Source organism: Triticum aestivum, chromosome 7B, assembly GCF_018294505.1.
Source record: "Triticum aestivum cultivar Chinese Spring chromosome 7B, IWGSC CS RefSeq v2.1, whole genome shotgun sequence".
In the NCBI taxonomy this organism is placed as follows: Eukaryota; Viridiplantae; Streptophyta; class Magnoliopsida; order Poales; family Poaceae; genus Triticum; species Triticum aestivum.
In genome coordinates, this window is record NC_057813.1 from 33,236 (window position 1) to 93,455 (window position 60,220).

The 60,220-nt window shown below is 45.0% G+C and overlaps 3 protein-coding genes across 4 annotated transcripts in view; all 3 read right to left on the reverse strand.

The window, feature by feature from the left end:
* LOC123155701 (rab GTPase-activating protein 22) overlaps positions 1-3,292 on the reverse strand; it is a 3,671-nt gene extending 379 nt beyond the window's left edge. The window contains exons 1-10 of the mRNA XM_044573853.1: positions 2,932-3,292; positions 2,720-2,815; positions 2,484-2,587; positions 2,125-2,369; positions 1,899-2,021; positions 1,679-1,767; positions 1,487-1,592; positions 1,287-1,384; positions 414-677; positions 82-165 (exon numbers count right to left, since the gene is read on the reverse strand). Coding sequence (XP_044429788.1) covers positions 82-165; positions 414-677; positions 1,287-1,384; positions 1,487-1,592; positions 1,679-1,767; positions 1,899-2,021; positions 2,125-2,369; positions 2,484-2,587; positions 2,720-2,815; positions 2,932-3,042 — 1,320 coding nt within the window. The 5' untranslated portion in view covers positions 3,043-3,292. The remainder of the gene's footprint in view (positions 1-81; positions 166-413; positions 678-1,286; positions 1,385-1,486; positions 1,593-1,678; positions 1,768-1,898; positions 2,022-2,124; positions 2,370-2,483; positions 2,588-2,719; positions 2,816-2,931) is intronic.
* A 6,519-nt stretch (positions 3,293-9,811) lies between these two features.
* LOC123155700 (ABC transporter G family member 48) lies at positions 9,812-17,537 on the reverse strand. Of its 2 annotated transcripts, XM_044573852.1 has the most exons (19): positions 16,778-17,536; positions 15,781-15,863; positions 15,592-15,676; positions 15,190-15,480; positions 15,007-15,097; positions 13,994-14,894; positions 13,616-13,776; positions 13,426-13,529; positions 13,166-13,331; positions 13,010-13,078; positions 12,770-12,879; positions 12,311-12,643; positions 11,899-12,189; positions 11,662-11,745; positions 11,438-11,571; positions 11,041-11,268; positions 10,748-10,919; positions 10,405-10,659; positions 9,812-10,322 (listed from the first exon to the last, which is right to left on the reverse strand). In XM_044573852.1, the coding sequence occupies exons 1-19, from the start codon at positions 17,321-17,323 to the stop codon at positions 10,053-10,055; spliced, it is 4,374 nt and encodes a 1,457-aa protein (XP_044429787.1). In that variant the 5' UTR covers positions 17,324-17,536; the 3' UTR covers positions 9,812-10,052. The 2 variants fall into 2 exon arrangements, with proteins under 2 accessions (XP_044429787.1, XP_044429786.1); XM_044573851.1 differs by having other exon boundaries at positions 15,190-15,676; positions 16,778-17,537.
* A 14,564-nt stretch (positions 17,538-32,101) lies between these two features.
* Positions 32,102-33,476, reverse strand: LOC123155885 (uncharacterized). The gene is made up of 3 exons (XM_044574030.1): positions 33,293-33,476; positions 33,009-33,083; positions 32,102-32,934 (listed from the first exon to the last, which is right to left on the reverse strand). Exons 1-3 carry the CDS (start codon positions 33,474-33,476, stop codon positions 32,489-32,491), a joined length of 705 nt encoding a protein of 234 aa, XP_044429965.1. The 3' UTR covers positions 32,102-32,488.
* Positions 33,477-60,220: the final 26,744 nt, after the last annotated feature.

Genomic DNA, 60,220 nt, shown 5'->3' on the forward strand with positions numbered 1-60,220 from the left:
AACAACAACAACAACAACAACAACAACAATTCAATCACCTTTCTAAGGTTTTCTAAGGTTTCTGTGAAAGGAGCTCGTTACCTTTCTAAGGTACTTGGCGTGAAGTTTCAGTGCACCAGCGCAAGCCTTCTTTGCATCCAAGTTCCCATTCACATTGTTCAATATCTAAAACAAAACAACTTTCAGTCTAAAACAAATCTTATTTCAACGTTAATAATCGATTTCCAGTGTTCATGGTGCTTCAATTTTTTCCTTGCTACACACGGAAAATCCTCTTTTTTTCTCATTACTTGACTAGCCATAATTGAGCCAAACGATTTGTTATGTGAAGTTTAGCCTGTTTTCGCTCATATTATCAATTCTGAAATATGTATGTCTTGCATCATAAAACAAGAAACACGGAAAAAGCTTACCCTAATGATGTCATCTAATCCCCGGGCTTCTTGCAACAGCTTCTGACTGTTCTCTTTCAATACACTAGCAACCAGGAAAACAGAAATAGGGACAGGCCCATCAACACCGTTAGTAGCACTCTTCATATTCGCCCTCTCGTACTTGCCAAACTGACGGGTTGATTTTACTCTTGGTTTATATCCTTGAGCACTTCTGTCAGTTGCAGGCCCGCTCTCTTCATATGTGGAGAACATGTCAGGGTCATATTCTAGAGCCCACATCATCTGCAGATCCATTCAACAACCAGGGTCAATCTTTATTTGCAAAGCAGAGTTTAAACTTGAAGAAACATAAAGCATTATTATTCCTTAAGACATGACAACCAGGCTCATAGTTGGGTGGCCTTTAACTGGATAACTCGTGGACACATAACAGTTTGCAACGATGCCAATAAAACTAGCTAGCGCTTAAAAATCCATGGATTCAACCCAACTAAGCTTGAGTGTGTGACCGTTTTTGGTTGGCTGGTACTACCATTCATTTTATTTTCCGGACACAAGAACAACCATGACCACACACAAAAGAAAAACAGTAGGAAACAATGACACATATTCTGTTGGATGACTAAACCTGGTTTTCAACACCTTTGAACATAGACATGGTATCATTAAAGAGAATGGAAGAAAATATCTGAATATGGCATCTAAACAATAGTGAATTCCATTTGAACAAAAAGACGTTCAGCCCAGGATACTTTTGAGGCATTGAGGCCAACTGTACAACACACACACACACTACTGTGCTGAATTTAGTTCATAGATCAAAGCTCACCCGGATGAAATAAATACAACAAATGTTTTAGATTTAGCTCCTCGTCAAAAAGAAGTATTTACCTCCCAAAGGTACAAGGAGTCCCCAAATGACAGTTCACGGCGAAACAATACCATGAACATGCGGAATGCAAAGAGATAGTCGCCTCCGCCAAGTGTTTCTGTGTTCAAGAGTCAACAAGCACCAATTGCAGTGTAAGAACATCAAACGGATATCCAGGTTGATTGATCCCTCCTTGAGTGTTGATTAAATACATACATACCGAGGTGGTCATGTAACTTTGGGTCCAGCACCTGAATGATAGAGGCAAGGTGCTGAAGCTGGTTCTCAACCCCAACGGATTGCTGTGTGCATCTGAAATTCCCGCGCTTTAAAAATCACAGATAGATAACAATAATAAGTGAAACTAGAAGAGACCAAAATCACAGATAGATAGCATGCAGTGTGTACCGACCAGTCTACGCATGAGTCTCTCAAAGCACCAAAACGCGTCTGCTTCATCATTGAGTAGCACTATCATCGGTGAGCATAAATCACTCATTCCTGTTTGAGATGTGAAGATTACGAACGTGCATAAGAAAGCATCGACTTTTCATCAGGCAATAAATAAGCATATTCTGGTGCAAATCAAATCAAATCAAATCAAATAGGAGGTAGGCAGCTAGCATATCCACCTTGGCAATACCCAACTTCTTTGTCGATCCACGCATAGACAGCTAGAATATCCCATAACTTGGAGAGATTTTCTTTCTTCTCGTAGAAGACCATGGAGCGGTCAGTGCGAAGAACATCAAGACCTGCAAGTGATATATATTATCCCCGCGACATGACATAGTCGTGGATAAGACTGGGGTCAGTAGAATAATGCTGGAAGCAATCGATGATTAGGCCCCATCATACCGATTTGGTGCAGCGTAAGCTTCCATTCGATAGTCTGTTTATCCGTGAGGCGGTGGTCGGCCTCATCTCCATTCTTGGTGCTGATCAAACTAGCTTGCTGGTCTGGAGTGGCGGCTTCAAGTAAAACCAAAGGGTCCTTGATAGGCACGCCATCCTCGGTTATGATGGGGGCGGTGATGATTTTGCCGCTGCCGACGTGAGGATCCATGTGTTTGCATTGTTCCTTCCATCTAGCATACTGTATCCTGCATGCATATATTGGTGGTCACACATGGACATTACATTTGAGTTAATGCTAATGGTATCCTCTTGTTGAAGCATTGAGGACAAGTATTGATAGAGATAGTGAGCATACATACCTTCTTGCTTGCCTGATGTGGTCGCGGTCATCGAATGTGCTGTCGGGATCGAAGCAGCCGAGCAGGAACTCCCAGACCTCTCCCCTGATTGCAGGGTGCACACCCTAGTTATTATTAGAAAACAAACAAGAGAGAGTTATGCTTGCTTGTGTTAGACGACGAGGAGGAGGAGGAGGAGGAGGAGATGAGGAAGAAAATTGGTTTGAGTCTTTGAGGAGACAGACAGACAGACATACCCCGCTCTGAATCCGGTTTAGAACAGAGGCGATGTGGAGGGATCCGTGGTGCGTGAAGGCGGCGTGCCATTTGCGTACGCTCAGCGTCTTGCCAATCTGCCATCCATCCATCTTTCTTTCTTGAGTAACTCCTACTACTAGTCGGAGGGACGAATTGCTCCAAAACAAACAGAGCAAGGAAAGAAAGCAAAGAGGAAAAAGAAAGAAGAGACCTTGATCTTGAACTTGGTGTCGGGGACGTTGTGGGCGCAGTCGGGGCGCAGCTGGTAGAAGGTGGAATCCGACGACGACGCCGATTCCCTTCCCTTGTGCCGCCGCAGCATCCTCCCTTCCCTTCCCCTTCCCTTCGCTGGTACAAGGTTCGATCTTGGCCGGCCGGCAGCAGAGCAGAGCAGAGCACTTCTGGATCTTGCTTCTTCTCCTTGATCCAATTCCGATTCCGGTCGAGGGGAAAGGGGGATCTGTCCGCCTGCCCGGTGCCGGTGGAGATGCCGGTGGCGGCTGGTGGAGGGAGATGCGCTGGCTTCCCTTCCCTTGCCTTGCCTTGCCTTTGACTTGTTGACCCTTTCCTTCCTTCCTTCTTCCAATGTTTTTTAATTAATACGTATATAATATTCCTTGTTGGCGGTAAAGCACCACGGACTACCCCTAAGATGCTATGTGACAAACACCAAACACCATGTACCTGCCTGCCTCTCAAAACAATCAAATCATTATTCACAAAAATGAATAAATCTCGTATATATTCCCGTCTTGGAATTAACAGAGACCAATGATAAATCCGCTTCCGGTGACATGAGGGTCACCACTTATTTACTAGACCACAAATGAACCAAACTTACACTTTGACAACAGACGAGACACACAAAAAATGATCTTGCTTCCATATAGTATATACTTATATTTGATATAAAAAATAATAATAATGGTAAAAAGAAGAAACTTGTAACACATGATGCGGCTATATCTTCCACGTGTCGGAGCACGACTTAGAGGCATAACTGCATAGTAGCCATGTCGCAAAAGGGGTAATATTTACACATCTCATTTACTGAATAAGAAAGAGGTACAGAGTTGGCTTACAATCGCCACTTCACATGATACATAAATATAGCATTACATCATCCAGATACAATCAAGGTCCGACTACGGAACCAAAATAAAAGAAGACAACCCCAAATGCTAGATCTCCAATCGCCCCAACTGGGCTCCTCTACTGATCGTCCAGAAAGGAAACATGGTAACGGCCTGAATCCTCGTTGAACTCCCACTTGAGTTCGGTCGCGTCCCCTACACTGGCATCATCAGCACCTGCATCTGTTTGGGAAGTAATATGTGAGTCACGGGGACTCAGCAATCTCACACCCTTGCGATCAAGGCTATTTAAGCTTATGGGTAGAAAAAGGTAGTGAGGTGGAGCTGCAGCAAGCACTAGCATGTATGGTGGCTAACTTACGCAAATGAGAGCGAGAAGAGAAGCAAAGCACGGTCGAGAAGCTATAAAGATCAAGAAGTGATCCTGAAACTACTCACATTCAAGCATAACACGAGATCGTGTTCTCTTCCCAGACTCCGCCGAAAAGAGACCATCACGGCTACACACGCGGTTGATTCATTTTAATTAAGTTAAGTTTCAAGTTTTCTACAACCGAACATTAACAAATTCCCATCTGCCCATAACCGCGGGCACGGCTTTCGAAAGTTCAAAACCCTGCAGGGGTGTCCCAACTTAGCCCATCACAAGCTCTCACGGTCAACGAAGGATATTCCTTCTCCCAGGATGACCCGATCAGACTCGGAATCTCGGTTACAAGACATTTCGACAATGGTAAAATAAGACCAGCAAAGCCACCCGAATGTGCCGACAAATCCCGATAGGAGCTGCACATATCTCGTTCTCAGGGCACACCGGATAAGCAATCCGTACAACTAAAACCAACCCTCAAGTTTCCCCGAGGTGGCGCTGCAAGGGGCTCTAGTTTGGACCAACACTCAGAGGAGCACTGGTCTGGGGGTTTAAAATAAAGACGACCCTTGAGTCCGCGGAACCCAAGGGAAAAAGGCTTAGGTGGCAAATGGTAAAACCAAGGTTGGGCCTTGCTGGAGGAGTTTTATTCAAGACGAACTGTCAAGGTGTTCCCATTATAATCTGACCGCATAAGGAACGCAAAATCAAGGAACATAACACCGGTATGACGGAAACTGGGGCGGCAAGAGTGGAACAAAACACCAGGCATAAGGTCAAGCCTTCCACCCTTTACCAAGTATATAGATGCATTAAAGTAACAAGATATAATAATGATATCCCAATAATATCCATGTTCCAACATGGAACAAACTCCATCTTCACCTGCAACTAGCAACGCTATAAGAGGGGCTGAGCAAGCGGTAACATAGCCAAACAACGGTTTGCTAGGACAGGCAGGTTAGAGGCTTGTCATGGCAATATGAGAGGCATGATATAGCAAGTGGTAGGTATCGCGGCATAGCAATAGAGCGAACAACTAGCAAGCAAAAATAAAAGTGATTTCGAGGGTATGGTCATCTTGCCTGCAAAGTTCTCAGAGTTGATGAAAGCTTGATCCTCGCAAGCGTACTCAACAGATTCCTCGATCACGTACTAGTCTCCCGGCTCTACCCAAAGCAAGAACACAAGCAAAGGACCAACAATCAATCACGGTGCAATGCGCAAGCAACATGATGCAAAACATGGCATGATATGCGAGATGCAATATGCAATGCATATGCGTGCTCCGGAAGGAAAAGATTGATCAAGCATCAACTTGGCAAACCAAGTGTGCCGCTGGAAAGATGAGTTGATTTTCGGTCGAAATCAATATAAAGATCACCGGAATCGGATGCACGGTTTGCAAATGGCAAGCAAAACAAGAATGACACAATTCTGCGATTAACAGTATGATGCCATCTGGAATGCAACAAGAAACTAAGCTACTGCACTTCAACATAGCAAGAAGGCACATCGCAGTGATCTACTCAAGATGCTTGACAAAAGATGAACACTGGGCTACGGCTAAATCACACAAGAGCAAGTTCAAACAAGCATGGCAAAAGTGCAAAAGATAATAGCATCACAGACTTAGTGAAAATAACAACATGCCAGGAATTAACATCAGGAAGCAATGTTTAGAGCAAGCTAGCAACATGCTACATGAACATATCATAGCAAAACAAGGCATGTCGTGAATCTACTCAAAGCATAGAACAAAAGTCCCTTACTGACCATAAGCCAAAAAGGATCAGAAGATATGATGGCGCCCATATAAACATAGCAAGTTTCGTTAACAGATTCAGACTTTGCAAAAAACTGGGCATGGCATAAACAGAATTACGAAGGCATCTTTGCGAGCTCGATTCACTCATCATAAAGCCTTGCATGACAAGATAAGCATAGCAATATCAAGAAGACATGTTCAACAAGCTAACCAAGGCAAGAGCAAGTTTATATCATGCATGGATCAACTACAATAACCATGGCAAAATTGATTAACATGTAAACAATCTGCCAGGAACATTTTATAGCAAAAATAGAGCAAGATCAAGTCATGCTAGGGCACTCCATAATTGCAAACAGGGGCATGGATGGATAGAGCATAACCATATGTCAAAATCATCCTTACTGAACATACTCAAACAAATCATGGATCTCACTGTAGCAACATGAATACATGGCATAAAAAATAACAGTAGAGCAATGACTTAGTGAAATTCTAAGTCTCTGAAATCAGCAATATCACGAGAGCTACTTTGCATGCATGTGCTAGTCACCACAAAGATCACAAAAATACATGGCATACACCCATGTAAAGATGGCATGGCATAGACCAAAACACATGTAGAGCTCATGCCCATAGGCAACACACAACAATTGCTGCAAAAATGGCAAATGCTCATAAACTGATAAGTAACAAGAACTAACATTTTATAGCACTCTTGCATCAACGATTTGGGCATCAAGATGGACTCAAACAAGTATGACACAATGGAATAAAATGAAGAGCACATCATGATGAACATTTCTGTATATCATGCGCATGAAACGGAGCCGCGAGCACAAAGTTACGGCAGGTCAAAGGTAGCACCAGAATATAAGACTTTAGGGACTTAGCAGAATTCTCACCACGGGGTAAATGGACAGAGAGGTTCAGTGGGATGGCGCGGTTCGGGACGGCGTTTGGTTGCCGGACTTGGTGGATCTTGTCCCGATCCGGGGGCGGCGGATCCGGCGACGCTCCGGCGACGGGCGAGGCGGCGGCGCCGGCGGGGTGCGCAGGAGGCGGCGGAGCAGTGCGACGCGGGCGGCGGGAGGCAAGGTGGCGCGCCAGTGGGACCGAGCCGGCGCGGGCGGCAGGGCGAAGGCGGCGGCGCGGCGAGGCGAACGGCGACAAGGTGGAGCTCGCTAGCGGGGAGCGGGGTGGCGACGCAGGCGCGAGGCGGCGGCCCGGTCGGCGGAGCGGGAGGGCCGGCCTCGGGCCAGGCGGGCCGGCGGCGGTGGAAGGTCCGGGGCGCCACGTGGCGGCCTGTGAGTGGAGGGGAGCGGCGGCGCGGACGTGTCTGGCGCGGTCCGGACGCGTCTGGCGGCGAGGGGGAGCGGGGCTAGGGTTTGGACCCGAAAATTGGAGAGGGGATCACATATTTATACATAGAAGAAGGTGGGAGTGTTCAAATGAGGTGTAGTTTTCGACCACGCGATCGTGATCCTACGGCGGAGGACATGGAAGGGGTTTGGAATGGTTATTGGGCCGTTTTGGAGGGGTGTTGGGCTGCAATACACAAGAGGCCTTTACGGTTCTCTAGTTAACCGTTGGAGTATCAAACGGACTCCAAATGGCACGACACTTGACAGGCGGTCTACCGGTGGTGTACCAAGGCCGCTTGGCAAATCTCGGTCCATTCCGAGAAAGTTTAACACCCGCTCACGAAAAGAGACAAAAGGAGGCACCGGGTGCAAGTAGGAGTGTCGTATTGCAAAACAGACAACGGAGAAATGCTCGGATGCATGAGACGAACACGTATGCAAATGCGATGCACATGATGACATGATATGAAAAGCATGACAAAAACAAAATGCAAAACAAAGACAAGAACCCAACCACGGATCTCATAACTTAAAGCCGGAAATGACAAGAGTCGGAGTACAAATATGGTAAGTTACATCCGGGGTGTTACAACACTCCACCACTATGAAAGGATCTCGTCCCAAGATTTAGGATGGCACCGGAGGGAAAAGGAAGAGGAAGATAAGAGGTAAAACTAAGTTGCTTCTTTGACAAACGAGTGAAACCAAAGAACCTTAAAAGATTAAACCGTTTCAAGAAAAAACTACAATGAAGATAAACGAAGTTGACAATCTCCGTCAGAAAAGGGGGAAAAGGAAGAACAAATTCGGACAGCACTCCGGTTGAAAAGAGATGCAAGACTTGGTAAGGCGAAAAGAACTTGAGCAGAGGATACAACACTGGTTAAACAAGATAGGAGCGGTGATGTTGAGTTCAGGTAACTCTTATGTGTGACACCCAATACGTGAGTTGTTCATTTTTCACGCAGGTCAGTGATCAGTGTGTGATTGCGTTGGACGGATACTCTGGAAGTTGGGAGCACAAACTAGAGTAACAAGGAACTTAATTTTGCTCGAGTGTTGACTGTGGTCAAGAAAAGAAGGGACTACAAGTTGCAGGTGGAGTCATATGGAGTCTTTGGAGTAGCAGCGATTCTCATGGGATAAGCTCAAGTCCAATGTACATGGAAGTTTGACGCATGGACAAATCCAGGGTGGTGGAGTATATTCGCCAAGGTGGAGTTTATTAGAGTTGTGTCGAATATAGTGTACAAGGTAGGTTACAGTTGTAGTTGTAGTTGTATTGTGTTTAGATAGGATATGGAGTCGTGTCCTAGTAGGACACTTGTATCCTAGGCCTCTCATATATAGTGGGGCTAGACACACGATATAACCTATGCCAACATAATAGCACCGGAACGCAGGGGAAGTCGGCGGTTTGTGCTAGTGTCCAGGGCGACCGGGTGCGGTATTGTAGCGGTGTCATGGGAAGGAGCGCCCATAGTCAAGCCCCGGGGATGTAGCCATATCGGTGAACCTCGTTAACAAATCTCGGTGTCGTGCTCGTGTGATTGCTTGGTTCTCGGATAATCAATGGTATGCCTTGGATTTATTCTAACAAGAACCACTCTTCCTGCTTGTTGGATGCCATCGAAAGGGTGGACAAAATGGTGGAAGGAGGAGATGGGAAGCGACAGAGTCGTGCGATTCTTGCTCGGCGTTTGGCCTCGTTTAAATATAGGGCGGGAGGGAGGAGCTTGCCCAACGTTGCGTTTAATGATGGCCCGCTCCTGCATGGATGTGTGGCCGGAGTAGGTTTCCCAGCTTTCACTTGTATTCAATGGAGGCATTTGAATGCGGCGAGGAGGCGTGTTCAGCCGGGCGTGCAGTGGACGGCGCCCTGGGCCGGTGTGCCGCTTCAATGGCAGAGGCAGTGAGAGATCACTCCGTCCTGAGCCGCCTTCAATATGGAGCGGCGCGCTCTACAGGGGCATGAATGCGGGCAGCTGGCGATGGGCGGGAAGTGCGCGCAGGAGGTAGGAGGGGTTTTGGTGAGTCAGAACGGTCAGAAGCGGGCATGGGGGTGGTCACGCAAAGCCCCACACGTTTGTCTTCGGTTTGAGGGAGAAAGTACGCCCGGACCACACCGCGGAGCGATACGGGCCCGCGTTGGAGGCTTCTGCTGTTCGGATAGGACGGTCCGAACGGATACGGGAGATTTGAGAGTCGGCGTTGGAGATGCCTTGAGAACAGAAACAGAGGAAAGCATGGAAATTGAGGCAGAGGACTTTCATCTTCAATTATTCGGGGTGACTTGCTGGATTCTCCACCCGGGCCCGACAGCATGATATTGATAGAATAACATAACATGGGGGAGGCAAGTGATAAATCCACCTCTAGACTCTAGTCTAGTTCCAATGACCAAATCACAAAATCATCTTAACATTTTTGTTTAGGGTCTGCTCTGCTCCTTGCAGTAGTAGAATTGAGGACCAAACTGCTTACACTACACTACATTGCACCAAAAATGAACTTTTCGTATTTAATATATCAATGTCAATGGTAAAACAAAACAAAAAATAGGCATCATGTCACCACCACCTCTCGTCTCATTCCTCTAATTTATACGTACCAGGTCTGGCCTATCTATGCAACAATTTCCCTTGTCAACTCTACTCTTTCTACTATACATTACATTGCATTCATTCATATACACACAAACACTATATTATATATAAATTAAATAAAGAAGAAGGCCTAACGTTTCTGGAAGTTCAACACCTTGATGGAGTAGCCAAACACAAAGAAGAAGGCGATGATGAACGCAAAGTGCGCCAGCACCACATACCCAAGGAAATCGTGCTTGATGCCCAGGTTGTCCTCCAAGAACTGCTTCACAAACGTGTCGCTCCCGCCGGGGACCTTGAGAGGACTCTTGTTGTCGCCAAACTGCGACGCCACCACGCCGTAGATGGTCCATGACACAGGGTTGGCCCAGTAGTACCACCTCCACCAGATGGGTATCAACTGCAACAACCAAACAATCATCAGTCTTGACCCAACCAACGAATAACGCCAAAATGCGTTGCTTAATTTTGCTTTTGCTTACCGGTCTGACGACGAGGAACCCAGCAAACAGGTTCCAAAGAGGGAGTACAAAGGATATCAGTATGTTTGCGAGCATGGAAGAGGGAGTCAGTGACACCAGCATCATGCCAAACAATGTGAAGTAGTTGAAGCTTGAAACTATGAAGAAGAGGAAATAGAAGAACTTTGCCGCTTTCCACTCATATCCAATCATCGCATAGATGATCGCCGTGTATTCAATCCCCTGCACGATGTTGTACATCACCTCCACGCATGTCTGCACCAATGCACAATCCTCAGACTTTGCTCCTTATATTATGAATGAATGAATGGATTCTCAATCAAACTAAACAACAAAATATTACCTGAGCGAATGCATAGGATAACGGAGAGTACATCCCTGCCGCCTTTTCACGGTAGAAAACTGTTCGCTCGATTGACACAACAGGCTGAACCGTGATGCAGTTGGCGGCTCCAAGGAAGAAGACAGCAGCATAAGTGGCTCCAAGTAGATTGAAGAGATCTTGTTGCGAGCCTCTGCAAACGAATCGAACATAAGAAAAGAAAAAAAAAGGGGGTCCATACAAGCTACTCCTATATAGTTAATCATTCAAAACTACGTACGTAGCAAACAATATATAGCAAAACAGGATCATACATTTTCGTCCCTTTCTGCCAAAACACCGTGCCAAATACAAGGCCATTAATCATGGTCATGAGAAAGCGCATGGCGTTGTGGGGCGGATTCTTCCAATATGATTTGTATTGCTTCCAGAAGTTTGCAATGCATTGGTTGTAGAAATTCTGAGAATACTTGGTAGGGAATGAGAGATCCTCGTAGCCTGGCGGAGGAACGCTTAATTCCTTAATAAGTTGTTGGTTTTCCCTGCTCATATTTAAGAAATAGGAACTCAGTGTGCATATATAGAAAACAACTGCACTCTGTTTCAACAGAATATGTCCTAGTTGTTTTAAAGTTTCAAGAGAATATGTCCTAGTTGTTTTAACGGGAGCAACAATCAGCAGATAAGAATACTGAAAGGTTGGCTACTTACCTATAAAGTTCAGAATTAGCATAAATTTCAGCAAAGTTTACGTTCAGGCGAGCCTCGGCTAAAGGGGAGCTAACTTCCAGCATCCATGTTGCGGGATTATATCCTTGTGTGATCTTTTCAACACCTGGAATTGCCTGCAATATAATGCAATGAAAATCTCATGGGTTAGTAAGCAAGTTATTTGCTGCCCCACCGATCGAAACATGTAAGCTAAGGAAACTCGCCTCAAAATATTCAACTAGTTTATAAGAGTGGCGACCAAGTTCACCAGCATAAATAACTTGTCCTCCTCTTTTCATAAGCAGAAGCTACAAAAGGAACCAATCGTGAGTTTGTTGCATTTCCAAAAAAACTTGTAACAAAATAATATGTCCTTTTCTAAAAACAAAATAATATGTAGAGAGAGGTGCATACTTGCATAGTGAGAGAGAGAGAGAGAGAGAGAGAGAGAGAGAGAGTACCTCGTCAAAAGACTCGAATATATCAATGCTGGGTTGATGGATAGTGCAAACCACAGTTCGCCCAGTGTTGACTGTATTTCTCACTGCCCGCATTACAATTGCTGCGGCTCTAGCATCAAGTCCAGAAGTTGGCTCATCCATGAATATGATTGAAGGATTTGCTACCAGCTCCACGGCAATTGTCAGTCTCTTTCTTTGTTCGGTCGATAACCCGTCCACTCCAGGGAGGCCAACCATAGCATTACGCAACACATCAAGCTCCACAAGAGTCATGACTTCCTCCACAAACAACTGTTGTGAGGGACAAGGTTAATTTCATTTTCATTAGATTAAATCTTTAATAACACAAAGTTTCAAACATAAAGAGCTTGAAACATACGTGGCTTGAATGTATGTATATACTATATAGTACCTTTCTCGTTTTTTCGTCAACATCTGAGGAAAGACGCAGCCAGGCAGAGTAGAGAATGGATTCATATACAGTAACATTTGGTGAATGGATATCGGTCTGTTCGCAGTAGCCACTGATGCGGGCAAAAGTTTCTTGCTTTTTAGGGTAACCAGAGAGGGTGATGCTTCCTTCAATCGACCCACTGGTTTTCCTTCCTGCGAGGACATCCATTAGAGTGGTTTTCCCAGCTCCACTCACACCAACTAATGCTGTCAGAACACCTGGCCTAAAAGCACCACTGATATCAGAGAGCAACTGGAGACGACTTTCGGCGAATCCTTGCTCTCTCATTTCCTGAAACACAAGTTGACAAATTTTATGTTAGACCACATCTGCAGATAATGCTATCATGCATACATGATGAATCTATATATGTCCTAACAGTAACACGATATCTGTGAGTAGAGTAGAAAGACTTACTGCAGGCATGTCCACGTAATAGTTTACATGGTTGAAAGATAGTGCAAGAGGCTGGAAAGGCAGGGTGATTTGTGTCTGAGTTGCTCGATTTGTGGCTTCATCATTAGTACCTACACAACACATATTGCAAGTGAAGATAGTGACAAATTAGCATTATTGTTAGCGGCTTCAAGTGGCATCACAAATACGTAAAGTAGATGGTACAATGACTGTAATATGGATATGTAAGAAAGAACTCACCCATCGGTGTTGAAGTGTTTGTCTCATTCTCATTCTCTTGGTCCGAAACTGTGTTTGAGCCGCTGGGAGCTGGAAAAAAACAGAGCATGTATACTACTGTAAGTACCTTGCTAATTAAGGCGTCAAAGAAGAAGAAGAAGAAGAAGCGGCACTCACGGCTCAAGTGCGTAAGCGCCAGAATGTACAATATATTGAACAAAATAGTGAACCCTAGGATGGCTCCCATGGAAACCCAAAATCCCCATTCTCCAGTAAACAAGCCTTTGGATTTAAGAATAGCCTCGCCCACTGTTGATGCATCGATAGATGCTTCAGTGTTTTTCTGTAGCAAATATGAAAAGGCGCAGCATTAGATTAGTTGATTCCTTGCCATCCAGCTTAGAAGAAAGAAACTAAAAGAAGAACAGAAAACTTACGTTGGCCCACCTACTGGAAAGGAATTCATTGACTGATATTGCATTTTGACTGTACATCATAGGAGATGACCAGTAAGCCCAGATCCACCATGGTCGGATGTCACCTGTGTAATTAACAAGAGACAAGGAAGGTTTACTACTTTGATCGTCCATGAAAATGAGATTTTTCATGCCAAACAAGGGTGCTTACCTCTAGGTATGACAAATCCTCCAAATATAAAAATAAGAAGGATCACAAACATGCCAAAGGTGTTGGCCACAACCATTGATTTCAAAACAGCACCAAGAAATCGGAACAAAGCCATTGCCATCTGGTGAGTACCGAAGAAAGCTAAAAGCTGACGAAAGAACCTGCGCGCATGCAATGAGCAAATAGCTAGATCAAGTTACAGATTCAAAACTTACTTTTTTAAGTGAAAAGGTTGATGCATGTATAATATATATTCCTCTGTCCGAAAATACTTGTCATCAAAATGGACAAAAAAGGATGTATCTAGAACTAAAATACATCTAGATACATTCCCTTTTATTCATTTTGATGACAAGTATTTCCGAACGGAGGGAGTACCTTGCTGGAGCAGGTGCGAAGCCCATGACATAGTAGGTGAGGACGACCCATACCGCAGACTCCATAAGCGAAACAGGAATTCTTAAGATGATTGTTACCAGCGCAAAGGTCCACGGGGGAAAGAAGAGGAAATCCCTTTGCTTGTAGAAGGTAGGAAGCATTTTAATCGTCAGTTGTAGCTCAGCAAACCCATTGAACAAGACGGTGATCAAACTGAAAGTCAGAGCACCAAAGAATTTGCCGCCGTCGGAGATGTGCCCATATGGCATCTTTGTTCTGAGGAACACAGTCATGGCCATGAGCCCAAGGATGATCAGCTGGGTAACCTTGAAGATGTAGATGAAGGAGTTGCGCTTCATCAACAGCTGCTCTCTCGACAGCACCGTCTTGATCGACTCCCAGCTGGACTGCCCATACTTGTTGGTGGTGAGCGCAGCAGGATGAGTTTTGGACTTGTCAAAAGGGATTTGCAGCTCCTTGACCATCTGCTGCCCTACGTGGAATGACTTGAAACGTTGGGCAAACTCTGGGACAGACACATGACGATACTGCTGCTGCTCAAGGTACCAGTACTGTTGCTGGTCTTTCTTGGAAGTCACCTCTTGAAGAAAGTCAGCAACCCCTTTCCTTTCAGGGCACCGGAAACCAGCAGCTTCAAAGAATTCCAAGATGTTGTCGCGTGGCCCATGGTACACTATGTACCCTTCTGAGAGCAGAATAATGTCATCAAAGAGGTTGTAGGTCTCTGGCGGTGGTTGTAGGAGGGAGATCATCACGGTCTCATTCATCACATGGACCAGCTGTCTTATGTATTTCACAATCTCAAATGTGCTAGAGCTGTCCAAACCAGTGGAAATTTCATCCATGAACAATGCCCTTGCAGGTCCCGTTAACATCTCCCCTGCCATGGGCAAAAGTAAAAAATATTAGTTAAGTAAAGGAAATCCTTTTAACAATGAATGATTGAATGAATGGGAGGGTTGAACTTAATCTATGTATTCCTGCACACATACCGGTTGTTACACGCTTCTTTTGCCCGCCAGAAATTCCTCTGATCATCTCATCACCAATGGGCATATCGGCACAAATGTCAAGCCCAAGCACCTGAGATGAGAGTGAGGTGGTTTTTCTTCTTGTTAGACTCAAAAATGTGCCTAGAGAATTTCAAGTAAGTAATTGAGAGAATAGAGAAAAACCTTGAGGGTAAGATCGGTGACAATGTTAGTCTCCTGCCCTTGCACGGCAGTAGCTTTCATGTAAGCATCGATCTCAGGGTCTGGCTTTATGCCAGCTTCGCGCTCCCTGGCAGCGAGCTCAGCGAGCATGTCATATCTGGCACCAATGCCTAAGCAGCGCCTGGAGAAATCGAGCGTCTCTCTTACAGTCATCTCTGCATTGTGGAGATCGTACTGACTAACATACGCGCTGGTCCTCTCGGGGTAGAACTCCTCGAAGGTATGACCACAGTAGGTGATGCTGCCAGATACCTGTTCATTCATGTGGCCATAATATAATGCATGCATGAGTAAAAAGAAATGAATGCTCGCATGAGTGTTGTTGAAGTTGAAGGAAAGAAAGAAAGAAAGAAAGAAAGAAACCTTGAGGGTTTTGTCGAGCTTGCCAGTGAGAGCTCGCATGAGTGTGCTCTTTCCTGAAGATGGAGGTCCAAGCAGAAGGGTCATCCTGAAAACAAAAACACCATGATGAAATAACTAGTTACTACTAGCTAGTAGGCTTGAATGAAAAGAAAAAGGAAGAAGAATTGATGACCACACCTACGTACGTACCTGGATGGTTTGAGGATGCCGTCGACGTTTCGGAGTATGTTGATGGTCTTCTTGTTGGAGGAAGCGAGGCGTCCGACAAGACTCTGCATGCATGCAGGCAGTGGGCATTTCATTTCATGGACGGATCATGTAAGCAAATAAATCATGTTCCTTCCTTTGTGATGCATGATGCGTGGGGTGCATACACGGAGGGACAGACAGACAGACAGAAGCAGTGGGCACAGTACATACTACTTCCTCCATGGAGGGACAGTACAGAAGCAGACATGCAGACATACAAAAGCAAATAAACTATGTTTATATACATCCGTCTCTAGAAAGACTTATATTTAGGAACGGAGGGAGTGCATACTAGATAGAGAAGAGGATGTGAAAATTTGATTGATACACTCAATTAAGGATAGGATAGGTGTTGGTCTTGGGTTGGGGTCTAAGAGACATTTGGTCGAACACCTGAGGTGCATCTTCCCTCTCTCTGGACTGAGCAGGACTCACTGACCCAATTCACAGTCACAACTGGTTGGTGGGACCTTCCCTTCCTTTCCTTTCCTTTGGCCGCCGCCGCCGCGGAGGAGGAATTGGCCTTGGGTGGAGGGAGGCAAGGAAGAGCAAGTGAAGAAAGTGAATCTGGATGACGTGGAGGGCCTACGGCCACGGCCCACCAGCTGGGTAAAATAAATATCCCTGACCAGAGCAGAGCCACCCTCCTCTCTCTCTCTCTCTCAACAAAAAAAGCAGAGCAGAGCCAGAGGTGAAAACAAACTGTAAAAAACACATACAGGAAACTAGAGTGTTTTATAGATAAAGAGAGAGAGAGAGAGAGAGAGAAATGATGGAAATAAGTTTGGAGTACGTCCGTAAAGAAAGAAATACAAGAATGTTTATAGATAACTAAAGTAGTGACGTAAATATTAGTATACAGAGGGAGTAGCTAGAATATAAGATGATGGGAAATTTGTCCACAAAAGAAAAAAGAAAGGATATGCATAGAACTTACCTGTAGGAAGTTAGTGGCCGAGTTCCAGAGCGTGGGGAGGGCGCTGGTGCCGACGAAGGCGTCCACCTCCACCGACAAGCCCTGGTACCTCACCTCGATCGCCGGCAGGTCGATGCCCACCCGGTCCACCCGGTCACGGAGGCGTCGGAGGAAGCGCTCGCTGTCGTCCTGGAACACCCTCTCCAAGAGGGCCCGCCCGGCCTCGCCGCTGGCCAGCTGCTCGATGTCCACCAGCCCCTGTAGCTCATCACCGTCGGCGCCTCCAGCTCCAGCTCCAGCGTGATTCAGGAGGACCGCGCGGCGCATGCGGTCGTAGGTGGGCAGCTTCTCCAGGGCTGCCCATCGGAGGTTCTCCTCGTCGTCATCGTGGCCCTGCTGCGACGCGGCTCGGCCGAAGGGGTCGTCGGCGCCGGCAGGCTGGCGGAAGGAGTGGGAGATGGAGCCTGTGCCCCCGGAGCGGCGCGAGCCGTAGGAGGAGCCCATGCTGCGGCGGCTGCCGGAGAGCGTGCCCAGCTGTATCTGTATCCCCGGGCCAGGAGGATCCATGGCTGCCTGCCTCTGTGCCAAGCCAAGCTCGATCGCTAGCTAGCTCTGTCTCTGTCTCTCTCTCTGGTCTCTGAAGAGACGAGAGAGTGGTGGAGGAAAGGAAGGAAGACGTTGGCGTTGGGAATGGGAATGGGAATGGGAATGGGCGATCCTCACTCCATGTGCACGCCCGATTTTGTTCCTTGCCTTGCCTTGTGGTAGCAGATGATATGCAAATATCATACATATATAGATAGAACATACAAGGCAAGGCAGGGAAGGGAACTACTCCAGAAGAAGAAGAAGAAGAAGAAGGCCGGTGCATGCATGCATGTGGGAAACGATTCCATTCATGCTCAGCAGCCTGCCTGCCTCATTATCTTTATTATTATTATTATTATTATTATTATTATATTGTTTCTAGCATAACGAACCAACCAAACGTAATTTGACTGACTGACTGACGTTGATGGATGGATGGATGGGATGGACCGTTTGATCCCATCCATCCATTGCTCTTCAACGAGGACCTCAAGCAGCCTGTGCGAGGTCTTTTCAATTACGCGCTCTGTATATATTGTGCCATCCAATACAGGCCTATAGGGACAGAGCTATATTAAAAATTTAAGGCGGGCGAGTCTATGCTTTAACATGTACATAGGCCTTGTTTTTGCTCACTACATAGCATATTACTCATGAAATTGCTTTGGGTTGGGCGTGCCAAGGCATAGTGTAGCTTCGCCGGTACGGGCCTGTATTGGTCCACCGAGCGGTTCGGACGTGCTTTTTCCCGCAAGCCGATGACAAACTAGAGAGGCTTTGCTTCCCGCCCGTATTCCTGCTGCTGTAGAGAGAGGCCGCTCCACATTGCCGGCCCAGAGCAGACGCGGCCTCTCACTAGCATCGGTTGAACACGTCTCCTCGCAACATCCAAACGGATCAAGTCTTCTTGCCTTCCCTTCTTTAAACCCACGCGTGTGCCGAGAAACCTACTTCGGTCACACGTCCATCATCATTGAGGAGAAGTAGGACATGGGAGGCCGCCGCCGCTCAGGTCCCATGAAGGCCACCACCGAGGCCACGCCGGCGTACACAACCGGTGTCTTGCCTGGTCGCAGTCCACCGTCGTCCCCCGCAGCCCCAACAACGAACCCTGATCCATGCAGCTTAGGGCACCCTTCCCCTCTAGCTAAAGCATTAGCCGGCGGTTTCACTTTGATGAGCTACACTGACAAACATGGGGAAGCGAGCGAGCCACCCTTTTGTGCTGAAGCATATACCTCTAGGGCTCACGACAGTCCGATGAGTAAGCTGCCGAACATGGAAAAGACGGCCGGCCGTAGACTAGTCAAGGGTATCCGCGTCGTCGAAATGGATATCTGCCGGCGCCGGTTGTAGACTAGTTTTACTTTAGGCCGGTATCATTTTGAAGTTAAAAATGTATGAATTAAGCCCAGTTTTATGTGAAATCTGTTGCATTTACATGAATTTTCATTCGGTTAGTTCAAACGGTGGTTGAAATGTATCCGTGTGCATGACTGGTCAAGGCCGCCATCAAGTCGGCGGTCACATGCATGATCCATGAAAAGAAAAGAGCGAGGGAGTTTGGCAAGTCAAACTTTGCTTGCTTGCTTGGCGCCTTTCCTGCTGCAAGTAACACAGCAGGCTGACCACATTTTACAATTAGTAGTAATAACTTAACAATAACACTAGTAGTAATCACACGCACGCACGGACGCAAGCGACCGCTCCCTCGCTGTATAGCATATGGAGATGGAGATGGAGATGGTGCAGAATTAATAATCCACTCCCGTCCGGCTCCGGCTCCTCTAGACAAGACACGGGAATGGACTGGAGTAGAAGAAGAAGAAGAGACAAAAGCTGGGCTAACTTGCGGAGATCAGAGCATATGCTGCTTCCAACTCTACTCTACATTTCATTTCACTCGCACCCAACCCAACCTAATCCAGTCCATCCATCCATATATATAGCTCTGCTCTTCCTGTGTCTTTGTGTCTTACCTCTATATGCATATGCAGTTTTTTCTTTTTTTTGGAAAAGGGGTGATATGCATATGCAGTTGACGCAGGCTGAAAACGACGGATCCACTACATTTTCCTTATAAATACTCCCTCCGTCCGAAAATACTTGTCCTTGAAATGGTTGTATCTAGACTTATTTTAGTTATAAATACATTCATTTTATCCATTTTCAAGACAAGTATTTCCAGACTAGCTACAACAGTTTTATCCCTTATTTAATTTTCTCCAACTATGTATGTATGATCTTTCTGTGCAGGTTTTCTCTTGAATGTTATGGTGCATATGCATTACTTGCGGCCAGGATTGATTGATTAGTTGTTTTGGTTTAGGGCTTCTTCTCTCTTTCTTTCTTTCTTTCTTTCTTTCTTTCTTTCTTTGTACTGTAGTAGTATATATAGTAGTACTGTAGTACTGTAGTTGATTGATTGATTGATTGATTAGTTGTGCACAAGCAACATCAAATATATAGTAGTACTGTAGTACAACATGCATGCATGCATAGAAGCATTCCGTTCCATTGAGTTGAATTGAAATGTTGATCCGGCTGGCTAGCTAGCTAGGTCGTCTCGTCCGTATATATATAAGCAATATAAGGACGCAGGCATCATGCCATACGTAGCTACTACAGCACTCCTTCTAGAAGATCCTAACTAATTACTAGTTAATCAAGGTTTAGCATACGTCATGCATGCATGTGCTTAGCTAGCTGGTTGCTTCCATGTAGAGTATATATAGACCGACACAGGATGCATCCATTCAGGAGCTTATATACAACTCAAGTATGGTATGGGCGGGGTACTCAAACTCAATTCCACTCACCTCAATAATTCCTATGACGCTATGCCCGGCCTACTGCTACCTGCAGCAGGTATATAATCCTTGTTATAATTACGAGAGGAGAGGAGAGGAGAGGAGAGAAAAAGGATCGATGATTTGCTCACAACAAACGACAACAGCACAAACAGTGCATTCTTACCCTGATTTCAACCCTTAAATTCCATCGCGTTAATTGGTTTTCTCAAAGAAACATAGTACTAAAATTTCCTTTTTCTTCCAAATTACTTCTCCCATCCAACCAAGAGACGACCAATTCCATTACGAAAAGACCGGCGGCTGACGCTCCTGGGAAGAAACAATTCAACGTTATCTTCTCTCTTCTTTTTTTGCGAATGAGATTCAACATCTCCATTTTTTTTGCGGGCAAAATGAGATTCAACATCTCGTACTAGCTAATACAGTTCATTTCATTTTGCAACACAAGGAAAAACCGTAATAATGCATACTACTTACTACACAATGTGCGTGCACGTGCGTACCGTGTATCGAATCCATTAAAATACTTTTTATCATAACATAATGCCAGATGCTGATGTGGCGTTGCATATTCATTTACTTATTTATTGTACAAACGTACTAGTTGTAGATTTGATTATAGTACCGTATAATATCATCAGTATCAACTAATAACAAACCTATATATGTGATTGATGGACTCATGGGCGACAGCCAGTTGTATATATGTAGAAATTCTATCTCTTGTTTGAAATCAATTCATTGATACGGACGGGATCTTGTGCACGTATGTACATACCTTGGTGCGCACGCAGATGAATGATGATGGTGTATGCGTGCATGATTGGGTTGGGCCGATGCTTCTTCTTCGACTATACTATGTATTTATTTATTTACATACGACCAACTAGTTGATTGAACTGAACAATTCCGTTACATGCATTGAGTTGAATTGAAATGTCGTCAAGTGCATCCATATATCATCATATAGTAATATGTACTCATGCATCATGGCATACGCATATGGATCCTACCTTCTTCTTCCTCTTCTTCTTCTAGAAGGAGATGCTTGGCCAGGGAATGAGAATGATGATGAGATGGACATGTTATTAGCAGCCAGCCGGTCAAAAATGCACCCTCCATCCCGTAATATAAGAGCGTTTTTTACACTACACTAGTGCTCTCGTATTATGGGACGGGTGGAGTATATCTGTGGTTAACGATGGATGGATGAAGTTGGATCAAACTCAAATTCAAATCGGCCGGACTATGTAGTATGCATGTGGACTAATCAACCACGTCCTAGCATGGCTATACGCACGTAATACTCCCTAAGAAAGGTATATAGTGTAAGTGCATCTCTAACAGATCCCCTAAAACCTATATTTAAGAACCAAAGTGGGTTTTAGGGAGTTATAAGCACTAGCTAACAGATCCCCTATAACCAACTTTACTAAAAAAAAATGAATGATACCCACTCCTTGAAAACTATCCCCAGATGACTATATTTGGTCCAGTCCTGGCCATTGGACCAAGAATAGAGTAGGGAGACGGGAGTGAAGCCCCCTGTGTGCCACGCCGCCGCAACCATAAACCCGTGTTGCCGGCTGTTCGCCGCCCCTGTGATTGGGAAAATGAAATACCCCACCGCCCCGCTACTCGTGTGACCTTGCCGATGGGACCGCCCCTGCTACTTTGGTGACCCGTGCTGAGGTCGCCAAGGGTTTGGTGGGCGGCCGATGTGGTGGAGCGGTAGCACCGGCGAGAGAGGAAGCGGATGCAGAGAAAAAGGAAAGGATGGAGATGTGGGGTCTGAAAAGGGTTTTGGTTGTCGGAGTTATATGTGGCTGTTGTCCGGATTCCCACAAAACCCTTCATAATTTGCTTTTGGTTTGTGGAGAAAAGGACATCCATACCGATCGGCACACGGATACAGGATCATATTAGATGGCAAAACACGTCCAGACCATGAGGTTTGGACATATGCGGGCGGTTTGAGAGTCCACTTTGAAGATGCCCTTAATTAGATGAGCAGCAGCAAGGAATAGGATACATCGTCCCAGCACGAGAGTAGTACATACTACTCCCTCCGTTTCGAACTACTTGTCGCAGATATGAACGTATTTAGATGTATTTTAATTTTAGATACATCCATTTTTGCGACGGGTAATTTGAAACGGAGGGAGTACAAGTTAGTAGTAGGATATGGACTGCAGTGCATCCATCTAATTCTAATCTACACGTTGGTCTGGATGATGATGATGGATGGAGTACACCATGGATCCAACATTAACGTCTCACGCGGTGACTCACGGCGTGTACTTGCACTTGCACTTGCACTTGAGGAGGGATGTGACAAAACAAGAGTCGTGAATTGAATTCAACATTCTCTAGTGGAACTAGCATTCATTCATTCATCCTCTTCTTCTTCTTCTTATGGAAGAAATGCACGCACGAGGGAGCTGAGTGCTCTCCACAAGTCAAGTCGTCTCGTCGGACCAAAACACACTCACGCACTCTCAGGCAGGAAGGCATCTTGACATGATGTAAGGCCATCCATTCATTCAATTCATTCATTTTTCCCCCCTTATTACTCCATTTTATGTGGAGCTGGACAATACATACACCATGGATGGACTAATCAACGTGCGTTCAGTGACGTACGGTCCATTCAAACCATTGACGGTTCCTTACTTCCTTGAGTTGGACTAGCACTAGCACTAGCAGTCTTCATTATCAGCTCACTCCTAATTAGTACTAGTAAAATCTAATCCATTCATTTCTGATCCACTACTACCATAATACTGTATCACCACACAATCAGCTTCCTTCCTTCCTTCCTTCCTTCCTTCTAGATAGCACATGGCAAGACTTTCTTTGAATCAAGACTTTACAAACGTACGACTTTCTAGTATTAAACACCGGCTGCCCCTGACTGCTGATATGACATGAGGATGATCGAGTCTACCTCAACAAGCACCTGCTTCATGGCTTCCTCATCCATCTCGGCGATGGTGAGGCGACGCTGCCGTCTCCGATTGTCACGACGATCCTCGTCGATGAAAAGCCATGGGAGAGGCGTGAGATCCTGCGTCCGCTAGCTCATCGACACGTCGGGAAAATTCATCTACCGACGAGGCCGCCGGAGGCGCCATGCCGCCGCGTCGTACGAGCGGGCCGCCTCCTCTATGGTGTCAAAGGTGTCACGACCAAGGCGTTTCTCGCCAAACCAGATCTCCAAGGAGAAGGCGCTGGAGCGGCGCTCGCGAACTCCGCAAAAATCCGGAGCGCCCAGGCGGCGCATCGATATGGTGGCGCAGAAGCGGCGAGACTAGTGAGTGGGGGCGAGTCGAGTGGTGGGCGGACATAGTGTGGAGGGAACGCCTTCTTAATAATGCGCGCCGAACACAGCGCGCCAAAACCAGCGCACGCGCTAGGCCGATTTCCCCTCGCACGTGCGATCCTTTCTCGCGCGCTGGAGCGCTAAAACTAGGGCGACGACATGGCCGCTTGTATGATCTATGGCCATGGGCCTTTTTTAAAAATTGTGCGCGGACATGAAATGGATTGGCGTGTTAGACGCACTGCCGACCTAAATCTAAAAGAGGGCCGATGCCGGGCGAGCGGCCGACCAAACAGACAAAAGGCGGACAAAAGCACCGTCCGTTTGGATTGCCCTGTTGGAGTTGCTCTAACGGCAATAACATAATAAATGTACTTAAATATACTTGAAAAACGGATTTTTAACGGAGAATCAATCCAACAATATTTCCATCCATGTGTACAACGTGCGCACCGTCCAATCCATTTATTCCTCTACTACTATGCTTTTATATGTAAACAACTAACTAATTAATTAATTAATGCTGGCATTGTCAGGAGTTCGTACTACGTACCGATCTGATTTGATTTCCGTCCTTAATGAAGCAACTAGTACAGCAGCACGATTGATTGGCAAGCACATGGAATGCATCTTCTCTGTGTTTCGTTTATATATAAATAAAAGCAGAGCAGGCAACATCCATCATCGCATACGTGTCCTACCTGTTTCTAGAAGACAATGAGATCCACAACTAATCATTTAATGCATCTACAGCTACTCGTTATTTTTTCCTTTGAAAAAAAGACACGTTTATTAGTTTAAAATATAGTGTCCAGCGGGTTTGAGTCAAAATGAGAATGCATATAAACATTTTATCATTATATAAGAAAATATAAATAACAACTTTATTATTGCCTCTAGGGCATATTTCCTTCATTTAATCTGTCAAAACTGATTTTTTACCTCTTAAATATGACTTTTGAGGGATCTGCTAGAGATGCTCTTAGACTAGTCACAGTGTAGAGTAACTTACATCAGTAATATACACGCTATTCTAGACTATGTTACTACTACCTCACATTGGATAGTAACATAAGTGTAGTGTCATGCAAAGCTTCATTTATTAGGCTATACAGACTCATTTTGTGTTTGAATGTGTGATGTTACTCATAGAACGAGTAACTAGCTAAGTTACTTAATTTATCTCTCTCCTCATTAACTCATTGCCACATAGACAAATTTATCGACTTGGACTCGATGTTACTCTTAGCCCTTTTCCTTACTCTCTCTATCTCTTTCCTCCCATATAATGTTTTCTTTATCTCGGACAACGCGTAGAGCAAAAGTTTTGTGTAAGTGGGCTTATAGCCTAGTATTATACTTGTCCTAACCATTTGCCTTGGTTGAGAGGATTTTTTAGTTGAGCCCTTCAAACCGAAAGGAATGTGTTAGTAACATTTGGTTGCGGTCGTGGGTGAAAGATGCAAGTAGTCGTATGAAGGTGCCGCTCTTTAGATCGCCACAGCTAGGGACTCACTTAATTGGTATTAGGACCGAGGGATGATAGAGGTGACGGCCCTTGCAGCGTGCGGTGCTCACTAGGAGTGTGCCTGACCGGTGTGGGACCCAATCCAGATAGTGGCTTGGAGGACACACCTGGCTTTAGATGTTAGGCTTTAGTGTGATGTCTGTTTGATATTAGGCCCGGACATTCGGCACGCCTTCATTAAGGAAATAGGAGTAACAACGGTGTTGCCAAGATGATGGTTTCAGGCTTATTGATATATCATCTTGTATGGTCTTTATGAGTAATTAATAATATGGCTGCATGCATCGTCCAGATGCAGAAGCCGAAGGTACATCCTCCTTTTCTAAAAGAAAGAACTTAATTGGTACTCCCAAATTCTTTTCATTGTCGCTAAAGATCCATGCGTTGCAGCCACAGCCATGATGCTAGCAAAGCCGGCCGCGTCTAGCCACTTGAGGTTCACACACACCTATATTGAATCCCAAGCCACGGACCAGTTGCCACCTCTAGCTTCACATCAATGGGGAAAATATCTGGTGCACCGGTGTTTGTAGTGCTATCGGTGCATCGAACTTAAGTTACACATTTTAAATGCGTGAAAAATTCTGAAAAAAATGTAGCACATTCACACAACATTAACGTAGATTGTCATAAAATTTCAAGTAAATATTCAAAGCATAGCTCCTAAAACAAAAATGATAAATTCAACATTGAATAGTACATAACATAAATTGGGCTTCAGATTTGGCCCGTTATCACACTGATGTCAATTTTGTCATTTTTGTATTTCAAAAAATATTTCATATTTTGATATGAAATTTTATGGAGACATACATTGTTGTTGTGTCAATGTGCTAGATATTTTTCAGATTTTTTGAAATGTTGCATGGCATCCGGTGCACCGGTAGCACCACAAGTGTGGGTGCACCGGATACGTTCCCCGTGAAAATGCATGATAAATGTGGCAACAGACAAAACATGAAGATAACTTGCGGAAAGAGAGGATATGCCCCTCTTTGAATAATTTTATTTGATTTGATTCCAGAGACGTCAAACATCGATCGATTACTTGTTAATTACTAACTGACTAGTTAACAATATACGGATGGATGGGTGACGACAGCAAGACTGACCTGCTCTCTCTCTCTCTCTCTCTCTCTCTCTCTATATATATATATATATATATATATATATATATATATATATATATATATATATATATATAATGTATGTGCATCTCGGCGGCGGCTGTTGGAAAATGATGGAACAGCTACCCTTTCAATTCCAATCCAGGGTACTCCTACTAGTACTAGCTAGTAATTAAAAATACTCCCTATCGTCTTGCAAGCTAAAACCAAAATGATCTTATATTATGAGAAGTTGGGGTAGATAAATATCTCTGATCAAGGCCACGAATGAACTAGTTAGTAACTGTTGAACAAATTAAAAGTAGTCGATGGATCTCCTCATATATTATATTGTAGGGAAGTATATATATTTTCTCTGGTTTGAATTGAATTGAGTTTTGGGCTGGTTGAATTGACACCAGACAATCCATCAATCCATCCGGCAGCATTTACCTACCCCCTCATATATTATATTGTAGGCATCAATCAATCCTCAGATGGATGGATTGTAGCGACAACAACACAAGACAACACAAGAGTTGTTTTTTAGAAGCAAAAACACTAAGCGTGGGGTCCGGCCGGCAGCAACACACAAAACATGAAGATAACTTGCGGAAAGAGAGCTCCTCTTTGAATATACTAATAAGCGTGCACGTGCAAATGCACGTCTCAACTAATATACAAATATATATGTAAGAATAATATGCATATAAAGATAGTTTGATTGCACCAGAAAATATTACAAATCAAGAAGAGACAAACAAGCCTGCCTTTGCATATATAGCCTTTTTTTTTATTTAGAGATAGAAGACTATAGGAGATCCAGAGCAGCGTGCAATTCTCTGCAGCCGGTCGAGCTTCATATGAAGCACCAGAGTGACACCTTGTTTCAGTAGAAGCTCCTGTATGCCCCGCGAAACTGTTTTCTCCACCAGGATGACATCTGGAGCACATTTCTCCATCACTTCGCTGATATCAGGTCCGGCTTGGAGAAATTGGCAATAATGTATCAAAATTGGCAATCAGGATGCTAGCCAGAGCCTCAAAATCATGCTCGAACAATATATATGTAAAATATGTAGATACAAATGTCGTGCTGGGGGTAATCTTCTTTCTTTGGGGTTATTCACTCCTGACAGAGGAAAAGAGCAATATTCCAGTACTTACTACATCGATGCATGTACATTTATATAACAAAGTTTCTCTACCAATGAAATTAAATATTAACCATAATTCTTAAATAAGAAAACAAAGTCCCCTGCACGCAAGCAGGGACAAATCTGAAAAATTAACCTTCTCCTATAAAAAAGAACTGAACAGAGGAATCAATAGAAGCCTGGGCTTTCTAAAAAATAATGTCATCACAAAGAAGCCAATGAGGACTAGAATAGGTAAAATGCTGCAGATCTTGTAGTGCTGAGAAATTATAATAGCCATACACAATGCTTGAACTCTTGTGCATCTCCCCACCACATGATGTACATCTTCATTAGTCGCAACACAGACCGTCAGGTCTTGTCAGTCTAATACAGTAATTAGAAGCACCATATCACACTGAAACTTCCATCTACACTCCAGCAATATGAATTCAAAAATTCTAAACTTCCCCAAGGAGTCATGTGTGCAACTGCTCTGTATAGTGCAAACTGGACATAAGATAAGATGAACCTTTTAAATATGTATGTAGAGGTAGATTTAAAAAATGTTGGACTGACAAGAGCGAAAGTACAAATTTGCATATAAAAAAACAACCTGGCAATGCTGCTAGAGCAAATAATAGGTGTTACTGAGACAAGCGTTTGTCATAACAGGATAGTTAATGATTAATTCATGAATGATAATCATGTAGGATGGAGCATGTGTGATCACAACAAAGGTTTTCAACCATGAATAAATGAGACTGCTAGGTACACCAACAAATAGTTAAGAGCTAACTTTGAACAATAAAATGTTTCGCAACGCAACTTACAGAAGATGGCTTCTGTATCCTGCCAACAGAATGTGTACTGGAAAATCTGCATTTAGAAACATATGATGTTAGTTCTAAGAAACATTATAAATACACGCCCAATAGTAGAAATCCACAGCAATATTTATGGATGACAAACCTGCTTCATCCCTTCAAGACATCTCTATACACAATGTTTTTGGTGCTTTTACCAGTTTGATCTATTTCTTTATTTGGCTTTGCCAGAACCCGAGTTGTCTGCCTTGAAACACCCCTTGACAGTGCAACATAAAGCTGACCGTGAGAGAATACAGGCTCCGGAAGGTAAATGCCAACAGTTGGGATGGTTTGCCCCTGGGCTTTGTTTATGGTCATTGCAAAACTCAGACGAATAGGGAATTGCTTCCTCTTCAATTTGAAAGGAAGTGAAATATCCTCCGAGGGTGCCATCGGGATCCTAGGGATGAACACTCTCTTTCCAGCATGTCCACCAACAATCTCCGCGTCGATTGCGTTATTTTGGAAAGCTCTAATCATCAATCTCGTTCCATTGCAAAGTCCATTATTAGGATCGAGATTTCGGAGCAGAATGACAGGACAATTAACTTTAACTTTCAAAATATGGGGAGGCAAGCCATTTGGAGTGAGGTTGTTCAGATAGTCAATTGGTAGTTATTGCGTGTATCATCATCGACATAATCAAAGCTATAGTATACCTTTTCTTGGCCGGGAAATCTGTCAATCATCTTTCCATTTAGGTTGTCCACGTGCTCATTCTTGGTAGAAAGAATAGCACATGTGCTCATGTAGGCACCGGATGATGCGTTCTCATGAAGAGATGGGAACACGTGTTCAATAAGCTTCATGACTGGTGCGTCACCAGGTGTGTAACCTATCACAATGTCATCAGGCAGACGCACATAATCATCACCGACCGTCTCCTCTGTTCCATTGCCAATTCTCAAGAGGTATTTGGAGAACCACGGGTCAGTCTGTGCTCTCATATTACGCGTGAGGCATACTTGTCTAATTCTCTCCCATAGATATGATCTTTGCAGCATGACGTCAGTGATTTGTGCTCTTGTCCCACGCGGGACCACGTGAAGGACCTGCCTAAAATCCCCTCCAAACACCACAACCTTCCCCCCAAATGGCATAACACATCCCATGATATCCTGTAGTGACCTATCAAGTGCCTCAACTGCTTGACGCTTTGTCATGGCAACCTCATCCCAGATTATGAGAGATGCTCTCCGAAGCAACTCCGCAGTACCACTCTGCTTGGTGAAGCTGCAGATGCTATTATCCATGAGCTTAACCGGAATTTTGAACCTGGAGTGGGCGGTACATCCACCGGGCCTGATTGATGCGGCTATTCCGGATGTCGCGGTTGCAATAGCTATTTTACCCAATGAATGCACTTTAGCAAGAAGCGCCTTGTAGAGATAAGTCTTACCCGTGCCACCAGGACCATCAACAAAGAAAACCTGTTTCCTATTGTTCACCACGTGATCCAAGATTTCCTCAAACCCAGCCCTCTGCTCAATGTTCAGGGATGTATACATATCTAAATGCTCTTGATCCACACCGACCGACAACTCCTCTCGAACCTCCCTTAGGAGGTCGCCGGAACCATCACCGGTCTCAACCAGCTTCGGGAGGCCATAGCTTTTAATACCTTTGCCCATCGAATGCACCAAATCCCGGATGTCTCTAAGGACCATCTGTTCCAGCGCAGCCTGGTTGGACTGGGTACGACGGTAATCCTCAGACATTGACTCCAGGTGCTTCTCCCACAATGCACGGATGTTGGTCGCCTCATAGAACACATGAATAGTTGCAAAAAGCCTTCTTAGAGTACATGGCATCTGGAAAGTAGCAGACTCAGTCAAGCAGTCGTCAAGAGATTTGTCAGTCTCTATTAGGCCCATGAGCTCACACGCTTCCCTGAAAGTCGAGCAGAGCATTCCATTTTCAGCTCTCAAATCCTCATATGAAGTGGCACCACTTCTATGATTCAGAAGCACTTTCAAAAAGTACCTCTCACCATCAGCAGCGTGTGCATAAACAATCCTTCCAACTTGCCCGCGCCCCCTTTGGCTTCTTTTCTGCCACTTTTTCTCACCCTTAATCCATCGAAAGAATTCTGGGAACTCTTTATACAAGAAGTTTCGTGCATAATGGTCCACCTCATTCATCCTAAAGTATTCCGTGAGCATGGTTTGGGAAGAGGACGGTCGGTTCATAACATCCTCCAGGTTATCAGTACCGTTGAATGCAACAGTATGCATGTTTGGCAAATGCAGCTGTAGTTGCAACACAGCAGGAGAGACACCAAACATACGGAAAGCACATACCCTGTACATAGACTCTGGGGGTGTTACAAACCTTGCATCCCTGTATTGCCGAATCTCATTTATCACAACACCATCATTTGCCGCCGGGTCAACTGAGAAGGAAGCACGGTCATGCCCCTTGTATATGTACTTGTACAAATATTTGACTGATTTTATGCTCGAGCAAGCTTCAACATTAATGTGAAAATTATATCTCATAAGCAGTCCGGGGTTGTATGGGACAACCCATCTGTTGTCCAACACTGCATTCCTAACTTTAACTCGGCGGCCATCATCTCGTCTCCTATATATAGGGTATGAGTCCTTTCCTTGTTGTGTTGCAGGGCAAAACTGTCGAGGGTAACGAAAACGACAATTTCCATCTATCATGCAAGGACAACTCTTCTGGAGAGTACCACATGGGCCGTGGAGCATATGCTTGATAACCAGTCCATGCAACACATGGTACTTGTCACGGCTAGGGATCTCTGCCGAGATTACCATATCATAGGCGTCTGGATTTGTCAGCTTACTATATGAGGCCATGATCAGAAGGAAGTGCTCATGCGGCAGACCCCTTTTTTGGAACTCGGTAACATGATCATACGCCGCAACCGGACCAAAGTACTTCTTTTTTATCATAAGATCTTTCAGACTCCGCATCTTGGCCCTATATACTTTGGCCACCAGGTCAGGACAGTCTTGTGGTGTTTGTCCGGGTGCAAGTCTGGAAGTTATCTCCTCCCAGTAAGGGTTGCAAGTCATAGTGATTAAGTAACCAGGCTTCCCGTATCTCTGAACAACGGCTATCACATCAAGGAATCTTCGCTGCATGTCTCGATCACCTCCCAGAAAAGTCCGAGGGAGCACGATTATGTTTCCAATCTGAGCAGCACGCGTCTCTCCAGAAGCAATGGTGTCAACAACACCCTATGAAACAAATGAATAAGGCTCATAATTGGTTCTTGCTTTTAGAATACAAGCATGCCGATAACCAACAAGACTATACATTAGGCTCATATTTGGTTCACGTTTAATTATAGTTATTCAGTAACATACCGGTGTGTGTCAAGTTGTCATAGTATGTTGATGAGACTGGGGAGATTTTTGTTACCTGGTATAGCTCAACACGTATGAGTTTTTGATTCTGAGGCTTCGAGTAGAAATCAAGCCTCATAGTCTCCATTTTGATGTACATGTCAACAAGCCACTGTTGGAGAAGACGCCCCCCAAACAATAGGATGTTAAAAATTCCTTCCCTGATCTGCAACTTGAAACAGTAATACTCCCTCGCACTAACATATTTTTTAGACTCAGTGGCTTCATCATCATCTTGTTCTTCGTTGTCATCTACAAGATGGTTGTGGCAAAGAATTATGAATAATGCTACTACTAAAGATTAGAGGAATTCATGGATGGGTCACCAATTGTTATGATACCATTACCTGTTTCTCGTTCATTGTCTTGGTTGTCGTCGTCATTGTCATTGCCTGCCTGAGCCGGTGTTGGTCCCTCATATGGCAGGCAACGGTTCCATCCTGTCTCCCCAGCTGGGTTAAATAATGGGTACGCTAAAGGATCATAGCATCCATAGTAGGCTTTGATGTACAAAGGACGGTCCCCTTTTGCATACACAATAACACTTCTCTCAAAAGTGTGTTGAGGGTCAGTACCTTCAACCCACATTGTAGCCACCTGTGAAGCTGTAGGGGCATTGTACCTCCGTTGGTCCAATTTTATATTTGTGTTTAGTGTAATTTTATATTCCGCTAGGTCTGGAACTGAACCAAGGCTCTTAAAAGTCTCGACATATGGGTTATTCTCCAGTATACGCAGAATCTTCCGTATGAGGTTGATATCTAGATCTGGAGAGCGCTTCACCCTATGTTCTAAGGCTTCATCTGTATCATAAATGTACAACTGCAAATGCCTGGGTCCGTGATCACCTGGTACTAGATGGTCTAGACGGTGGTACAACTGACCATGAGCACGGAAGGTGTATACACCGGTTCTTGCCGCGGTGTTGACCCGTTTGTCCAGGGTAACTCCAAGGCTTGTGAAGGAGAAGTGGGAGTTGAAATATCGAATGTGCTACCTAAAGTACTTTGCATCCTCATCTACCTGACCTGGAAATAATCTTTGCAGCTCTTGAGGAACCTCTGGGATAAATACCTTGACCTTACCTTTTCTGCAACAGAAGGCTGGACCTTCGTACTGGAACCTAATTGCTCCACAATGGATACTGTCTTTTACTGGCTTCAAAACATGATGCTTGGTGGGTAGATTGTGGTAGACGTAGTCGTAAGGATCATGAGTCTCAAAATCATACGAACCATCAGTTGTCACTCTGTACGATTCGAAGTCATTACCTGGAAAGTCATGAGCAAGAATTAAATCCGGGGTCGCAAAGAATAGTGACTCACAACAGTAATGAATTATAATCTCATGGTATAAGTAATCTTGTGCGCTGAAGCGGCTACTCTCCTCCTCCTCATCATCATACACAGTCTCTCCCTCCTGGGAGGTGCCCATGTTTTCTATGGGAACACAATGATTGAATCAGCTAAATATAATAAATGTGGGTAACATTATGGGAGGGAAGACAACACACCTTCAATTTGAGCATCCGGTCTCATTGGCTCAAAAATTCCGGCTACATCAGAGTCCTCGTCAATGTTGCTGACTCCTGGAAGACATAGGAAAACCAACCCAAGAGAGTAGACAAAGTTGTCAAATGTATAATAGCATTCTCAGTGTGAATATCAAGCGGCTTTTATGCGTTTAAGATCCCCATCAAACCATACTATGCAATTCAATCAGACGGTTAAATACATAGATGGTTGTTTTGTATGGCAGGTGTGCATGGTGACTGGCATACGGATCCAGATGTCTTACCAGCATGGTCGTACTGGTCGGATGAGGCACAAGTCGTCCGCTTTCTTTTCTTGTACTCGCGAACCCGATATAATAAGGCATCTCTCTGGTCCGTGCTCATTTCCAAGTATTTTGTTCTCTTACGAATGCGCTCCTTCTCGTAGCGGGCAGCTGGATCTATATAACGTAAGGTAGAAGTCTCCATGTCATGTCGAAAGGACATTGTGTTGTAATATAACAGAATGAATAATTGCTGGTAAATTTCAGCATACCTTGTGGTTCAATGGACGGACTGAAGATAAAACTCGTGGGCACAAAGTCATGTTGTCCGTGCTCTCCTCCTGTCTGTAAGACGTTACTATTGTGTTCAGCCGACCTCGCTCCCCGTACGTAAGTTGGATTCTTGTGCAACCAATCATCAGAATCGTCCTCCTTTGTCGTCTGGCTCTCCAACCAGCGTGTGTCCCAGACGGGTGATACTGGAATGTGCCAATCCATAATGTGTGATACCTACAGTTGATGTAGAAACTTGTGGGATGATAAGCATTCCAGTTTCAGTCCACAATTTATGTGACATTGCAAGTATGAACTGAAAACAAATGTTAGCGCTCTGACCAGGTGACGCTTCCCCGGCAGATGGTTGGCACTGTTTGACACTCGCAGCGCTAGTTGCAGTTGTCGCTTTGTGCCGTGCCACGGGAAGACAAGTACTCTCAGAGATTGGTACCGTAATGGCTGAACCTGTTTTGAAGAAGAGCAGACAAACTCATAAACCTTGATGAAGATGTGTCATTAATACAGTGGTATTTGAAGGTGGTATTACCAGGTGAAGATCGCGAGTACGAGCTATGAGGTAATTCGACAGTAACACTGTCAGCTACAACTTTTTTTTGCACGCGAGCCAACCGCAGCTTATGCAAGTGTTCTGCTCTTTGTTCGCCTGTTAGTCGAGCATACCAATTATCGGCACTCCTTTTTGGCCCAACATTAGCATCTTCGGAATGTCGAACAGTAGTCGTGGAGTCCCTTGTACATCTTGCATCTGAGATAACGCAGGAGTCAGACGTACAAGCAAAATGAGTAAATGGTCATTTAGTAATTATGATATGCAGAGTATGAACATACCATTTGTGTGTGTGTTGATTATGTTGCTCAAAGGGGTAAATTCCTTGGATCCTAACGAAGCATGTGCCTCAGGTGCTAGTTGACCACTAACAATATTCAGAGTCTGAGCCTTCTTTTCTTGTCGGGACATACGACGTTTTTCGAGGAATGCTGCTCTCTTCTCATCAGACAGTCGGGCATACCATGTATTCTTTTTTGCTTGTTGACTATTGGTAGTGACACTTTCATTCTCAATGGTAGACGAGCTCGTTATGTCTGTAAATGGCGAACGATGCGTAGTCGTTTGTGGAACTTTGTCTGGATTACTCTTCGTCATCTTATAGGAAAAACACAAATGTTAAGAAGAATCAACAAAGTACAGAAAGAGGTGAAGAAGCAAATGCAATAACCAGACGCTGGAACAACATGTGCAATGTGCGACTACAAAGTTCGGAGCAACCAACATAGATAAAGTGCAGGACTGAAAGTCGAGCAATACATATATTTGCACTGTAAATTGATTTATTAGAAGAAGATATAAACAGAGCTTTAATTAATAGCAAGGCTATTGGATCTGGACACCAAAATAATGAATTAAATAAGTAGAACTTCAGAGAAACTACCACTATTTAAAAAGAGAGTTGTTGTATTGATCAAATGAATAGGTTATTTTAAAATGGAAAGGCCTTACCACAGAGATGTTAATTATCCTAGAGAGTTAGAAGACCAAAAATTATTTAACCCACTATGCTAATTATCAAGAAGTATATACAACAAATCTCAGAGTATATAGTACCATATGGAGTATATACCTATGATACTGGCAATATGATTAGTATATACTCCCTCCGTTCGTAAATACTTGTATCAAGACGTATTTTAGTTTTAGATACATCTCTTTTTATCCATCTTGATGACAAGTATTTTCGGATGAAGGGAGTACTTGATTGTCAGAAAGGAGTATACTACTACAAAAATATGCAACTGTCATGATGCAACTCAAGCATCGACGAATTTGCATCTGGTGAAGAACAGATCGATTCTCCATATTTAACTTAGCTCATGTATGTATGTGATTAATCTGACCAGGCTCAAACAATACCTAGAACTGAGAGCAGCAGAAACACCAACAGAAATTAGAAGGTATTGAACATGGTACAATTAAACCAAAAATTGCGACAGCAAGCAGGAAGAATGTGAGGGTAAAGCACCTACAGCGTGGAGGTCCGGCGTGGGCTGTGTCCTGGCGGCGCGTGGACGCGGCGGCCCGGTCAAGTTGTTGTATACTATGTCGTAGCTGTAATTCCCGATAACAAAAATGAATAGAATATCATAGCTAATTTATTGTTGAAAGGTGCAGAATGTAAGCAGGTATGAAATCAACCATTGTGTGTATGCATGTCAGATACATAGTTCTAGCTAGTGCTCCTTCAGATACATATGTAAATTAAGCTCAGCTCCTTTCAGCACATGGGTAGAACGAAATTTAGCAATGGCCAGCTGCATAACAACAGGGATTCTGAAAAAAAGAGCAGAAAACATCTCGTTGATCGTGAAGCAGGTATGTGGGGAGTATGGACATGATTCGTACGTACGGCAGGCTGGCCGACTCACGACCAGACTTATCGATCCCGACGACATGGGCATCCACATTAAAAGGAGACATGAAGAGAAGGACAAACAACGCATCCTGGAGTAGCCATGCAGACCCGGTGAAGGAATTGAAGATGGACCTTTGTAGGCGGCCGTGCGAGGAGAGAACGGTGTCAACGGCGTCGTGGATGGGTCGGCCCGGGCGGCTGGCGCGTGGACGGGGCGGTCTGGCGGCGGCGTGTAGACGGAGGGGGGGGGGGGCGTGGACGGGGCGGTCCGGCGGTGGCGTGCAGACGGAAGCCTAGGTCGAGGGCGGTGGCGTGCAGACGGAGGCCTAGGTCGAGGGCGGTGGCTGGCGGGGAGGATCTGGGGAAGAGGTGGGGCGAAAACTGCACACGCCGTCGGGGCAGCGACGTGATGGTGAGGTTTTTTTTGGACGGGGTGTTAACCCAATGGCAATGGTGGGTAAGTAATTACCGTAACGGCATGGTGGGTAATTAAAGTATAAAACATGTTTAGTATGCTGGAGGGATGTAGACCATCAGATTGGAGATTTCGATGGGTAGGATGATTTGATTCTCCGCCCTCTCGTGCTTTTATAGAGGTAGTAGATAGATAATTTGATTTGATTTGATTACTTGTTAATTAACTGACTAGTAACTACTCCTACAGTACCGGTATAGATGGGTGACCTGCTCTCTTTCTCTCTATGTTTGTATGTTGGTGAGTATCTCTCTTCGACTTTTTTTAATGAATCGGGTCCTAAGAGACCACGTTTCAAAAAAAAAAATATAGCTACCATCTCAATTTCACTCCATACCTTAATTTACTACTCACTCTTCAGTCACAAAATAAGTGTCGGGCTGGTTGAATTTGACTAGTACTACAGTAGTATATACTAGTAAACTAATGTAGTACTACGTAGCTGCTCTGCTGAATTGATCCATCCATCCATCCATCCGTTGAGTTGAATTGAATTGAATTGTCATCGCTACACTCAACTAAGCTAGCTTTAGGGGTCGTCCCTTCCGTTGCTTTACTTGCATCCGTATCTATCTATCTACTTCCTCTATAAATTAATATAAAAATATAGTAATCTAAACACTCTCATATTAATTTACGGAAGGAGTATCTATATGCATCCATCATGGCATACGTGCTACCTTCTTCTACTACAAGGAGAATAAGATTAGCTGCCACTCCCTACCTAGCTGCCGTGTCCCATAGCACATTATTAAACCCATTAAGTGTCACATGAAGGGCGGCCAACCAGCTATGCCACATGGCGCAAGCTGATTGGCTATGGTGAAAAAGCTTTTTGGATATTATTTTTAGATGGAGGTGAGAACTTTTTTAAATGTTTTTTTCCTTTTTAGATGAAGGTCATGGCCCCACATATTTTTTTAAAATTAAGAGCTACGCAAAGTGGCGCTCGCTGGTAGGCTGCGTTGATGATTTTTTCTTTTCTTTTTTACTTCTTTTTCTAGACGGAGGTGCGGATTTTTTAATGTTTTTCTAGATGGAGGCGAGGACTCCGTCTATTTTTTACATAAAAATATGTGCATAACTTCCTCTCAAGCGGCGCCACAGGGTGGTGCCCCAACACTAGTAGAAAAAGGGTCAAACGTGAAGCACATTAGTGCCGGTTTGAATTTGAGCCGGCACTAATGGTACCATTAGTGCCGGTTCGAACGGCTATGCATTAATGCCGGTTCGTGTTGAACCTTTAGTACCGGTTCGTGCCACGAACCGGTACTAAAGGGGTGATGGCAGGCTGGCGTCAGGCCGGGGCCCCACAATCACCTTTAGTACCGGTTCGTGTCACAAACCGGTACTAAAGGGCTAACCTTCAGTACCGGTTTGTGCCACGAACCGGTACTAAAGGGGTCTGACCTATAGTACCGGTTTGTGACACAAACCAGCACTATAGGGCAATTTTCAAACTCTACCCCCTCCCTCCCCTCGTGTGTCGCCATTTCAATTCTGAAAAAATCAAAAGAAAATGATAAAAACTTCAAAAAATAAAATCCTTCGAGAAGTAGTTATATTACTACATCTACTAGTTAGGAAAATTTGAAAACTTAAATTTGGACATGTTTTGCAAAAAGTGTAGGGAAAATGTAAAACGGCTATAACTTTTGCATACGATGTCAGAAAAAACGTATAATATATCAAAAAATTCAGCACGAAAATCCGCATCCGATGGAGACGGCCTACGGCCTGTTTGCAATTTTTTAGAATCTTCAAATTCCAAAAGGAAAAAAAGATATGGTCAAATTTTAGTTTTTTTAAAAAAATTGTTAAATCTAGTCAAACTACTTATTCAAGAAGTATTAATGTTACTACATAATTATTCAAGAATATTAGTGTTACTAAATAATTATTTCAATTTTTTGAATTTCGGTCAAATCTGGTCAAACTATGGTCAAACTGTGGTCAAACTATGGTCAAACTGTGGTCAAACTTATTCAAGAAATATTAGTGTTACTAAATAATTACTGTTTTTTAGAATAATAGTTTCAAACTCAAACAGTGAAATGTGTGACTTCATGCTCAAGCTAAACTCCTGAGGGTTAATAGGATTGGCATCTTACTATTGTCAGGAAAACAACAAGTGCAGACGTGGAAACGAAGGAGAATAGAAACCGAAAGTTAAGCGTGCTCGGGCTGGAGTAGTGAGAGGGATGGGTGACCAGTCGGGAAGTTAGATGATTTGGAATGAGTGATCCACACTTGAGTAGTTAAGAGAGGTGATTAGAGACTAAATCACCAAATAATTCAGAAAAATTAAAAATCGAAAAAATAAAAATAAAAAAAATTTCCAAAATTTTCAAAAAAAATTCAAAAAAAACCTTTAGTACCGGTTGGTAACACCAACCGGTACTAAAGGTCCTCCATACCAGGGCGCGAGCTCACGCCACGTGGTGGCACTTTAGTGCCGGTTCGTGCCGAACCGGTACTAAGGGGGGGGGGCTTTAGTGCCCACCAATTAGTGCCGGTTATGGAACCGGCACTAAAGGCCCTTACGAACCGGTTTTAAAGCTCCGTTTTCTACTAGTGCAACCACTAGTATATGGTATTTGAGTGCCAGTTAAGTTCATCTGGACACCACTAAACAAATTCCTCACCATCGGGTTAACTGCCCCTCGCGTCGCCCCCGTCTTGGGCGACTCGGGGGCCTCTCCAACCCTAGGCGCCGTCGCCGCCCTCTTCCTCCTCCCCTCCTCGCGCCGCCACCGGGTGAAACCCGCGCGACAGACGACGGTGGCGGGGGGACTCCCTCTCCCGACTCCCCTTCCTCCGTGGGCGGCGGATCTAGGCGGCAGGCGACGGTGTCCTGCGGCGCTCGCGCTTTGGCGCGAGGTGGCAGGCCTCGGCGAGCGGTGGCGGCTGCACGTGGGGCTGACTCCGGGGCGGCGACGCGGGCATGGATCCATCGCGGGTCTGGTCCTGCTGGCGCGGTCTCGGCCTCCCCTGCTCGGCCGGCGGTTCTCGATGAGGGGGGAGGGGAGGGGAGGGTTCTCCTTGCTGAAATCTGGTAACGAGATCATCCGGATCCCGGCAAGGATGGCGGCGACCCGTGCACGAGAGATGAAGGTCTTCGATCAGATCTAGGTGAAAACCTAGTATTGGCTATTGCCAAGGCCGGCGATGGCGACGCTGTCTACGCCGTTCCCTTCCTGAAGGCATCGCCGTGGAGAAGTTCAAGGCCACTCTCTGCTACCTCCGGGGGAAACCCTAAATTAGTAGATCGGATAACGGCGGCTCTCTGGTGCCGTTTCCCCCTGGGGACGTCATTCTTGGAGGTGCACACGGGCTCGAGGGACTAGAGGAAGACGACTTTGGTGGAGCAGTGCTTCATCTTACACATTGATGATGGCGGATCTCGTCGGCGTGGCGCTGTGGAGATTCGGCGTCTGATGTGCGGAGATGGACTCGTGCAGGAGGAGGAAGCCGTCTGGTGTCATGGTGGCGTTGATGGCAGATAGGCCTGGCAAGGTCAGTGATTCAGTTCTGCTCTGAGGATGAACCGAGGGATGATGGAGGTGACAGTCCTTGCAGCATGCGGTGCTCACTGGGAGTGTGCCAGACCGGTGTGGGATCCAATCCAGGTAGTGTCTTGGATGGGACACTCGGCTTTAGATGTTAGACTTTCATGCAATGTCTGTTTGGTATTAGACCCGGACATTCGGCACGCCTTCATCAAAGGGATAGGAATAGCAATGGTGTTGCCAAGATGGTGGCTTCAGACTTATTGATGTATCATTTTGTATGGTCTTTGTGAATAATTAATAATATGGCTGCATACATCATCCAGATGCAGAGGCCGGGGTATATCCTCCTTTTAAAAAAAACTAAACAAATTCCTAATTGGAGTTCGTAGTAGCTACTACTGCTGTATATTTGTAATTCAGTTCAACTAGGGTACTATATATTGCTAGCTAGCTACAGTAAGTAGTAAACGATGGATGATCGGACTAACAAGTGCATAGACATGGACTAATCTCCCCGCAAAAAAAAAGATATGGACTAATCAACGCCCCCATATATCTATATAGAAAGAAGTATACAAATCACCCTCAAATCCACTCTTTGGGATACATACCCCCCTGAACTCAAAACCGGGATAAATAACACTCTGAAATTACTCAAACCGGGTTAATAACCCCCTTGAGCGGTTTATATGTAATCTGGAGCGGTTTATGTGCGCCCATGATTCTGATTAGGCGCTGACTGGGCAGAGAACGCTGAGTAGGCCAATGTGGGTCCCATTAGTCAGATGGTTGTCTCGTTTCTTCCTTTTTCTATCGTCTCCTTCCCTTTTTCTTCGTCAAAGCTCCGCCTCTAGAAGAATCGCCTCCCCTCTTTCGTTCGCTAGGGCTTGGCAATCGCATGCGCCGTCCGCCGTCGCCTCCCTCATCTGTCGCTCATCCGTAGCGGGCAGAACCAAACCATGTGTCCAGGTGCGTCTCCCTCCATCTCTGCTGCTCCTCTGTTTGGGTTCAGGTGTCGTTCGCCGACGGAATCGCGAGCGCCGGCAGAATCGCGTGTGCTGTAGAGGCATGGGTTCATATGACGGGAATTGAGCGCTTTAGTGCTACAATTTTAGGGGTAGATGTGGCTTTTTGATTGATGCCATGTTTTGTCAACTGCGTTCTATGTTAGTTCAGAAAAAAGTGGCCATATCTCTGGGAACTGATGGCCATATCTCTCTCTATCTTATTCCATGTTTCTCCTACAGAGTAAATGGGAGAATTTGTTGTGGGTGGTTGCCCTGTTCCTATTGTTGGGGAACGTAGTAATTTCAAAAAAATTCCTACGCACACGCAAGATCATGGTGATGCATAGCAACGAGAGGGGAGAGTGTTGTCCACGTATCCTCGTAGACCGAAAGCGGAAGCGTTAGCACAACGCGGTTGATGTAGTCGTACGTCTTCACGATCCGACCGATCAAGTACCGAACGCACGGCAGTTCCGAGTTCTGCACACGTTCAACTCGATGACGTCCCTCGAACTCCGTTCCAGCCGAGTGTTGAGGGAGAGTTTCGTCAGCACAACGGCGTGGTGACGATGATGATGTTCTACCGACGCAGGGCTTCGTCTAAGCACCGCTACGATATGACCGAGGTAGATTATGGTGGAGGGGGGCACCGCACACGGCTAAGAGATCAAGAGATCAATTGTTGTGTCTTTGGGGTGCCCCCTGCCCCCGTATATAAAGGAGTGGAGGAGGGGGAGGGCCGGCCCTCTCTATAGCGCGCCCTAGGGGAGTCCTACTCTCACCGGGAGTAGGATTCCCCCTTTCCTAGTAGAACTAGGAGCCCTTCCAAGTAGTAGGAGTAGGAGGAAAGGAAAGGGAAGGGAAAAGGAGAAGGAAGGAAGGGGGCGCCCCCCTCCCTAGTCCAATTCGGACCAGCCCATGGGGAGGGGTGCGGCCACCCTTTGAGGCCTTTCTCTCCTTTCCCGTATGGCCCATTAAGTCCCAATACGAATTCCCATAACTCCCCGGTACTCCCGAAAATACCCGAATCACTCGGAACCTTTCCGATGTCCGAATATAGTCATCCAATATATCGATCTTTACGTCTCGACCATTTCGAGACTCCTCGTCGTGTCCCCGGTCTCATCTGGGATTCCGAACTCCTTCGGTACATCAAAACATATAAACTCACAATATAACTATCATCGTAGCGTTAAGCGTGCGGACCCTACGGGTTCGAGAATTATGTAGACATGACCGAGACACGTCTCCGGTCAATAACCAATAGAGGAACCTGGATGCTCATATTGGCTCCTACATATTCTACGAAGATCTTTATCGGTCAGACCGCATAACAACATACGTTGTTCCCTTTGTCAACGGTAAGTTACTTGCCCGAGATTCGATCGTCGGTATCTCAATACCTAGTTCAATATCGTTACCGGCAAGTCTCTTTACTCGTTCCGTAATACATCATCCCGCAACTAATTCATTAGTTGCAATGATTGCAAGGTTTAAGTGATGTGCATTACCGAGAGGGCCCAGAGATACCTCTCCGACAATCGGAGTGACAAATCCTAATCTCGAAATACGCCAACCCAACAAGTACCTTCGGAGACACCTGTAGAGCACCTTTATAATCACCCAGTTACGTTGTGACGTTTGGTAGCACACAAAGTGTTCCTGCATAATCTCATAGTCATAGGAACATGTATAAGTCATGAAGAAAGCAATAACAACAAACTAAACGATCAAGTGCTATGCTAACGAAATGTGTCAAGTCAATCACATCATTCTCCTAATGATGTGATCCCGTTAATCAAATGACAACTCATGTCTATGGTTAGGAAACATAACCATCTTTGATCAACGAGCTAGTCAAGTAGAGGCATACTAGTGACACTCTGTTTGTCTATGTATTCACACATGTATTATGTTTCCGGTTAATACAATTCTAGCATGAATAATAAACATTTATCATGAAATAAGGAAATAAACAATAACTTTATTATTGCCTCTAGGGCATATTTCCTTCAGTCTCCCACTTGCACTAGAGTCAATAATCTAGTTCACTTCGCCATGTGATTTAATATCAATAGTTCACATCACCATGTGATTAACACCCATAGTTCACATCATCATGTGACCAACACCCAAAGGGTTTACTAGATTCAATAATCTATTTTACATCTCTATGTGATTAACGCCCAAAGAGTACTAAGGTGTGATCATGTTTTGCTTGTGAGAGAAGTTTAGTCAATGGGTCTGCCACATTCAGATCCGTAAGTATTTTGCAAATTTCTATGTCAACAATGCTCTGAACTAAGCTACTCTAGCTAATTGCTCCCACTTTCAATATGTATCCAGATTGAGACTTTGAGTCATCTGGATCAGTGTCAAAACTTGCATCGACGTAACCCTTTACGACGAACCTTTTGTCACTTCCATAATTGAGAAGCATATCCTTATTCCGCTAAGGATAATTTTGACCCCTGTCCAGTGATCTACTCCTAGATCACTATTGTACTCCCTTGCCAAACTTATGGTGACGTACACAATAGATCTGGTACACAACATGGCATACTTTATAGAACCTATGGCCAAGGCATAGGGAATGACTTTCATTCTCTTTCTATCTTCTGCCGTGGTCGGGCTTTGAGTCTTACTCAGTTTCACACCTTGTAACACAAGCAAGAACTCTTTCTTTGACTGTTCCATTTTGAACTACTTCAAAATCTTGTCAAGGTATGTACTCATTGAAAAACTTATCAAGCGTCTTGATCTATCTCTATAGATCTTGATGCTCAATATGTAAGCAGTTTCACCGAGGCATTTCTTTGAAAAAACTCCTTTCAAACATTCCTTTATGCTTTGTAGAATAATTATACATCATCTCCGATCAACAATATATCATACATATACTTATCAGAAATGTTGTAGTGCTCCCACTCACTTTCTTGTAAATGCAGGCTTCACCGCAAGTCTGTATAAAACTATATGCTTTGATCAATTTATCAAAGCGTATATTCCAACTTCGAGATGCTTGCACCAGTCCATAGATGGATCGCTGGAGCTTGCATATTTTGTTAGTACCTTTAGGATCGACAAAACCTTCTGGTTGCATCATATACAACTCTTCTTTAATAAATCCTATTAAGGAATGCAGTTTTGTTTATCCATTTGCCAGATTTCATAAAATGCGGCAATAGCTAACATGATTCGGACAGACTTAAGCATAGATACGAGTGAGAAATTCTCATCATGGTCAACACCTTGAACTTGTCGAAAACCTTTTTGCGACAATTCTAGCTTTGTAGATAGTAACACTACTATCAGCGTCCGTATTCCTCTTGAAGATCGATTTAATCTCAATGGCTCGCCGATCAATGGACAAGTCAATCAAAGTCCATACTTTGTTCTCATACATGGATCTCATCTCAGATTTCATGGCCTCAAGCCATTTCGCGGAATCTGGGCTCATCATGACCTCTAGAACAGGATTACCGTACCACTCTGGTGCGGATATCACTCTGGTTTACCTACTAGGTTCGGTATTAACTTGATCTGAAGTTACATGATCATCATCATTAGCTTCCTCACTAATTGGTGTAGTAGTCACAGGAACAGATTTCTGTGATGAACTACTTTCCAATAAGGGAGCAGGTATAGTTACCTCATCAAGTTCTACTTTCCTCCCACTCACTTCTTTCGAGAGAAACTCCTTCTCTAGAAAGGATCCATTCTCAGCAATGAATAACTTGCCTTCGGATCTGTGATAGAAGGTGTACCCAACATTTTCTTTTGGGTATCCTATGAAGACACACTTCTCCGATTTGGGTTTGAGCTTATCAGGTTGAAACTTTTTCACAGAAGCATTGCAACCTCAAACTTTAAGAAATGACAGCTTAGGTTTCTTGCCAAACCATAGTTCATACGGTGTCATCTCAACGGATTTAGATGGTGCCCTATTTAACGTGAATGTAGCTGTTTCTAATGCATAACCCCAAAATGATAGCGGTAAATCAGTAAGAGACGTCATAGATCGCACCATATCTAATAAAGCACGATTACGACGTTCGGACACACCATTACACTGTGGTGTTCCAGGTGGCGTGAGTAGTGAAACTATTTCACATTGTTTTAACTGAAGGCCAAACTCGTAACTCAAATATTTTACTTCTGCGATCATATCGTAGAAACTTCTATTTTGTTACGATGATTCTCCACTTCACTTTGAAATTCTTTGAACTTTTCAAATGTTTCAGACTTGTGTTTCATCAAGTAGATATACTCATATCTGCTCAAATCATCTGTGAAGATCAGAAAATAATGATACCTGCCGCGAGCTTCAATATTCATCGGACCACATACATCAGTATGCATGATTTCCAACAAATCTGTTGCTTGCTGCATTGTTCCGGAGAACGGAGTCTTAGTCATCTTTCCCATGAGGCATGGTTCACAAGCATCAACTGATTCATAATCAAGTGATTCCAAAAGTCCATCAGCATGGAGTTTCTTCATGCGCTTTACACCAATATGACCTAAACGGCAGTGCCACAAATAAGTTGCACTATCATTATCAACTTTGCATCTTTTGGTTTCAATATTATGAATATGTGTATCACTACGATCGAGATCCAATGAACCATTTTCATTGGGTGTGTAACCATATACGTAAACAGAACAACAATTTATTCTCTTACTTAAATGAATAACCGTATTGCAATAAATATGATCAAATCATATTCATGCTCAATGCAAACACCAAATAACACTTATTTAGGTTCAACACTAATCCCGAAAGTATAGGGAGTGTGCGATGATGATCATATCAATCTTGGAACCACTTCCAACACACATCGTCACTTCGCCCTCAACTAGTCTCTGTTCATTCCGCAACTCCCGTTTCAAGTTACTACTCTTAGCAACTGAACCAGTATCAAATACCGGGGGGTTGCTACGAACACTATAAAATACACATCAATAATCCGTATATCAAATATACCTTTGTTCACTTTGCCATCCTTCTTATCCGCCAAATACTTGGGGCAGTTCCGCTTCCAGTGACCAGTCCCTTTGCAATAGAAGCACTTAGTCTCAGGCTTAGGACCAGACTTGGGCTTCTTCACTTGAGCAGCAACTTACTTGCCGTTCTTCTTGAAGTTCCCCTTCTTCCCTTTGCCATTTTCTTGAAACTAGTGGTCTTTCTACCATCAACACTTGATATTTTTCTTGATTTCTACCTTCGTCGATTTCAGCATCACGAAGAGCTTGGGAATCGTTTCCGTTATCCCTTGCATAGTATAGTTCATCATAAAGTTCTACTAACTTGGCGATGGTGACTAGAGAATTCTGTCAATCACTCTCTTATCTGGAAGATTAACTCCCACTTGATTCAAGTAATTGTAGTACTCAGACAATCTGAGCACATGCTCACTGGTTGAGCTATTCTCCTCCATCCTGTAGGCAAAGTACTGTCAGAGGTCTCATACCTCTTGACACGGGCATGAGTATGAAATACCAATTTCAACTCTTGGAACATCTTATATGCTCCATGGCGTTCAAAACGTCTTTGAAGCCCCGATTCTAAGCCATTAAGCATGGTGCACTAAACTATCAAGTAGTCATCATATTGAGCTAGCCAAGCATTCATAACGTCTGCATCTGCTCCTGCAATATGTCAGTCACCTAGCGGTGCATCAAGGACATAATTCTTCTGTGCAGCAATGAGGATAAACCTCAGATCACAGACCCAGTCCGCATCATTGCTACTATCATCTTTCAACTTAGTTTTCTCTAGGAACATATCTAAAATATAGGGAAGCAATAACGCGAGCTATTGATCTACAACATATATATGCAAATACTACCAGGACTAAGTTCATGATAAATTTAAGTTCAATTAATCATATTACTTAAGAACTCCCACTTAGAAAGACATCCCTCTAATCTTCTAAGTGATCACGTGATCCAAATCAACTAAACCATAACCGATCATCACGTGAAATGGAGTAGTTTTCAATGGTGAACATCACTATGTTGATCATATCTACTATATGATTCACACTCGACCTTTCGGTCTCAGTGTTCCGAGGCCATATCTGCATATGCTAGGTTCTTCAAGTTTAACCTGAGTATTCTGCGTGTGCAAAACTGGCTTGCACCCGTTCTAGATGGACGTAGAGCTTATCACACCCGATCATCACGTGGTGTCTGGGCACGATGAACTTTGACAACGGTGCATACTCAGGGAGAACACTTTTATCTTGAAATTTAGTGAGAGATCATCTTATAATGCTACCGTCAATCAAAGCAAGATAAGATGCATAAAAGATAAACATCACATGCAATCAATGTAAGTGATATGATATGGCCATCATCATCTTGTACTTGTGATCTCCATATCCGAAGCATCGTCATGATTTCCATCGTCACCGACATGACACCATGATCTCCATCATCTTGATCTATATCAATGTGTCGTCACATGGTCGTCTCGCCAACTATTGCTCTTGCAACTATTGCTATCGCATAGCGACAAAGTAAAGCAATTATTTGGCGCTTGCATCTTATGCAATAAAGAGACAACCATAAGGCTACTGCCAGTTGCCGATAACTTCAACAAAACATGATCATATTATACAACAACTTATATCTCATCACGTCTTGACCATATCACATCACAACATGCCCTGCAAAAACAAGTTAGACGTCCTCTACTTTGTTGTTGCAAGTTTTACGTGGCTGCCACGGGCTGAGCAAGAACCGTTCTTACCTACGCATCAAAACCACAACGATAGTTTGTCAAGTTGGTGCTGTTTTAACCTTCGCAAGGACCGGGCGTAGTCACACTCGGTTCAACTAAAGTTGGAGAAACTGACACCCGCCAGCCACCTGTGTGCAAAGCACGTTGGTAGAACGCGTAATATCGGTCCGGGCCGCTTCATCCAACAATACCGCCGAACCAAAGTGTGACATGCTGGTAAGCAGTATGACTTATATCGCCCACAACTCACTTGTGTTCTACTCGTGCATATTACATCAACGCATAAAACCTGGCTCAGATGCCACTGTTGGGGAACGTAGTAATTTCAAAAAAATTTCTACGCACACGCAAGATCATGGTGATGGATAGCAACGAGAGGGGAGAGTGTTGTCCACGTACCCTCGTAGACCGGAAGCGGAAGCGTTAGCACAATGCGGTTGATGTAGTCGTACGTCTTCACGATCCGACCGATCAAGTACCGAACGCACGGCACCTCCGAGTTCTGCACACGTTCAACTCGATGATGTCCCTCGAACTCCGATCCAGCCGAGTGTTGAGGGAGAGTTTCGTCAGCACGACGGCGTGGTGACGATGATGATGTTCTACCGACGCAGGGCTTCGCCTGAGCACCGCTACGATATGACCGAGGTAGATTATGGTGGAGGGGGCACCGCACACGCCTAAGAGATCAAGAGATCAATTGTTGTGTCTTTGGGGTGCCCACTGCCCCCGTATATAAAGGAGTGGAGGAGGGGGAGGGCCGGCCCTCTCTATGGCGCGCCCTAGGGGAGTCCTACTCCCACCGGGAGTAGGATTCCCCCTTTCCTAGTAGAACTAGGAGCCCTTCCAAGTAGTAGGAGTAGGAGGAAAGGAAAGGGAAGGGAAAAGGAGAAGGAAGGAAGGGGGCGCCCCCCTCCCTAGTCCAATTCGGACCAGCCCATGGGGAGGGGTGCGGCCACCCTTTGAGGCCTTTCTCTCCTTTCCCGTATGGCCCATTAAGGCCCAATTCGAATTCCCGTAACTCCCCGGTACTCCCGAAAATACCCGAATCACTCGGAACCTTTCCGATGTCCGAATATAGTCATCCAATATATCAATCTTTACATCTCGACCATTTCGAGACTCCTCGTCGTGTCCCCGGTCTCATCCGGGACTCTGAACGCCTTCGGTACATCAAAACATATAAACTCATAATATAACTGTCATCGTAGCATTAAGCATGCGGACCCTACGGGTTCGAGAATTATGTAGACATGACCGAGACACGTCTCCGGTCAATAACCAATAGCGGAACCTGGATGCTCATATTGACTCCTACATATTCTACGAAGATCTTTATCGGTCAGACCGCATAACAACATACGTTGTTCCCTTTGTCATCGGTATGTTACTTGCCCGAGATTCGATCGTCGGTATCTCAATACCTTGTTCAATCTCGTTACCGACAAGTCTCTTTACTCGTTCCGTAATACATCATCCCGCAACTAACTCATTAGTTGCAATGCTTGCAAGGCTTAAGTGATGTGCATTACCGAGAGGGCCCAGAGATACCTCTCCGACAATCGGAGTGACAAATCCTAATCTCGAAATACGCCAACCCAACAAGTACCTTTGGAGAAACCTGTAGAGCACCTTTATAATCACCCAGTTACGTTGTGACGTTTGATAGCACACAAAGTGTTCCTCTGGTAAACGGGAGTTGCATAATCTCATAGTCATAGGAACATGTATAAGTCATGAAGAAAGCAATAACAACAAACTAAACGATCAAGTGCTATGCTAACGAAATGGGTCAAGTCAATAAAATCATTCTCCTAATGATGTGATCCCGTTAATCAAATGATAACTCATGTCCATGGTTAGGAAACATAACCATCTTTGATCAACGAGCTAGTCAAGTAGAGGCATACTAGTGACACTCTGCTTGTCTATGTATTCACACATGTATTATGTTTCCGGTTAATACAATTCTAGCATGAATAATAAACATTTATCATGAAATAAGGAAATAAATAATAACTTTATTATTGCCTCTAGGGAATATTTCCTTCACCTATGATAGTTCAGAAAAAGTGGGGCTGACTGAACTTTGAATGCAAGGAGAATTGGTAGGGAAAGGAGCGACCTTTCAAGATAATTTGGTGTAGGAAAACATGCACTTTCTCCTACAGAGTAAATGAGGCTGAATGAACTTTTAGTGCACATATTTATTTGAATTTATTGTAGATATTTTTCCTGTTTGGTTTAGGAGAAAAGTGGACATATTTTGCCTGAATGAACTGAAGTTGCACGATACATACTTTCAATGCAGAGTAAATGATCTGCCATGCTTGACTGAATGTTACTTTTTCCTGTACATACTTTCCTGAATATTATATGGTTAGAGCTAAAGATTCAACTTTATTTGTTTTCTGAATGTCGATTCTTCCTGTCTGAATTTGTAGATTCTCCTGGTCCCGATCCATTGGACAACTTCTTTGTCAGGTTTCATTACTATGGATCGTTTCAGCAAGTGGATGGAAAGTTGGATTACATTGGGGAATTGGTGGCAGAGATATTCATTCCAAGGGATAATTTGTCCTATAGAGAATTATGTAACTATGCAGAAGATATTCATCAAGTGGAAAGAGGTCACTGCAGAGGTACTTACAACTACAAATTACATTGGTTACTTCCAGGAAAAAAAGTCAGTGATGGTCTTATGTTCCTGTTGGATGATGATTCGGTGAAGAGGATGGACATTGGAATAAAAGATGGTGGTTATGCTGATATTTTTGTTGAAGAAATGAACTCGCCAATTCAGCAGGAGCACTTTCCCTGTGATAAAGAAATGCACCAAGACCAAACCATGCTATCTGGTAGTGATGAGCAGTTTGACATATGTGTAGGTGATGAGCAATTTGACATATATGCAGGTTTGTTGTCAGTAAATGTAAGAGAAACTTACTCTAGGCACAAAGGGACAAAATTACCACTTATTAGTGTGAAAGTTGTTGACACTAAAATGGTTGATGAGATGGTAAGTGCTACTGAAAAAGCTCAAGTTAGTGCATCACCTGCTCATGAAACAGAGAGAGAAGTTGCTGCAAGTCCAACTGAGTTGGAGGCACACTTTGGTGCAACTGAAGTTGTTATACCTCCTAAGATGGAAGTAAGAAGAAGGGCGGTTGCTGCAAATGGAACTGAAACAATAGCACAATCTATTGCAACTACATCTGAAATAGTGGGACAGTTTGATGTAAGAGATACTGAAATAGAGAAAGAAGTTGCTGCAATAGTTGGGGCAGATAATGATATATCAACTGAACATGTTCCAGCAGCAGAAGCACCTCCTGTTGACAAATCCGATGAAGAGGATAGTGAATATGAGCCAATACCTGATTGTAGTTCTGGAGAGGATTCGGAGGCAGAGGAACTGAGAAAGCTTGCAAGAGAGATTAGGAGGAATGAGAGAGCTAAGAAGCTTGGGCGGAGAAGTGGAATTATAATGCAAGAAAATAAAGTGCAATGTAAATCTGATGATGATTTGGATGCTGGTATTGAAACTTCATATTTTGACTCTGATGAGGATGACTTCTCTTATGATGAAGAAAGTGATGGAGAAGGAGGTACCACTATGGTTAGAAGGAAGAGCATATGGCCTAGATTTGATAAAAAAGCTGAAAAACCCAACTTTCAGCTTGGCATGGTTTTTAGAAGCAGAGAGCACATGAAGAAAGCAGTGATTTCCTATGGAATTAAAACTCATAGGCATTTGTTGTTCAGCAAAGATGAACATGACAAAGTCCGAGCATACTGTTCTTGGCTTAGATGTAAGTGGGTCATTTATGCATCAAAGACAACTAGGCACAAATGGTTGCAAGTCTCAACATTTGTCGATGAGCATCACTGTATTCCAAGAAGAGGCACCAAATTAGTGACATCTGTTGTTATTGCTAAGATGTATGCAGCCTTGATAAAAGCAAATACAACGTGGAAATTAGAAAACTTGAAGCAAACTGTTTTGAAGGACATGTTTGCAGATGTCACTATTGCACAATGCAAAAGGGCCAAGAAATTAGTGATGGAGAAATACAAAGATAGCACTAAAGGATAATATTCCTTGGTTTTTGACTACCAATTGGAATTGCTGAGAACTAACCCAGGTAGCACTGTTGCTATCAAACTGGCAGATGATGTGAAGGATGATGAGCATGTTTTTGAGAGGTTTTACATGTGCTTTGGTGCTATTAAAAAGGATTTCTTGCTGGTTGCAGAAAGGTTATAGGACTAGATGGTTGTTTCTTTAAAGGTGCTTGCTTTGGTTAGCTACTTGTTGCTTTGGGAAGAGATGCCAACAATCAGATGTACCCTGTAGCTTGGGCTGTAGTCGAAAAAGAAACATATGCGTCCTGGTTCTGGTTTGTTGAGAAGTTAAACAGAGACCTCAAAATCAGTAATCAAGGGGATGTGTGGGTGTTCATCTCAGACCAGCAGAAAGGACTAATAGGGGCTATAGAGGATATTCTTCCAAAAGCAGAACATAGGATGTGTGCAAGGCACATTTACTCCAACTGGAAGAAAAAACATAATGACAAAGATTTGCAAAAGAGATTCTGGAGATGTGCGAAGGCTCCTAACAGGTCTCTGTTCAACTATAACAGAGCACGGTTGGCTCAATTCACAGTTGAAGGAGCAAAGGACATGATGAATACAAACCCAATTCACTGGAGTAGGGCTTACATGAAGCTGGGAAGCTACTGTGATTCAGTTGACAATAATATGTGTGAGTCATTCAACAACTGGATTATGGAATCAAGATATCTACCTATTATATCTATGATGGAGTGGATAAGATGCAAAATTATGGTGAGGATACAAGAATGCATTACCAAGTGTTTGAAATGGTCAGGAATCATATGCCCAAACATATTTAAAAACTGAAGCAGAATATAACAAGATCTGGAAATTGCCATGTGCTTTGGAATGGAAGAGATGGGTTTGAGGTGTTAGAGCATGATAAATACAAGTACACTGTGAATTTGCAAACTAGGGTTTGTTCTTGTAGATATTGGCAGCTTTCTGGTCTACCCTACTGCCATGCAATAAGCTGCATCTACAAGAGCTCACAATTGTTGGATTCATACATAGCCGAGTGTTATTCCATTGAGGCTTACAAGAAAATTTACTCTCATGTGTTGGAGCCATTGGAAGGTCAGTCAAATTGGCCGGTTGCTGATCATGTGAGGCCACAAGCACCTGGTTACATCAAAATGCCAGGAAGGCCAAGGAAAGAAAGGAAAAGAGAAGAAGGAGAAGCACCAAAAGGGATAAAAATGAGCAAGGTGGGTGGCCAAATCACTTGCAGTTCATGCAATAGGACAGGCCATAACATGAAAAGTTGCACAAATAATGCTGCTGCAACTAAGCATCATGGAAACACACATATTGTCAGAGAAAGGTCTAGGAAAAGGAAACTACAGATAGAAGCCTATGAGGCAGAAACTTCAAAGAAATCAAAGGTAATGTGCTGAACATAAGTAATTTCAAATGTTTACTACATTCTCACATGCCATATTATACCCATGTAGTCCATAAGTTCTAATGTGTACATGTAATAGGCTAAAGAAGTTGCAAGGCAGAGCAAGGGAAAGGCTGTAGCTCAAGACCTACAAGTGCATGAGTGCAGACGACCTACAAGCATTCAAATTAGGGAGCCAAATTCACAACCGAGCTCATTGCCTGTGTCACAACCAAGCTTGCTGAAATATGATAAGCATGCTCCAGGAAGCAAGGCTAGATCAGCAAAGGTTCAGAGAAGTGCTGCTACTCCATTTGTTCCACCTAAACAAGTTACAAATTTTCCACAACATTGTGTCTTCAATTTAGCTGCATACAAAGAAGCTAAGAAAGGCAGAGCAGGTCCTCCAGTTTGACGTTGAGGAGTCATTTTTGTGTCAAGAGTCATGTCATGTAATATATATCTATATGGAGTCATGTATTCTCTGTACTATCAGGCTACTATGTTCTATATTATAAATTAGGATTGGTGTTTCATATGATGTTTTCATACTAGCATACAATATCTTTGTATTTTTTTGTAATATTTGGTTCAGATGATCTTTGCATACTTGCATACAATATCTTTATATTTTTTGTAATATTTGGTTCATTGCAGATGATCTTTTCATAACAACATACATTATATTTGTTTTTTGTACTATTTGGTTCACTGCATATTTTATGTTGTTCATAACAACATACAATATGTTTGTATTTTTTTGTAATATTTGGTTCACTGTAGATGATCTTTTCATAATGGCAAATAATATATTTGTATATTTGGTTCACCGTAGATAAAACATAGTGTTGCATACATCACAACACATATAAGAAGATCAGACATACATTCTGAATCTTTTCGTATCAGCATACAGTAGACATTCTACATAAGAAGATCAGACATAAAACTGAGATTTTGCATCATACCAAATTCTGGATCTTTTCATAACACTTGCAAGAGGCATTGTACCAAATTCTGAATCTTTTCATAACACTTGCAAGAGGCATTGTACCAAATTCTGAATTTTGCATAAGAAGATACAGTACAAATTCTGAATCCTTTTAACAGCAGACATTCTGAATCTTGGTTAAAAGCTTACAAAGCAAAACATCATACATAAATGACTCCTTCACAAACTAGCTTCTTCTTCTTCTTCCATTGTACATAAATGACTCTTCTTCTTCTTCTTCTTCACGACAATCATTTCCAAGAGTGTGAAATGACAAAGCAGAACAGAGCAAGCACAAAGAAGAACTACAGTTTCTGAATCTTATTCTTCAAGACATCAACTTCTCCACGATGCTTGACTTCCAAATCACACACATACGCATCCAACATTTTGTTCTTCGACAAGTTGGCGTCGTTCCTTCAGTCGATACACAACATCGCTGGACCCGCAGGAGCCGTCCACCCAGGCGCCCGGGTCGGCCCACTTGTCCGTCCCGCCCAGGAGACTGCGGCGACCGAAGTTGACATAGGGAGACTCCACCTCCTCGGCGGAGAGGCCACTGCAGCAGGAGCCCGAGCTCGCCGTCTTCAGGCAGGCGCCGTCGCCGGGAAACGCCACCTGGACAAAGAACCGGTCGTCCCCTTTGCCGGCGACATTGCTGTTGGGATTGGGATTGGTCTTGGGGTTGCGGAACGCGAAGACGCCCCTGTGCTTCATGCTCTGCTCCGTCTTGATGAGGAGCCTCCGGGACGCCAGGTAGCTGGGGGCGGCGCCGCGGGCGCGTGGCCCTTGAAGGAGCAGTAGGTGTAGATTATGTGAATTGCACGATGTATTGCTCTCGTGCATAGGCACGTATATATAATGTACAAAGGTGGGCCACAGACCTCAACTATACAAGGAACTGGGAGGCGGGCCCAATACACAATATGCACATAACATATATACTCAACACCCCCCCGCAGTCGAAGCGGCACCGCGGCTGACGCAGAGACTGGACCGGAACTCCTCAAATGACGCCGTAGGCAAGCCCTTGGTCATGATATCTGCAAATTGTTGGGAAGTAGGGACGTGTAAAACACGAATATGGCCAAGGGCCACCTGTTCCCGAAAAAAGTGAATATCCAACTCAATATGCTTGGTCCGTCGATGATGCACCGGGTTAGCGGAGAGATAGACCGCCGAGACGTTGTCGCAGTAGACCACCGTGGCACGGTCAACAGGGCAAGAGAGCTCCTGAAGCAGTTGGCGAAGCCACGAACACTCGGCGACGGTGTTGGCCACTGCACGATACTCAGCCTCAGCACTGGAATGAGAGACCGTAGGCTGCCGCTTGGACGACCACGAGATGAGTGAGGGTCCAAGGTAGACACAATAGCCCGAAGTGGAGCGAGGAGTGTCAGGGCAGCCCGCCCAGTCTGCATCGGAGTAGGCGGTGAGGGCGGTGGCGGCAGAGGCGTGAAGCGTGACGCCAATATCCATAGTGCCACAGATATAGCAGAGAATCCCCTTGATGGCAGCCCAATGAACGTCGCGAGGAGCATGCATATGAAGACACACCTGCTGCACGGCATACTGGATCTCCGGTCGAGTCAGAGTGAGGTACTGGAGAGCACCAACGATAGACCGATAGAAAGCAGCATCCGAAGCAGGAGGACCATCTGTGGCAGAAAGCTTGGCCTTCGTATCAACAGACGTGGCGGCGGGCTTGCAGTTAAGCATGCCGGCGCGCTCGAGGAGCTCATGAGCGTACTTCCGCTGTTGAAGGAAGAAGCCATCCGGACGGCGCACCACCTCGACACCGAGGAAGTAGTGCAAAGGACCCAAGTCCTTGATGGCGAACTCGGCGCGAAGATGAGCCGTGAGCTGACTGAGGAGACCAGCTGTACATGCCGTCAGGATGATGTCGTCGACATAGAGCAGCAAGTAGGCCGTGTCAGAGCCCTGATGATAGACAAAGAGCGAGGCGTCCGAGCGGGTAGAGGGGAACCCAAGCTGGTGGAGAAACGCTGCGATGCACTGGTACCAAGCGCGCGGAGCCTGCTTGAGTCCGTACAAGGACCGCGAAAGCAGGCACACGTGGTCGGGAAGCGCCGGGTCAACAAACCCAGTGGGCTGCTGGCAGAAGACCTGCTCCTCGAGGTGACCATGGAGGAAGGCATTGGAGACGTCCATCTGGTGCACCGGCCAAGCACGGGAGACCGCAAGGTGGAGAACCGTGCGTATCGTGCCGGGTTTGACGACTGGAGCGAAGGTGTCGGTGAAGTCGATGCCAGCGCGCTGTCGGAATCCACAAATGACCCAGCACACTTTGTAGCGATCAAGGGTACCATCAGGATGGAGCTTGTGTTTAAAGACCCACTTCCCGGTAATCACGTTGGCGTGCCGGGGACGGCGAACAAGCTGCCACGTCCGGTTGCGCAACAGGGTGTCAAACTCCTCTTGCATCGCAGCCATCCAGAGCGGGTCACGAAGAGCGGCTCGAATGTAGGACGGCAACGGCGAGGGCTCAGAGGTGGACGCCGCATGGACGTAGTCATCCAAGGTGCAGCGCTAGCTCGGGCGAAAAATGCCCTTACGGGCACGGGTGACCGGACCGGCCACAGGCGCCGAGGGGGCCTGGGGCGCCGAGGGGGCCACAGGGGCCACGGGCACCGAGGGAGGGGGGCACAGACACCGGGGGCGCCGGGGGGCCGCAGGCGCCAACGTCGGGGGCGCCGGGGGCACCGCGGGGGCCGCGGGCGCCAACGTTGGGGGCGCTGGGGGCGCCAGCGCCGCGACTGTAGGAGGCGTCGCATGCGGAAGGCGCACCTCAAAGCCAGGCGGCGGGCCAAGAGAGGCGCGCGAGCGCCCTGGGAGAGGCATCGAGGAGCCCGCGTCACCAGTGGTGGGAGGAGCAGCTAGGGGTACCTGGTGAAACGGAAACACATGCTCATCAAAGTAAACGTGCCGGGAAGTGAACACACGGTGGGAGATGGGATCGTAGCACCGATATCCCTTAGAGTTGGAGGGGTACCCGATGAAGATGCAAGCGACAGATCAAGGTGCAAACTTGTGAGAAGCAGTGTCGACAGTGCTGGGATAGCAAAGGCACCCAAAAATACGCAAGCCATCATAAGATGGGGGCGTACCAAAGAGAAGATGGTGAGGTGCGTAGTTCCACCGTGGGCGGCAAGGTCTAATGTTAAGGAGAAGTGATGCAGTGGCGAGTGCGTCTGGCCAGAAACGAGGCGGCACGTTAGCATGAAACAGGAGTGTGCGAACGCAGTCGTTCAGAGTGCGAAGGACGCGTTCGGCTCGACCATTCTGCTGTGAAGTATACGGGCATGTGAGACGAAAAATTGTGCCGTGATGCGACAGAAAAGTGCGGAAAGCAAGGTTGTCGAACTCTTTTCCATTGTCAGTCTGAAGAGCAAGGATGGGACGCCCAAACTGCGTGCGGACATAGGAGTAAAAAGCCATCAAGGTAGAGAGTGCATCCGACTTTCTGCGCAAAGAAAAAGTCCACACATAGTGAGAATAATCATCAAGAATGACCAGATAATATAAATAGCCCGAATTACTAGGAACCGGAGAGGTCCACACATCGCTATGAATCAACTAAAAAGGAAAAGAAGCAATGGTGGTGGAATTATTAAATGGCAGGCGAACGTGTTTGCCGACTCGACAAGCATGACAAGTGTGATCTTCGATCTTATTGCAAGTGAAACTGAAACTCCTAAGAATATGTCGAAGTGTGATGGGGTTGGGGTGACCTAAGAGAGCGTGCCAGAGATCAACTCCAGCGGAGAGAGTGACCGGTGCAGTGGTGGTGGATGAGGGCGAATGCACCGGATATAGCTCGTCGGGGCTGTCACATCGGTGAAGTACCATCCTGGTTCGAGCGTCCTTGAGACTAAAACCAAACTCGTCAAATTCAACAATGACAGGGTTTTCACGAGTGAAATAACGAACGGAGATAAGATTCTTAATAAGATGAGGAGACACAAGTATGTTAGACATAGATAAAGGCGTAGAAGTAGAAGGAAAAGAAGTGTGCCCAACATGTGTGATAGGAAGTGTGGAACCGTCGCCGACAATGATGCGGCGGTCGGTGGAGACAGGAGTGAAGGAGGCAAGATTACCAAGATGAGCAAACATGTGAGCCATAGCACCAGTGTACATGTACCAATCACCACCTCCAGTGTAGTTATTCGGCGTAGGAGCGGCATGCAGCCCGGTGAGGAACACCGGGTCCCAGGGCGCCGGCGGCAGGGTCGGTGAGGGAGTCCTGGATTAGGGGGTGTCCGGATGGCCAGACTATACCTTCAGCCGGACTCCAGGACTATGAAGATACAAGATTGAAGACTCCGTCCCGTGTCCGGAAGGGACTTTTCCTTGGCGTGGAAGACAAGCTTAGCGATACGGATATGAAGATCTCCTACCATTGTAACCGACTCGATGTAACCCTAACCCTATCCGGTGTCTATATAAACCGGAGAGTATTAGTCCGTAGGACAACATACACATCAACAATCATACCATAGGCTAGCTTCTAGGGTTTAGCCTCTCCGATCTCGTGGTAGATCAACTCTTGTAATACCCATACCATCAATATTAATCAAGCAGGACGTAGGGTTTTACCTCCATCGAGAGGGCCCGAACCTGGGTAAAACTTCGTGTCCCCTGCCTCCTGTTACCATCCGGCCTAGACGCATAGTTCGGAACCCCCTACCCGAGATCCGCCGGTTTTGACACCGACATTGGTGCTTTCATTGAGAGTTCCTCTGTGCCGTCGCCGTCAGGCTCGATGGCTCCTATGATCTTCAACAGCGATGTAGTCCAGGGTGAGACCTTCCTCCCCGGACAGATCTTCGTCTTCGGCGGCTTCGCACTGCGGGCCAATTCACTTGGCCATCTGGAGAAGATCCAAAGCTACGCCCCTGGCCGCCCGGTCAGATTCGGAAGTTTTAACTACACGGCTGACATCTGCGGGGACTTGATCTTCGACGGATTCGAGCCACTGCCGAGCGCGCCGCACTGTCCCGACGAGCATGTTCTAGCTCTGCCGTCGAACAGTGCCCTAGAGGCCGCACCTGTATCGGCTTCGGTCCCTAATTCAGAGCCAACTGCGCCGATCGAGGATGGGCGGTTGGACGCCACCTCGAGGGCTGCGATCCCAACGGCGGTTGAGCCGAACACCAGCCCCGCACTCCGCGAGACTCATGACTCCGAGGAGCCGGACTCCTTTCCGGACTCCGAACCCTCCGCGCCCCGGCCTATCGAATCCGATTGGGCGCCGATCATGGAGTTCACTGCCGCGGACATCTTTCAGCACTCGCCTTTCGGCAATATTCTGAAGTCACTGAAGTCTCTCTCTTTATCAGGAGAGCCCTGGCCGAACAGTGGCCAGCGAGGTTGGGATTCGGATGATGAAGAAATTCAAAGCCCACCCACCACCCACTTTGTAGCCACTGTCGACGACTTAACCGACATGCTCGACTTTGACTATGAAGACATCGACGGTATGGACGCCGATGAAGGAGATAATGAAGAACCAGCGCCCACTAGGCCCTGGAAAGCCACCTCGTCATATGACACATACATGGTGGACACCCCAAATGAGGGAGATGGCGATGGAACAGCGGAGGATGACCCCTCCAAGAAGTAGCCTAAGTGCCGACGTCAGCGGCGCCACTCAAAATCCTGCGAAAACAAACACAAACATGGTGATTCCAGCACGGGAGATAATAACACTCCGGAAAGCGCCAAAGAAAACCCCCTCCAGCAAGATTTAACACAGGAGGATGGAGAAACCAGCCCTCATGAGAGAGCGGCAGACAGAGAGGTCGAGGACGATAATTATATGCCTCCCTCCGAAGACGAGGCAAGTCTCGATGACGACGAATTCATCATACCAGAGGATCCCGTCGAGCAAGAGCGTTTTCAACGCAGGCTTATGGCCACGACAAGAAGCCTCAAGAAAAAACAGCAACATCTCAGAGCTGATCAAGATTTGCTAGTTGACAGATGGA

What these genes read in the sequence shown, in the direction of transcription:
- LOC123155700 (XM_044573851.1), bottom strand. Translation starts at nt 17,323, where the DNA reads ATGGATCCTCCTGGCCCGGGGATACAGATACAGCTGGGCACGCTCTCC. An exon ending in TTTCCAGTAGGTGGGCCAAC is followed by an intron (nt 13,332 to 13,425) that starts GTAAGTTTTCTG and finishes TATTTGCTACAG; the next exon opens with AAAAACACTGAAGCATCTAT. An exon ending in TTGACGAAAAAACGAGAAAG is followed by an intron (nt 12,190 to 12,310) that starts GTACTATATAGT and finishes CCCTCACAACAG; the next exon opens with TTGTTTGTGGAGGAAGTCAT.
- LOC123155885 (XM_044574030.1), bottom strand. Translation starts at nt 33,476, where the DNA reads ATGGAGACTTCTACCTTACGTTATATAGATCCAGCTGCCCGCTACGAG. An exon ending in CGACCAGTACGACCATGCTG is followed by an intron (nt 33,084 to 33,292) that starts GTAAGACATCTG and finishes TATGTCTTCCAG; the next exon opens with GAGTCAGCAACATTGACGAG. An exon ending in ACCGGATGCTCAAATTGAAG is followed by an intron (nt 32,935 to 33,008) that starts GTGTGTTGTCTT and finishes GTGTTCCCATAG; the next exon opens with AAAACATGGGCACCTCCCAG.